Source organism: Meles meles, chromosome 7, assembly GCF_922984935.1.
Source record: "Meles meles chromosome 7, mMelMel3.1 paternal haplotype, whole genome shotgun sequence".
NCBI lineage: Eukaryota > Metazoa > Chordata > Mammalia > Carnivora > Mustelidae > Meles > Meles meles.
Genome location: NC_060072.1, coordinates 71,873,165 through 71,945,253, shown reverse-complemented (window position 1 = coordinate 71,945,253; position 72,089 = coordinate 71,873,165).

Here is a 72,089-nt window from a genome sequence, read left to right as displayed (position 1 = left end):
AAACTAGAAAAAGAAAAGCAAATTAGGTGCAAACTAAAAAAAAAAGAAAAGAAATAACAAGAATTAGAGTGGAAAGCAATGAAATTGAAAACAGAAAATCAACAGAGAAAATTAATGAAACCAAAAGCTGATTCTTGTAGAGATCAATAAAATTGACAATCCTCTAGCCAGGCTAACTAAGAAATAAAGAGAGGACACAAATTATTTACATCAGAAATGAAAGAATGGATGTCACCATAGACCTCATGGACATTAAATGAATAATAAAGAAATATTATGAAGAATTCTATGTCTACAATTTTGATGACCTAGGTGAAATGGACCAAGTTCTTGAAAGACACGATTTGCCAAAACTCACACATGAAGAAACAGACAATTTACATGGCTGATATCTAGTAAACACATTGAATCGGTAATAACCTTCCAAAGCAGAAAGTGTTGCTCCCGATGGGTTCTACTACATTTTAGGAAGAAATTGTACCAATTCTCTATAGTCTCTTTCAGAGGATAGAAGCAGAGAGAATACTTCCTAACTCATTCTGTGAGGCCATTATTTTCCTAAAAGCAAAATCAGACAAAGTCATTATGAGAAAATAAAACTATAGACCAGTATCTCTCATGAACATTGATGCCAATGTTCCTAACAAAATATTAGCAAGTCAAATCCAACAATGTATAAAAAGAATTATGCACCACGACCAAGTGGGATATCCCGGGTATGCAACACTGGTTCAACATTCTCATATCAATTAATGTACCATCACACGAACAGGCTAAAAAAGGAAATGTCACATGATTATATCAAGAGATTAAAAAAAATGATGAAATCCAATACTCATTCATGATAAAGACAGCCAGTAAATTAGGAATAGAGGGGAACTCCTTGAGTTGATGAAGAATACCTACAAATAACCATGAACTAACATCATACTTAATGGTAAGAAACTTGAAGCTTTCCCACTAAGATCAGTAATTATGTCTTCTTAGAGGATTGACTCTTTGTCTCCTCTCACCCCTTCTTTTCAACATTATACTGGAAGTCCTGGCTGATTTAATAAGATGAGAAAAGGAAATAAAAGATATACAGATTGGGAAGAAAGAAGACACAGTAGACTATATGAAAATTGAATGAATTGACCAAAAACAACTACTCCTGGAACAAATAAGCATTTATAGCAAGGGTGCAGGATATGATGTTCATATACAAATGTCAATTGTTTTCCTATATACCAGTGAGGAACAAGTGGAATTAAAAATTAAAAACATAATACTATTTATATTAGGACCCCACCAAGATGAAATACTTAGGCATAAATCTAAATAGGTATGAGACCTATATGAGGAAACCTATAAAACTCTGATGAATGATATCAAAAAAACTAAATAAATGGAGAAATAATCCATGTTCATGAATAGGAAGACTCAATATTATCAGAATGACTGTTAATCCCAACTCAATCTATAGATTCAATGTGATTCTGATAATATTCCTAGCAAGTTATTTTATGAATCTTAACAATCTGATTTTAAAACTTCTATAAAGAGTCAAAAAGATCCACAATAGCCAACTCAATATTGAAGGAGAATTACCAAATTGGAGGACTGGCACTACCTAACTTTAAGACTTACTACAAATCTTATTAGGAATCTTAGTATTGATTAAAGAATAGACAAATAGGTCAGTGGAACAAATAGAGAGCCCAGAAATAGATCCATGTAAATCTAGTCAACCAATATTTGACAAAGGAGCAAAGGCAATACAAGAGAGCAAAGATAGTCTTTTCAAAATTGGTGCTAGCACTACGTGTTATCCACGTGCAAAATGAACCTAGACACAGATGGACCTTACACCCTTCACAAAAATTAATTCAAAATGGATCCCAGACCTAACTATAAAATAGAAAACTATAAACTTCTAGAAGATAACATAGGATAAACCCTACATGACTTTGGATATGATGATAACTTTTTTGGTTACAGCATCAAAGTCATAATCAGTAAACAAATCATTGATAAATTGGACTTCAGTAAAATTAAAACCGTCTGCTCTGCAAAAGACAGGATCAGTCGGATGAGAAGACAAGCCACAAACTGAGAAAAAAACATTTCCAAAAGATACCTCTGATAAAGGACTATTATCCCAAATATGCAAAGAACTCTTCAAACTCAACAGTAAGAAAATAAACAACCTGATTAAAGAATGGACTAAGGACCTTAATAGACACCTCACAAAAGAAGATATTCAGATGGCAAATAAGCAATTGAAAAGATGCTTCACATCCTATGTCAATAAGGAAATGAAAATTAAAACAGCAGTGAAGTATCACTACACACAGATTGGAATGGCCAAAATCTGGAACATTGTCACCAAATACTATTGAAGATGTGGAACAATAGTAAACTCTCATATATTGTATGTAGAAATGTAAAATGGTACAGCCACTTTGGAAGACAGTTTATCGGTTTCTTACAAAACCAAACATGACTTACCATAACATCTAGCAATCATGTTCCTTGATATTCACCAAAAGGACTTGAAAATTTATGTTCACGCAAAAGCCTACACATGGATGTGTTCGTAGCAGCTTTATTCATAATGGCCAAAGCTTGGAAGAAACCAAGATGACTTTCAGTAAGTGAATGGATAAGTAAACCATGGTACATACAGACAATAGAATATTATTTAATGCTAAAAATAAATGAGCTATCAAGTCATTGAAAGACCCGGAAGAACCTTAAGTGCATATTACCAAATGAAAGAAGCCAATCTGAAAAGGCTATATACTATATACTATATATATATTATATATATATATATACATATAAAGATTCCAACTTTATGACATTTTGGGAAAGGCAAACTATGGTGACATAAAAAGATCAGGGGTTAGGGACACTGAATAAATGGGGCACAGAGGATTTTCAGGGTAGTGAGAAAACTCTGTATGATACTATGATAGATAGTATGTCATACATTTGTCCAAACCTATTACACATTTGTATAACACCAGGAATGAACCCTAATGTAAACTATGGACTTTGGGTGATTATGATGTGTTAACGTTGGTTCATCAATTGCAACAAATGTACCACTCTGGTATATGATATTGACAATGGAGAGGCAATACATGTGTGGGGTAGAGGGTTATATGGGAAATCTCTGTGCCTTCCTTTCAATGTTGCTGTGAACTTTTAACTTCTCTAAAACACCAAAGTCTTTTTAAAAAATTTTCATTCTCCTACTGTTTTCAGCTTCTTCTTCATCTTCTTTTTCTTCTTCTTTTTTTTTTTAAAGATTTTATTTATTTATTTGACAGAGAGAGACAACAACGAGAGAGGGAACACAAGCAGGTGGAGTGAGAGGGGGAGAAGCAGGCCCCCCACCAAGCAGGAAGCCCAATGCGGGGCTTGATCTCAGGACCCTGGGATCATGCCCTGAGCCGAAGGCAGACGCTTAACGACTGAACCACCCGGGCACCCCTGTTTTTAGCTTCTTTCTAGTCTTCTGCTCTTAAATAATGCTGACAAGAACCATCTTGAACATATGTTATTTTTGTAATTTTGCAGTCTATCTGTAAGATAGGTAACTAAAAGTACAATTGCTGAGTTAAAAGGTAGAGGCAAATATAATTTTGCTAGATATTTTAAAAGTCTCCTCCATAAGGATTGTACCACTTTTTTTTTAAAGATTTTTTTTTAAAATTTATTTGCCAGAGGGAGAGAGAGGGTGAGGGCATAAGCAGGGGGAGTAGCAGGTGGAGGGAGAGGCAGGCTCTCTGCTGAGTAAACAGCCCTATGTGGGACTTGATCCCAGAACTATGGAATCATAACTTGAGCTAAAGGCAGCTGCTTAACTGACTGAGCCACCCAGGTGTCCCTGGTTGTACCATTTTTATATCCCTAAGAGCATTGTGTGGACTACCAATTTCCATGCGGACTCAATAGCACTAATATAGTGCTAAAATGTTACATCTTTGTTAATCATAGTATAATTAAAAATCTTTTGTGATTAAAATATGTATAACATAAAACATGTAATTTTAACCACTTTAAAGGTACATTCAATGGAATTAATTATATTTACAGGGTTGAGTGATCATCACCACTGTTTCCAAATCTTACATTACTCCAAACAGAAGTTCAAGAACTCAATCAATAACTCTCTAATCTCCTTTTTCTCCACACCTTGTTCTCTCAAATCTACCTTCTGTCCATATATTTGCCTATTCTAGATATTTGATATAAGTGGAATCATATAATATTTGTTCTTTTGTGCCTGGCTTATTTTATTTACCATATTGTTTTCAAGGTCCATCCATGTTGAAGCACATATCAAACCTTTATTCCCTTCATGGATGAATAATATCCCATATTATGTGATCACAATTTCTATCCATTCATCTGTTGATGGACACTTGGTTGTTCCACCTTTTGGCTATGAAAGATTACTTGAGATTTCTAATCCTGGAGATTGAGTGGTGATGTCAGCAGAAATAACATAAGATAACATGAAAAACACTAATATGACATGTGTTCTATAATTGGAGATCAATCTTAACCTGCAAATACTAAGAGGAATATTTGTTTACAAATATATTTACACTAAGATATAAATTATTCCTATCAGTGCTCTGCTTTTGAGGAGGTTTGGATTGGGAAGGAGATCCTCAGCCTAGAGGATGAGAGGAGGGCAGTTGGCTTGGACATGGGAGGAGGCCCAGAGTAAGAAGCATTAGGGGACAGAGAGGTCAAGTTCACAGTTTTGGTTTATTAAACTTTCTGTGAATATGGCATAGAAAGAAAGGCAATGCTTAATCTTCTCTGCCATCTGTAACATTAGCCAGGACCTTTTTGTTTGCAAGTGACAGGAACCCAGAGCATGTAAAATGGGAACTCAAAGTCCACATCTAGCTCAAGCTCAGCTCCGTCCAGGTGGTGAAATTATGTCATTGGGTCACTGCTCTTTCCATGTCTGGCTTTCCTTTTTTTCCCAGTTGGTTTCCTTTTCAGATAGGCTTTCTCCATGCACTGGTAAAGAGAACACCCATCAGCTTCAGGATTATTGGGTCTTTATATCTTTTGTCTCAGAGAATGCCCTGTGCCTACTTCTAGAAAAAAATCCCTCGGATTGTCTTTTCTGAGTCGTGTGTCCAGCTCTGAACTAGTCAGGTAACGGAGCAGTGCTCTACAGTCACTCCTGCAACTGAGAGGTAGGGAGCCCGACTACAGGGAAGGCTTAGACTGAGAAAGAAGGTACTTGAAGGTTTCCATTTGGTATGACAGGTTTTGCAGAGAGAATTTAGTAACTGAGAGGGAAATGCAGAGTATTCATTAGTTTCAAAAGTCTAGCTTGTATGTGTAAATAGTATTATAGATATTCATGTCCCTTTCCTAACCTTAGAAAAACTCTGGAGACTGGCCTACTCATGTATCTTAAAAACTTAAAACCTTTCAGATTTTTAAAAGGACATTTGAGTTCACTGATAATATAAGTTAGCTGAACTCTAATTGTATTGAACAAATGAAATGTTTGTTTATTTCAGACAAGACATGTTGCCAACAGCTGTGGAGAGATGTGATGTGATCCTCTCAATGAACAAATCTAAGAGCCACTGAGTAAGCTAAAATAATAGAATCTGCTTGTCTGTAGTTAGTGTGTTGACAAAGAAACAAAAGAGAACTGTAGGGTAAACACAGGGCAAGATTACACAGAGAGTAGTTAAAAATGGTGCAAGAAAAGAACTCTACAATATAGCAGACAATGTTAAGTGCTTTTCTAATTAAACTTTGGTTTTCCATATGGACTCACTAAACCTGATCTTCATTGTTTAAAATAAATTCTAAAGGGTTGTCCTTAAATCACCTTGAAAGTGTTCCCTAAAGTTGTTAATTCAACATTTTTTTCAATGTAGTTCCAAAGCTCTGATGGATGCACTGGCTTCCAATGAACATTCTTAAAACCTTCCTTGAAACAATGCTATCATGGGTATGATTGCATTTCCAGAGTACTTTGTCCCTCACAGAAGTGGTCCAACTTCGTACTTGATAAATCTTAGAGAGAAGCTGCTTCACTAAGACTGGCAATGCAAAAAAAGTTTCTGTTATGTGAGTTTTCCAACAACCTTACACAGTGGTGTAAGGAAAACACATGTACTTCTCTCTTTGTTATTGCTGTTTGTTTATTTTATCTGGAACCGATGCTTGTTGACTTTCTACTGTTATTCAATTTAATTTGAAGTTTATTTTGTTTATTACCATCAGTTTTACCTAGGATCTGGAAGGTATATAGAAAAACAGGAGGTAGTCTATGTTCTTATAGGTAATAAATTTGTCTCTTAAAAAAAACAAAGCTTTTGTCTTCTAATCTTTAGTGCTTCTGTAATTTTAACATGGTAGTAAGATAGGCACGCAATGTTGGATGATTCCTAATTTCCTCAGGGAATATTGCTCACAACACCAAGGAGAATGAAGGCATGATTTTTTAAATGCCAAGAATTTCTGAATCGCCTTTTATTTGTCATGCTTTATTGTTGAAAACCAGATTTCTGTTAATTTGATACTAGTACAAAGACATTAGTTTTGAGTCTGAATACTAGAACAACATAAATGAGGTAGGGAGTAAGGATAAGTACTTCATTTTTTTACATGATTTTAGTAATAATCTATCCTGCTTTGTTTTTATGCATACACATATATATTAAAATTAATTTATTGTCCATAGGACATTAGTCTTTACTTTGTCTCTCATTTGCCTTGTTCCATTCCATCAATTTCCAAACAGAATCCTTTTTTCCTTTCTGTTATCCCACCTATTTCCTTTATTCCGAGGCTCCCAAATGTGTGGTAGAATTCAGTGCTTGTCTCACATTTTGGTTTTTGGTGATTGAGGCACAATTAAGAGTACTGATTTGAGGCAAGACAACCAGTTAGTCGGTAAAAGTGTGCTGCCATTGACTCGATGTCTTTGTCAGTCATTTAATGTATTTTAACCTTAGTTTCCTAAACTATAAGATGTGGATAATGCATTTCTCTGCTTATGTTACTGGTCTGGGGTTGTTGCATGAAAATAAAGTAAGAGTCAGCAGTTAGAATCCTATATTTTATAAATATAGGGTGGCTGCATTATTATGATGGTGATTATAAGCTATCTCATAGCTAGTAAGAGCAAAACAAAACAACACGAAACCTATTGAGACCACTGCCTTCAACTTGGAAAGCCAGAGAGGAGAAAGAATAGTAAGGACTTAAGTCATTCTATGGTAATGTTTTTCAAACTTTAGATAGGTACTTCTAGGGCTGTATAATTTAATTAATTAGTTGCTACCAACATTAAAAAACAAAATAGAATAAAAATAATCGAATATGATAGGAAATATCAGAGTTTGTGTCTCATAAGGAAATACTCATAAGTAAGGATAAGTATTGCTTCATGAAACTTTTGTGTTGGCATGTGTGTATGGTGGGAGAGGGGTGTGTATGTGTGTGTATAATTGTTGAGTTGTGATATAATATGTATGCTGTAGACTGTCTCCCTCTACCCTTACCCAATGTATATGTTGAAGCCCTAATCAAAAGTGTGATGATATTTGGATGTGAGGCCTTTGGGAAGTAATATTAGGTCATGAGGGTGAAGCCCTCACAAATGGGATTAGTGCCCTTATAAAAAGAGAAACAAGAAAAATAATCTTCTTGGACATGTGAAGATAAAATGAGGAGGCAGCTGTGTACAACAGAAGAACTGTTTTTTTTTTTTTTTTTGTTGTTGTTGTTGTTGTTTTTTAACCAGACACCAAATCTGCTGGCACCTTGAACTTGACTTCTTGGCCTCCAGAGTTGTGAGAGATAAATGTTTAATGTTTATGCCATGCAGTCTGTGGTGTGTCTTGTAATAGTCTGAACTGATTAAGACAATGCACATCTTATCAATGGACCATAGTCAAACATTTTTGGAAACCACTGCTCTACAATATGGCCTGTTGAATCATTTGTTGAGTGTCCTCTACCCTAACTTCCCAGTCTACTCTAGTCTTTCACATGCTTCCTTTCCTTTAGCTCAACTGAGGAAGAAGTACACAGGTATAGTATAGGGGTTAGGCTGGTTCCTTTAGGATAATTCACTAACTTCACATCAGTCTTGTGTTATCCTAGGATGTAGCATGGGACAGTGGAAAAGGTCTGGAAGTAAGACAGCTGAGTTCTAAACTGGCTCTGTTTAGTTTTGCTTCTTGGGTCTTAGAAAAATTCTGTAACCATTGTGACTTTCATCTCTTATTCCTTAAACAAAGAATTAATAAATATATTGGCCATATAATTATTAAGTATGGTCTGTGGGCCAGGTACTTTGCTAAGAACCAAGAATATGGCAGTGATTATGATAAACATGGCCACCACCCCCAAGGAATTTAATCTGTAATTTATTAAGGTTCTTATGAAAATTAAGTTAGATAAAATATAAACAGTGCCTTAAAACTTCATTGTTAGATGCCAGATATGACACCCTTGCTTCTTAAAATACAGTGACAATAAACTAGAACTTCTATTTTCATGACCTCAGGAAGTTTAAAAAGCTCTCCAACATTTCTGACTCTTCAATTACATGCCCCTTGCTCCAACCAGTAGCATCATTTCTCCCATAATCTAAGGATCCTCCTCATTACTACACAAACACAGTACTATATCCTTTATCTTAAAACAACACCTAAAACTCCATGAACTCTATATTCTTTTCCAACAACCACACCATTTCTCTGCTGTGATTGATAGCAAAACTCCCACCTCTAATTCTCTTATTTCCATTATTACTTCTTCTTTGGTCAACAAGTAGTTTAGAAGGGCATTTTTTAATAGTTCTTAACTAATAGGGTTTTGAAAATTGACTTTTTAATTTCACTGTATTGAGGTAAATGGAATTGGTTGAGGCTTGCTATAATTGTGATTTGACACATGGTCAGTCTTTACAAATATATCCTTTATGCCTGAAAAGAATGTGCACTTCCAATTGTTGGGTTGAATAGTCTACATATATCCATTAGATCAAGCTTTTAAATTTTCTACTCAAGTCTTACATAACCTTACTGATTATTTTTTTCTACTTGATCTATCAATTGATAGATATGAGGAAGATTTGTTGAAATGTTCTCATATGAAGATAGATTTAAAGTTTTTTTCCTTGTAGTTCTGTCAATTCTTGCTTTAATTTTGAGGCTACATTTTAAAAATCTTCTTGTTGTATTGAACATTTCATTATTATATAACATACCTTTTTATCTGTAGTAATTTTTCCTTAAAAATATTCAGATTGATACTAATACAGCTACACTACTTTATTATTTTCCTGTTATGTCTTTTTATATCACTTGACTTTAAACCTTTCTGTGTCCTTACATTTTTATATTCTAATGCTGTTTTATTGAAGTAGAATTACATGCAGTAAAATGAGGTATGACTTGCATAAATTTGTTTAATTTTAACTTACATATATACCCATATAATTCCACATAGATCAAGATATAGAATATCTGCACTGCTACCTCTCTGCTTAAGATAACTACTGTTTTCTGACTTTTTTCAGCACAGTTAAGACAGCGAATAGTCATTTAAGAAAATTTCAGGAAGAAAATAAATTAAAAAATCTCTTATTTATCCATTTTTTGGTGCTCTTTATTTCTTTATATAGATTTGACTTTACATCTGGTATCATCATCTTGAAGAACTTATTTTAATGCACATCTACTGGCAATGATTTTTTCGCAATTTTATCTGAGAAAGTTTCTATTTCATCCTCATTTAAAAATATATAATATGTTTATTGAAGGATTTAAAAGCCATCCTGAGTACAAACAGGATCTTATTTTATTTTTCTAAGCACTGCTTTTAACTGTGTTTTATCAACTCCCTATTTTCCTGTTGGATAATAGGTCCTTTAACAGGACTATATTCAAGATTGCACAGGTGGTTGTTAAAATGGTTTCACTTTGGGTGTTCAACTCCAAGTCCTATTTATTTTTCTTAAAGAAAAGCACTTTTAGTTTTTTTGTGAAAATTGAGTGAAAGGTACAGAGATTCTTCATATATCCCAACCCCACATATACACAGTCTCTCCCATAATCAATGTTACTCACCAGAGTGGTACATTTTTTTTTCTTTTAAATCAAGGATGAACCTACATTGACATATCATAATCACCAAAATCATATCTACCTAAGGGTTAAATCTCAGTGTTGTACATTCAGTGGGTTTGAACAAATGTTTAATGAGAGATGTCCATCATTATGGTATCATATGGAACATTTTAACTGTCCTAAAAATCCTGGGCTCTGCCTATTCATTTCTCTAAACCCACCATTAAGAACCACGATATTTTTATTGTTTTCAAGTTTTGCCTTTTCCAGAATGTCATATAGTTGGAATCATGTAGTATTTAGACTTCTCAGATTAGTCACCCTTATTTTGAAGGGTATTTTTGTGATAAAGAATTTTGAAATGACAATTGTTTTAGCACTTTAGAGATGATTAATTGTCTTCTGACTTCTTTTTCAGATGAAAAGTCAGTAGAAATGCTTACCATTGTATATGATATATAATGTTGCTTTCAAAATATTCTTTTTCTTTCTTAAAATTACCCAGCAATATTTTGTATTTTCATTTATTGTTATCTGTCTTACCTAGTAGAATCTAACCTCCACAAGGAAAGGGAATTTGTGTTTTTGCCCACTGTTCCATTCTCCTTACTTAGAATAGAGTAGTACATAGTGAGTATTCAATTAATATTTCCTTTTTAAAAGAAGGAATGAGAAGTAATGCCTTTGGGTTTCTGCTTCCTTTATCCTACACTTGGAAAATTTAGATGAGAAACAGCTCTTACTGATTTCAAGCAAAGATGCTTCTATACAAAACATTCATAAAAATAACAGATTTTAACTCCCACCTAATACAAACACATATATTGGGATGGGGAGAGAAGGAAAAGCTTGAAATCACAGAAGTGATTTAAAAGATAACATCAGAGAATTCTATTCTTAAATTCTTAAGAAATTCTTTAAACTCTTGAAATGTTCACCACTTTCCCTTAGAATTTCCTATCTTATCCCCTCTTATCAATTTCCTTCTTCCCCTCCTGTATCTCTCCATCCTCATTCATGTAATCTACCCTCCAGTTGTTTATCAACAGGAATTTCATCACTGAGGAAAGTAACATATTCTTCACCTCCTTACAAATAAAAGTGGTTAACATTTACTTATGAGACACACTGGATCCCCTCAATTCCAGGTTAATAGTCATAATAATGCATTTGCTTATTTAAGTGACAAGAAAATTTTCTCATTTATTTTGTTTTTCATCAGTGTCATTTTGTCCTACTCTGCCGAGAATTGTTTGGGGTACAACTAATTTTTCCATTTTACTATGGAATTGTGAGTAAGAATAAGAATGAGAAATGTCTGCTGTTAATTCATGGAAATGGACTATGTAATCCTAATCTGGGGGAATAAATCTCTTTAGTTAGAGCCATCATTGATCATTTTCTCATTAGGATAAAGAAGAATATTAACCTCTGAGTGGATTTCCTCCATACCAAGAGGAGTCATTTTCCTTTTCCAGCTTTAAAACACAACCATCCATCGTATTTTTTTAAAAAAAGCTTTTATCTATCTATCCATCTATCTATCTATTTATCTATCTATCTGTCTATTTATCTATCATCCATCTGTGTTTTATTTATTTATTTGAGAGAGAAAGATCATGTGCATGAACATGTGCTCACATGAGTGGGGGGAAGGGGCAGAGGGAGAGGGAGAAAATCTCAAGCAGACGCCCTGCTGACCTCAGAGTCTGTTGTGGGGCTCAATCTCATGACCTTGAGTTCATGACCTGAGCTGAAATCAAGAGTTGGACACTCAAAGGATTGAGCTACCCATGTGCCCCAAAATACAACCATCTATCCTATTGAACACAAACCCCCTGCCTGCTTCATTTATAATGTCAATTTTTATTGTTTTTATTCCATAATCTAAAAGAAGAATTCCATTTTTCCCATACTTCCTAAAACATAAATGTGGATGATTATTGCATATTTGTATGTGGGTATTGGAGTAAAAAGCTGCTGAGCGCGAAGACTGGGCTTTGAGTGGGGTCCAGATTTTGAAGAAATGATGCCAGAGGGTATGCTGCTCTGTTTTTCTTCTAATCCTCCCCTTCTTCTCATTCTTCTCCTTTTCCTCCTTTTCACTTTATATATTTTGTAAAGTATTTAAGGGGGGGGGAAGAAATTTATGTTTCAGCTGTGGTTTGTGCAGAGTAGGTAGGTCTTTTCTGGGTAACTGAAGGTCCAAACATTTCTAGATTACTAGGCTCTTACTTCTTCTTTTTCCCTAGAATTCTCAGAAACGATCAATAATTTTTTTTTAACCATATTTTTCTTGTTCGTTCAAAATCTCATTCTCCTCCCAGAGTGGATTTCAACATAAGGGTGACCATAATGGGCTTTGCTTTCCTTCCTTCCTCTTTCCATTTTTTTTTTTTTTAAATATCTGATAGGCCCTAAAAGAAAGTATACTAAATTTCTGTATCAACTGCCTTCTGAAAAGTGGGATCCTTTGGAGGATCCCTCCTCCTTTGGAGGAGGCACTGAACTTAAAATGAGATGATCTGGTTTGAATTCTCAGTTCTGCCTCTAATGAGCAGAGGGAACTTGAACAAATGGCTTAAACTCCAGGTTAGGAATGGTCATACGTATCCCTGTTACCTGGGAAGGGTCTGATAATATAGTGGATGTGAATAGATTTTATAAAAGGATTTGGATTGGAAAATCATAACTGACCATGGCAAAGTCACATCAAGCCTGCATACACATGATTTGGGGTATGATTTGATTCTACTTAATCCCTGTTAACATATATAAAGGTTATAGAGGCTAAATATTAACAGGAATAGAGTGAACCATGCAAGCAAGTGGAAGATTTACAATTCTGTATCTTTTCCCACAGAACATTTAAATGCCCAGAGAGCTGTGTAGATTTCACAGATTTTTCTTTTATTCCTTCCATTAATCCAACATTGAAGTTCCCATGATTTAGCATGAATAAAAAATTACTGTATAATGTTATGTATACAACAATATATATACTCTAACTTTATGGATAATTTAAGGGATTTTCAAGGGTAATTTTGACTATGTAATTTTCGCCTTACATGCTGAATTTAGAACTTAACTCTACATAAGATTGGACTCCCCATCATCCCTGTGCTCTGAAGGTGGCAAAAAGGGAACTTTTATATTACACAGGAAAATTCCTTGAAGAGAGCAAATACGTTTTTAAAACCTAGACTAGCAGTGGTTTTGTAAGGCTGATACATTCAAGGAATGTAACACATTATTATCACTTACGTTTTTGTTTTCTGAGAATAGAGGTGTAGTTTTAGGACCCCAGAGAGAATCACTTTTGCATAAGTAGTGAATTTCATTATCTAAGACCTGTATTTTAACCACACCTACTAACTATGCTTTCCAGGTTGGCTCTCAGAGTGTAGGTCACAAAAGCTGAAACCATGCCTTCAAAGGCCAAACGAAGCGTTCTCCTATTAGAAACAAAAAGCTCCATTTTTAATTCTTTCATTTTTTAACAGCCCAGCGGGCTTGCTTTGTTTTGTAAGAGTGGGTAGTTCACTTTTCTCATGCTTGGAAATTATGCCACCCATTTATGTGTTCTCAAAGCAGGTTTTGAAATGGGTAAGAAAAGACAAGCCATGGCTATTTTGGTAGAAAATTGAGTGTAGTCCGGAGAAGGGGAAGAAAGGATCAAAGCTGTTAAATAGTTGGATGTGTCCCTTCCTTTGTTGAGCGTTGCTTCTTGGTGACCCCATTTCTCTTGAACAAGGAGAAGTCTCACATAAGCCTAATTCACAGATGACAAGACAAAGCCTCTGCTATCTACTGTTGGGAGTCTGACTTTTTGCATGTGTGCCCTAAAGTGGTGAATTTAAAAAAGTAATTGTTAGTTAATCTTCAGAGAGAGAGAGAGAGAGACAGAGACAGAGAAGTAAAGCGTATACCTCATAAGTGGTGCTTTTTTTTTTTTAATGCCATTGTACCTCTTTACAAGAAAGGTATGTGAATCTGTTTCTTACTTCACTCAATATCATTGAAAATAGTTATTTTTGTTCCCAGAGAAAGCAATCCATCAACCATCAGAAAGTTCATTTGAGGGAAAACTGCCCTACATAGAGAAATCATACGCTCCCTGAAGCAGCCCAGAGGGTGGGGTCCGTTTGTTGCCAGTGAGAGTTCCGTGTTCAGGGACTTTGAATCCTGCACTCTGGGCTCCTATGGACAGAGATGATCAGCCCTCAGGAAGAAAGGTAGCAGCTGTGCTGCCTTGTGACCAATTTTGAGAGCCACAGTTGAACAGTTTGTAAAATTTGTGAAGAAAATGCCCAGAATGAGATCTGAGTATTATAAATGGAAAGGGTTAAGAGCTGATAATTTCTAGGTTCCTGCTGTGATCTTTGTGATAGCAAGCCTGAACACATTGGAGTTTTAATTCTCCACTAGTGAGATAAAAATAAACTGTTTAACCTTTTAAATGCTGGTAATTTGGAGGGGTTTGCCATTTTTAGTTCTTTCAACACATAAGCTTCTGAAAAGCTAGGAGGATAGAAATGGCTAACTAACTAAATTTGGAACCTTAAAAAGGTCAGAGTAAATCTGGTGCTATCCTATCTTTTTTTTCCTTCTACAGAATGCATGTTGCATTCCTTAAAATTGTGAAAAAGATTGTAAAAAGGACAAGTAAAGACAAAACTTGAACTGTGAAATATTGTTGTAGGAGGAGATAAAAAAAGAATAAAATGTCTCAGGCTGATGATTTTTAGTGGATCTTGAAATTGGACTTTCTTAATCCATTGTTTCTAGTTTGAGTTGGTTGTTGGAATAGGTGGTAGGAGTTTCTTAGAATGTTATGATTTTTCCCATTTTCTAATAATGAGGGAATCATTTATGTTATAATCTTCCAGGCCTTATTCTATTTAGAAAAAAAATGGGTTTCTCCCTCTGCCCCCACCTTGCAAGCCAGTGATAATTCTTAAGGATGTTGACTTCTCTACTGGAACCTTCACTTGGGAAGAAAATTGCCTGTAACACCACGGGCACTGGAAAAGTGTACCCAGCACAGCCCAGAATCACCAAGAAGTGGGGACTGCTTTTTGTGTAACCTTGCTTTTATCTGAAGTGTGCAAAAAACACAGAAGACATAGTTTCTTTCCTTTAGGATTTATAATCTAATTAAACAGATTAAAAAAAAAGAGAGAGAGAGAGAGAGAGAGATGAACTCAGTGAAAAATCTTCTCTTGGCAACACGGCCAAGAGGAAATTTGTTACAAGAATGCAGGGTAAAGGAAGACTCACAGTGGGTGATCTGTGGTGACAGACAGAGGGCATGGATCTGCCCTCCAGCCTCATGTCTGAGTGCATTCCACCATCCAGTCCGTGCACAGAGCACTCTCATTTCCTTGAATAGACTCCCTAGTCTCTCCTGCTTTGCTTGTGCTCCTGTTGTCACAGTTGCTTTGAATGCTTTCCCTCACATTCTGCCTGTTGAAACTACTCCTCAGTCATTTCACTCTGCATGTCTACGCTAGAACTGATCTTAGTCCAACTTGTGTTGCTGTCACTTGCATATGTGTCTTTCCTTCACACCACACTCTGAGTCTCTTGAAGGTAGGATTGTTCTTTTACTTAGCTCTATATCTCGTGTGCTTATTAGGGTCCAATACATGTTTCTTGAAACAAATGGAATTGAATTATCTAGGAAGAAAGGGAGTAACATCTCCAAAATGATTGGAGGATCAAAGTGAAAGAATCCAGAGGTCTCTTTGTGCCATAATAAGAAAACTGAAGAGAAGTTTTGGATTCAGTGTAAATTCCAGTGCTGAGGGATATTTAGTGACGTCATCACAGGAGAGACTGTGCACCTGGGTCTCAATAAAGAGTGAGGCTGGGGCACCTGGGTGGCTCAGTCGTTAAGCGTCTGCCTTTGGCTCAGGTCATGATCCCAGGGTCCTGGGATCATGGAGTGAGCCCCACGTCAGGTTCCCTGCTCTGCAGGAAGCCTGCTTCTCTCTCAGCCTTTGCCTGCCACTCTCCCTGGTTGGGCTCTCTCTCTCTCTCTGTCAAATGACTAAATAAAATCTTAAAAAAAAAAAAAAAAAGTGAGACTGAGGCTGAGATGCACTAGAGGTGCTAATGATTAGGGAAGGTAATTGGCATTTTCTTTTTCTTTTTTCTTTAAGATGTTACTTATTTATTTGACAGAGAGAGAGCGAGAGAGCACAAGCAGGCAGAGTGCAGGCAGAGGCTCTGCACCGAGCAAGGATCCCGACATGGGATTGGGTCGCAGGATCCTAGGATCATGACCTGAGCCAAAGGCAGCCACTTAACCAACCAAGCTGCCCAGGCATCCCGTTAATTGACATTTTCAATGGAAACTTCAAAGGTTTTAACTTTAAGAAAAATATTTTTCTTGTATTTGTAATTATGCTTTGAGAGATAAGCGGAATACTGTTGTCCTATTTCCTTAAGTCAACGTATTTTTCCTAGCCTATGGTAATGGGATTTTAAATAAAATTACTGAGAGAGACGACAGTCAGGTTTTCTCTCACGAGACTTAGGCTATGTCCTTTGGCAGCAGTAAACATGGAGGAATAAGGAAAGAACCTAGTTCACAGATGGTATTAAATTTAAGTAATAGCCCATGTCTGCTTTTTCCCCAATGAATTCCTTTCCTGTGTTCTCTGCTTTGTCTCTTTTTGTATTCAATATGGCTGTCTTCATTAGGCACTTACGGCCCGGTGAGGGAACTGAAGGAGCTGCTAAAACATGGTCATTTCTTTTGTAGCTTCTTCCTTGATATCTCTTCATTTTTATTACAAGATGAATGAAATTAAATAACTGAAAACTTGCTTTCTCTGGAAATGGTGATTTCCAATAGTGTAAATCCCTTAATTTCTTTTCCTTCTACTAAGAAAACCTCTAGCCCAGGGTGCCTGTGTGGCTCAGTCAGTTTAAGCATCCAACTCAGTTTTGGCTCAGGTCATGATCTCAGAGTCCTGGGATCAAGCCCTCTACTGAGCGCGGAGCCTGCTTGTCCCTGTCCCTCAGCTCCTCCCTGCATGCTCTCTCGCTTGCTCTCTCTCTCAAACAAACAAACAAATAAATAGACTTAAAAAAAATCAAAAAAAGAAAGAAAACCTCTAGCCTCTGCTATCACCTGCATCTTCCTCCTTGAGTCTAGGAATTACTCTTAAAAAGAATTTTCTTAGCTGAATAAAAATAAGAGTAGGCAAATAGGCGATTCCTCTGGTAAAGATATTCCCTACAGGTTGAGGGGCATGTACCTGACCAGTCTTTCTATATTGGTTGGTCCACTCTCTTAGCCTGAGCTTCAAGGAAGCTAAGATATGACTGCCTTTATGTATTTTGCCTAATGAGCTGGCAAACTGGTTTCATCTTAGTGGGTTTTCCTTGGGCTGACTAAAAAAGGATGATTTAATTACCTTTATTCTTTTTCAAATGAGAGATCCACATGCTGATTCTTCCACATGAGTGCTTTTTAATTTTCAACACAGGTCATTCAAATTGCTTCAGTTTCTTATGCATTTGGTAAAAAATCCACTTGGATTCATCTTTTTTTTTTTTTTAAATACAATCTTTGGCAGTACTGAGTTTTTCCACATTTGAAATCAAAGTAAGAAAATGCCTTTGGGATTCCTGGCTTCAGAGAAGAACTAGGGCACATTCATCCAAGAGCCAACATTTCAGTAATGCTAATGAATTTCCCTTACTAGAAATTATTTTCATGGCAGTAAATATAACTCTCTCATACCTTGTTCCAAGGCTGATATCTATTATCAGTTTTGAGGGATTATTATCAAAGGAAAAAGATTTATTTTGCAACAAAATTGAGTAGAGATGCAGTTGGGGTGATCAAATGACTCCTGGATTACACTAAGCCATTATCTAACTGTCTCTTATAATTCTCCACAACATACACCATTGGAGACATTGTTTAACAGAACATTAACTACAGTCTTGCTACTGCCAAGTGTTCTAGATGCATCCAGGTAGTCTATAATTAATGCACCTGCAGAGCTGCACAAAGGACTTCGTACGCTGTCCATTTCAGTGGAGAGAGGCTGGAATGGCACGTGCACAACAGGTGCAGCTCAGGACAAGCACAAAGAGGCCACGTTCTAACTAGAAAGCTTAATCCTTTTCAGCATGGACTGACTAGCTTGAGATCTCTTTCAAAAGAGGAGTATTTATCCCATGAAAGTAAAGAGTAGGATGTGGTGACGGTTAAAAAGAGTATAGGGAATCTGGTGCCTGAGGACTAGTTGTAATAGTTGGAAAATTAATAGAAACATATAAGGAGCACAGAAAAAAGGAGATTAGGAAACAGGTAAAGGGTACCAGGCCCAGGACGTAGGAAGAGTTTCCGGAAACAACAGTGACTTATTGCAATCTGTATTCAGATTGACTACATGCATGAGTTTTCAGTGACCCCCAGGGAAATGTGAAAACAAAACAAAACAAAACCCGTATTAGTTTTGATTTTTATGTCTAGTTCTTGAATTGGGTTACACATACCTTTTATGGATAATTTGAAGAGCACTTATTTGGGAAATTGAAGGTAATTTTGTAATTCTATAGTATTCTCTTATTTCTATGATATTGACTATGTGTAGGAACCCTCATATGTATTTATCTTGTTTCATCCTCATACCAACTCTGAAAAGTAGGCTCAGAAAGTGTAAATTACTTGCCTAGTTTGAACACTTGGGGGAGAGTTGGCATTCTATCAGACTTCAAAGCCAAGGCTTTCCAAATTCAACTGTACCATTCTGCCCTTGTTTAGTGGGCCCTGGCCTTATAACCTCTCCCTTCCTCAGTGTGTTGTCACACTTGCCCTCCCTCAGGCCTTTGTGTCAGCTCTTCTTTCTGCTTTGAGGGATTTCCCGAGCCCTTCATATGCCTGGGTTTTCATTCATTCAGATTTCAGCTTAAATGTCTCCTTTTTGAAACTGCCTTTTCTAAAACCTGCATTATTGTCTACCAAATCTTCCCATTTTATAACCTTCAAAGCACTTACCATAATCTGAGATTGTCATATTTGTATGTATGCTGTCTGTCTAACTTCATAAGAATGTAAGTCTCAGAAGACAGGAATTTTCTGTGTCTTTGTCACTACTGCCTAGCCCAGGTAAGACAGAGCTTGCTTGTAGTAGGCATTAAACAATTATATATGGAATTAGTAAAATATAAATGTAATTCTTAGGAAGTGGTAATAACCTATTAGAGAGCTAATTTGCCATCTGAGATAGGATAGAATTCAAGTTCTGACTTTGGCAATAAGGATAAAATGGGATGATGGCTCAAAGAGAATAATAAGATTCACAAGGAGAAAAAATGAATAATAAAAGTAACATATTGAACAAATGTTTATTGAGGATTCACAAGGATAGGATGACTATATGTCTTTTGTTAAGTCTGTTGGTTTATATATAATTATTTAAAATGTCCGCTTTCACTCTTGAAAGTGTTCTTGCTTAAATGATAAAGCATATGGCCTTAATGGTGGGCTCAGCTCTGTACTAGGCAGTGAGGAAGCTGCAGTGTACAGGATGGTCCTTGGTATCGTGGAAGCTCTAAGCCAGTAGAGGAGGCATACATCAGAGCAATAATCCACCAAAAGTAAGATCCAAGAGTAAGAAGTGCTTTGCTTTTTAGTTTTCAAAGCACCTTCATGTGCATAATCTCATTTGATCCTCCCATCAATTCCATGACGTAGAATACTTATAACCACTTTTTAAGGAAGAGGAGACTCTTGCTCAGATGTTAAGTGACTTGGTCAAGGCTAATTAGCAGCAGAGCTGGGACATGAACTCAATCAGGAAAATGCGTATATTCTAGGGAGACTTTAAACTTTGTTCCAAAGAGTAAAGGAATAAGAAAAATGCTAATTTTTATCTTACTTAATGAGACTGAGAGTCTTTCCAGACATTTTTGGAATTCCTCTCGCTGATATCATCTTGAGGCAACTCAGTGCCACCTCTGCAGATGTCTCTACTAGAAAAAGACAATTATTTTGGAAAGGATTTCCCGTGTACTTATTTTCAGTAGCATTGTTTTTCCTTGTTCAATCTGGTCTGGAATCTCCATCTCTTCAGTTTACAGTATAAGCAGCAAATAATTGCAGCTAGAAGCTAAGGTACTGGTCTCCAAAGATGGGCTCCCAGTGACTCGGGATTCTCAGCATTTAGTCTCTTGTGTCATGCCCTCCCCTTGAATCTGGGTGGGCCCCATGACCAGCTTTTGACCAATGGGATGTAGAGGAGGTGCTGCTGCAAGCCTAGGTTAAAAGAAACTTTCCAGCTTCTTCTTGGGCCTCTTGGATTGTTCATGCAGGGAGAAACCAGCTGTAGGTAAAAAAAAAATCCTACGATTTTAAGACCATGATGCTGTGAGGAAGGCCAAACTATCCACACTGAGAGACAGTGGAGATGGAGAGAGAAGCACACACAGCCCTTAGCAATTCTAGCCATCCCTGCTGAGGTGCTAAATTTGTGAGGGAAAAGCCATTTTAGATGTCCAGCCTTGTTTTGTGTTCATTTGACTCCAGCCACAGTCGCTATCCGATTATAACTGCTTGAGAGACCCCAAGGGAGAGTACTCACTGAGTCCAGTTGTTCCAAATAACTGAGAGAGATCATCGTAAATTCTTGGTTTTAGTCACTAAATTGTGAGGGCAGCAGTAGATACCAAAGTAACAGTACAGACTCAAGAGCTGATCGGTTTGGTCTCGGTCCTATCTCGGTTATGTGCTAGCTTTGTGATCTCGGGCAGGGTACTTAACACTTTGTGCCTTAGTTTCTTCATTGCTAAAAGGGTGTCATGAGGGTACCTACCTTATGGTTTATTGCAGGATTAATTTCATTTATGATAGGAAAAACAGAGCTTGACAACAGGAAGCATTCGATAAATGTTAGCTATTATTACTGTTACCTGGATGTCTAGGTAAGTCTTATAAATCTATTCAAATCTGTTTTTCTTAAATGCTTCATTGATATTGAGGGTAACAAACACATTCGCATTCTTCTGAGTCACTTGGAAACAGAAGTGCTGGATTCTGAAGGAGCAAAAATTAAAAACCAAAATTAGGAAGAAAATTCCTCTCAGAGGAACTCTTCCTCAGAGATTCCTCGTCTACAAAATATGGAAAATAATCATACTTATACCACAGGAGGTTGCTGGGAGGATTGAATGAATTAGTGAATGTAAAAACCTTAAAACAGTGCCGGGCTCTGAGTAAGTACTCCGTACATTTTGTCCATTAGTGCTGTTATTACCCTCTCTCTCATACCTTTCTCCCCAAGAACTGCCTCAGGATTTTCCCACCATTCATTAGAGACCAACTGGCCTTCATAAATGCTCAGGCTACTGAATCCTAGTTTTATGTGGACTGCAAAGCGGCTCCTCATGCTGTTTTTAAGTTCCTTGACCTCCATAAGCTCTTTTTAGTGATGCTCAGAAGCTGGAACGGTTGAGTTTCAGATATAGATTGGAGAGCTTCCTTACGAACTCCAATAAAATAGCTCAGAGTTTGGCTCTCACTTTTAAATACTATGCAGATGGCGCTGAACCCCAGCCAAACTGGCGGCAACTTGATTTCCTCTGGTGAGTGCTGGTGGGGTGTCTACAGGATGGCATTCATTCTCATCTCTTGTCCCCCTTCTCTCTTCTTTCTTTCTTTCTTTCTCTCTCTCCCCTCACCCCTCACATCTCTACTTCTTACACACACACACACACACACACACACACACACACATACTCTGTATTTTTCCTTTTAGCCTTTCCTTTTAAAGACATGGCCAGCAATAATTAATAAAGTCATTGGTTTCCTGCCTGAACTTGTACTTATGTTAGTTATCTCATCGTGTGGAAATTTTCACTTCAGCGCCAGATCAATAGCGTCCCCTTTGTGATTCCCCACTGCCAGGAGAGAAAATGTTCGCAAAAGGAGATCTAAGGAGCTTCCTACCAATTTAGAAGAGACAGAAGAAAGGACACTCCGTGCCAGCTGTGAAAGAAGGCTCTTATATGCTGATGGGAATGTTATGAAATATCTGTAAATTTGGAGCTTGTTTTCTTGAGCTGTAAAACCTAACTGCATGGAGTGGATTTTTGAACACCCTTAAAATAAACATAAACTGAGCTTTGATAAAGGGACCCTTTTTTGGGTTTGATTTACTGTTATACTACAACAGTGTAATATGTGTATATGTAAAAATGTTGAAATTCCAAAAAAACATTAATTGTATAAAGTAGATATAAATGTGATGGGGACACCCAGATTCAGGAAGGGCATAAGAGGGAAATTCCCTGCACCTGTACATGGTAATGAACCTTCTGGACCCCACGTGCAACCTCTGGAAATGAAACCTTGTCTAGTTTCCTGCATCCTTTTGGATGTCTGGATTGATTTTTAGGTTGACATTGAAAATCAAGTAAGATTTTGGTCTTGTTCTCCTTGTGAAATCACAGATTGTCCAATTTGAAATATAGTTTGAGGGATGATCTAATATGTTTCCTCTCATTTTGTTTAAAAACATGCACACATCTATCTATCTAGCTAGCTAGCTATGTATCTATGTATCTATCTGTCTAAATATGGCTTTGAAGTAGCTTCTGTTCTACCATCCAACCCCTTTTTTACTTAAGTTCCTTGAAGCTCAGTTTCCACATTTGTGGAATGAGCTTTTCAATTTTTACCTTGTTGTGACCTTTAGAATGAAGGAACATAAAGTGCTTAGCATCCCATCTTGCACTAAGCACGTGCTCAGGAAATAGCTCTGTTCATTTTCTTTGGCAAATGGATCAGTCCAGAATTATATTGTCTTGACAGTTCCTTTCTGTGTCTAAGCAGAATCTTCATGATTTAAAATTATTTCTTTAATTTTGAAAAAATAAGTTTACCGAAGTAATGTGTGAACATTGTAACAAATAGTGCAGGGGGACATACTATTCAAAGCAACTCTCACAGCATTTCCAGACTCATTCAGAAGAGGCAAAGTCAACTATTTTCATTTTTAGATTTCTATTATCATCTTTTCTATTTATCATCATCTCTGGATAATATTTCTTTACATTTCTTTGTTTCTTGATCAACTTAATATCACACCCCCCGAAGACCTTTTGCCAAGGTCACATATTTATATCACTGCATGTTGACTTCTCTCCTCCTGTTTCTATTCCCAATATTTATTTTAATTATGTATTCTATATATTTATATTCTTTTGTCGGCTGCATTTATAACTTCAAAAATATACTCCTATGTCTTGTTTCACTAACTTTTTTTTTTTAAAGATTTGTTTATTTTTGTTAGAGAGGGAGAGCAGGGTAGGAAGGGCAGAGGGAGACAGAGAGAGAATCTCAAGCAGACTTGGTGCTGAGCCCAGAGACCTTTTATGGGCTCAATCCCAGTACCCTGAGATCATGACCTGAGCTGAAATCAAGAGTTGGACATTTAACCAACTGAGCCACCTAGGCATCCCTTGTTTCACTAAATTTTGACAATATTTTCTCATTCCTCAGACTGAAAGATGGGGGTTATTTTGCCTCTAGCTGCAACATCCAGCACTCTCTCTACTATACTTTCACATCTCCATTTTCAGGGTTGTTAACATTTACATTTTATTCTATAATCATAAGAATTCTGGGCTTTGTCTGTATTGACCTAAAATTTGAGAATGAATGATTTTATGTGTATACACACACACACACACACACACACACATACGTACAAATAGTAATTATATATAATTATATATAATTAGTTGATACAGTATATGTATGCTATGTATATATTTGTATATATATGTATACATATGTATATACATATACATATATACATATGTATACACCTATATATATGTGTGTATATATATGTATATATTTATATATATATGTATACATATTTTCTTCTGGGCCAGTGTGCTAAGGTTACATTTCCATCTCCTCAGGTCCAATGTCCCAAACCAGGAGGAGAATTTTGCAAGCATTAAGATAAAACGGATTTTCTTTTCTTATAGCCCACTGGTGACCATATTTTGGTTTACTACTTAGAGAGTTTCTTGTAAAACTTTTTGAGATTCAATGAAGTTTTGATTTTCCTCTTTTGCAGAATTTACTTTTATTGAATCCTAAAGGTTATCCATGCTTTTATTTTTTCTTATCCTAGAGCTACTCTTCACATTGTGTGAAGACTACCCACATTCTTCTTTTCCGCCAGGTTCTTTATTTATTTATTTATTTATTTTTTTTTAAGATTTTATTTATTTATTTGTCAGAGAGAAAGAGAAAGAGCACAAGCAGTGGGGGGGGGGCAGCAGGCAGAGGGAGATGCAGGCTTCTCACTGAGTAAGGACTTGATCCCAGGACTCTGGGATCATGACCTGAGCTGAAGGCAGACACTTAATTGACTGAGCCACCAGGTGTCCCCTCTGCCACGTTCTTTTTCAGTCTAGCTATACTACCATTTTTCAGGATTGCTCTATTCTTCTAGCTGTACCTACAAATTTACTTTTATTTTGCTGAAGTAAATTTTCAGCTGTCTTTCTACAAAAATTAGAAGGGGGTTATATTTTTTGAACTCATGCATACGTGCAAATGTATTTACCTCCACCCCCACTCCCCAATCGATAGTTTAGCTGGGTATGGAATTCTAGATTGGGAATAATTTTCCTTTGGAATTTTAAAGGGATGACTCCATTGCTTTTGATCTGATTTTTCTTCTATTTTAATTATTATTGCCTCTGAAAGCTTTTAGGATTTTCTTTCTTTCATTGGGGTGTTCAGTTTTTCAAGCATGTGTTTAGGTGTGGGCTTTTTATCATTTAATGTGCTGGACACTTAGTAGTTTAAACTGCAGGCTGTGACTGTACTTAGTCTGGGGGAAAATATATATATATATATATATATATATATATATATATATATATATATACTATATACATTTTTTTCCAGAAATTGTCCACTTTGTTTTTCTGCCCCACATTCTGTAATAATTCCTTGACCTCATTACTTAGTTTCCTTATTGAATTTTTAAATTTCTCCAATTAGTTTTCACTTTTGAGAGCTCTTTCTTGGTCTCTGAACTCTTTTATTTACAGAGACCATACTTCTTTCATGGATGCAACATCTGTTCAAGTCAGTAAATATTTATTTATTTATTCATTTTTTAAAAAAGATTTATTTATTTGCAAGAGAAAGAGATAGAGACAGTACAAACGGGGGAGGCAGAGGCAGAGGGAGAGAGAAAAGCAGACTCCCTGCTGAGCTGGGAGCCCAACATGGGGCTTGATTCCAGGACCTGGAGACCATGACCTGAGCTGAAGTTAGATGCTCGACCATCTCTGCCATGCAGGTGCCCTTGTATTTATTTGATTTTGTAGAATTTCTTCTATTTTTCTGAACTATCTCTGTGGAGGCTTTCTGTTTATCTTAGTCTTTTCTTTTCATGCTACTGCTACTTATCCTCCTCATATGCTTTGTTTTGCCCAGCCATATTTTATGAAGAAAGACTACCTGTAGGATAGGTAGATGGTGTGGGTTTCCTCTACTCTTGTGTATGTAAGACAGTTTTCCTATTAAGTCTCTGCCAAAGCTAGCAATTCTACGTGAAATGGAATAGTGTTGGGTTAGATATGTCCTTTAGAATGCTTCATTTTAGAATAAGTGGGCAAAGAGCCTTATTGTCAGGGTGAAGACTTTCCAGATTCTAGAATAAGTGCTATTACTTTCGGGGACTAATATCCTCATTTGAATCCTTAGCTTTCTTCCAACGTCATTTGCCACTTATTTACAGAACTCTCCCTTAGGCCTAGAGGTAAATGCTAGCTGTCTGGTACATAAAGAAACCATGATTTGATTCTCTGCTTTTAGCCTCACTTATACCTCTTTTCCTCCAGAGAATCTTTCAGTTCTGAATCTAAAATCTGCCTAGTGTTCCAATGGGCAGACCAACATTCACCTTCTCTATAGCCCTGAAGAGAAATTCTCTTGGTTCAAGTTCTCCATTGTTTCAGTTAAAAAAAGTTCTATGTTATATTGCATATTTTCTCAGGAGGTATGGTTGGCCATAGTGTGTGCCCACTTTACCTCCTTAAATTAGAAGTAGGCATAGGGGATAGGGGATAGGCGATTACCGTTTAACACTTATCCTGTTTTTTGAAAGAATGTATTGACACTTAGTTACCTAAATAATAAGACTTTCACAAGGTTAAGGAACTCTAAATTCTTTGACTTATATTCACAAGGCATATGATCTAAACTTAATTTTTTTCTTTCTATTTTCTCCAGCTTTTTGAAGTATTATATTTAAGTACAATGTACCAATGTGGAGCTATAAAACATGTTGAAACCTTACAGAGAAAAATAATTAAATTTTAAACCTTGTATATCAATAATTGAAGATATATGTGCATGTATCTGAATCTATATGTAAAGAGTTTATTTTCATAAGAATATTCACATAAGAATTGTAATGTCTGGGGCACCTGGGTGGCTCAGTGGTTTAAAGCCTCTGCCTGCGACTCCGGTCATGATCCCAGGGTCCTGGGATCAAGCCCCACATCGGGCTCTCTGCTCAGCGGGGAACCGCTTCCTCCTCTCTCTCTCTGGCTGCCTCTCTGCCTACATGTGATCTCTATCTGTCAAATAAAAAAATAAAAAATCTAAAAAAAAAAAAAAAGAATTGTAATGTCTGACAAAATTGCCATCAACTAGTAAAGACATAATAGTGAGTTGTATAGAATTTGAAATTTCATAAATACTAAGAGAAACAAGAAAGAACACCATTAGCTAAACCCATATATAGAGTAGATGAAATACCTGTTAAATAGAAGTATGAATAGATAATATAAAAAACAATATAAAATTGTCATTGCCCATTTATTGTTTCTATTACTGATTGAAGCAAATTTTAAAATTGACATATGAGGGGCGCCTGGGTGGCTCAGTGGGTTAAGCCGCTGCCTTCGGCTCAGGTCATGATCTCGGGGTCCTGGGATCGAGTCCCGCATCGGGCTCTCTGCTTGGCAGGGAGCCTGCTTCCCTCTCTCTCTCTCTGCCTGTCTCTCTATCTACTTGTGATCTCTCTCTATCAAATAAATAAATAAATAATCTTTAAAAAAAATAAAAATAAAATTGACATATGACATTGTTAGGAGATTGAAGTATTCTTTGAAAATTCAGTACTTCATGAGAGAAACTTTTTATGACAGCTGAGTTAATATTTTCTTGCAATAGGAGTTCTGATAAATAGCTGGTTAAATTTCTTCATGATGATGGGATGTAAAATAATGTATTATCAAAAGTTTTAAATTAACATGATATTATTTTCTTATTCTCTGGATTTTAATCCCTTAGTTAATCAGTTAAAATTCTTCAAACCTGAGCTGTTTGGTGACTCTATTTTTCATAGCAAAGCTTCCAAGGATTGAGTTTTTGGAAAACAGCACCTAAGACTACCTGGATCTAGTTCATGCTTCTCATTTTACAGATAGCCAAGGGAGAGATTCAGTGGAAGTTATTGCCCCTCTGTTACACAATAATTCAGCAAGACTGGAAATCTGTTATTTAGGAAATAATTTTAGCTTGCCACTGAGGTTACAGAGCAATAAATGGCTCCTTTCTGGGTCCTTAAAGTTTACCCAGCACATTTATGTGGCCATTTTTTTTCCCTGTGTACTTATGTATGAGTTAAATCATCATGACTGTATCACATTTACATTAAACCTCTTTTCTTATTTCCCTATTTTTTAAAAGTAATTTTCCTTTCTCTCTTTTATGATCTCTGTTTCTGTTTTCATCTCTTGTGTCTCCTCTCTCTCCTTAGCTGCTATTCTGCTGAAGACAGTTCAAATATTTCTGTGTAAGTTTTTTTCAGGATAAAAATAAAATAAAAATCTAGCATTAAATATTTGCCTTTATTTTAAATTAAAAAAAAAGACTTCTTTGTAATTGGTACTTCATAAGCCATAAGGTACCATGAACAATTCATATATTTTTATTTTTATATAAAGCTTAAATGTTTAAGCTTAACTTAAAAGTTCGAGTTTCACATTTTCACATATTTTAGCTACTGGAATTGCTGGTCTATTCAGTTTCCAGAAAAAAATTATAAAATACTAAAATGTGTATGTACTGCTGAAGCAAGCACTATAAAATACTAAAATGAAAAGACCTTATTCTATCTGGTTTATATTTTAGATTTGACGTAAGTCACAAATGTCTTTCTCTTAGAACATTACCTATGCCTGAGTGTTCCAAATATAACTTATAGAAAGGTGGAGAAACAGATTGTAGTTAATGCAAATAGATAGTAAAAACAAACCAACAAACAAATAAACAGATCTGAGCAAAGGAAAATATACCCTACAGCCCCCATGGACAAACATTGCTTGGGACTGTTACAGGAGGCAGTTTGGTCATTGTGTTGGGGGAAAGCACCAGAGAGGAGGGGGAAAGGTTGGTGTAGAGGAAAGGGCAGGGAGTTAGTCTGGACTTTGGCCCCTGGCCACTGCTTCCTCCATGTAGTCATGGGCAAATCACTGACATGGGCCAAACCTCAGTTTCCACCTTTTAAAAACACCCAGACTATATTATGGTTCTGTGTGTATCCAATGAGAAACTACTTCAGAAATTGGGTAACTTCAAAGGACACACTATATACAAAATATTATTAGAAAAATTTATACTTACCTATGATAATGGAGCTAGAGAAGAAGGTGAAGGGAAGGACTGCAAATAAAAAATGAAATTAGAGAAGGCAAGATATTTTTAAAGTAAATTTTCAAGTAATTTTGGTTTGTAAGTGTGTTCAATTTTGCCATTTTGGAATCAGCATAGTAATGTGGTTCATTAAGAATTTTGATTTATTGTTTGATTCACTAAATTTTCTTGAGTAAAATCACTTCTTATTTTTTGTTGTTTTCTTTTTCTTTTTTTTTAACAAAAAGGAGAGGAACTATCTGGGATAATTTTCATACTTTTGTATCAAAGGTTTAAGCCTTTCTACAAAAGGTTTAGCATGGTAAATAAGATACTGTATTTTGAATTTTAAGTCTGTGTTTCATTTCACTGAAGAATTTCTAAACTAAGTGTCCTTCATTTGCTGGGCTAAGGCCATCTAATCATGCTCTACACTGCATTTCTGCTGCTGTGGCTAACCTTGCTTGGACACATAGAAGTACAACAAAATTTGGTGGCATGAAATGACAGTACTGTCCCATCTGCAAAATAACAGTGGGCCACTTTATTCCAAGTTATTGTTAGGGACCGGGACTCAATGTAGGTTGTGTTTCACCTAAAAGCAGCATCTTTCTCCATGATTAATAAGTAGACATGGCCAATTAAACAAAGAAAGAGGCATAATATATAAGGAAAAGGTTTAAATTTCCATTTGCATGAGAGAAGACAGCTGCCACATTGCAGGATTTCAGATGAGTCTGCTTAGAATTGTGGAAGGTAGAGGTGCTTACTCAATAGAATGGAACATGTTTGGGGGCGACCTCTACACTGGGAGAGAAGACTGGCCATTTCTCCTCTCCTTCCTGCATGGCCCAAATCTACAACACAGCTCTGTGGCATGTGGACCACATTTGGCTGGCCAGATGCCTGCTGTTGAAGCATGTCCAGCCATGTGGCTCATCTTCGCTCACCAATTTATTTTTGTTGCACTTTCAACCAGATTTTGTGGTTATAAATGATATAAACACTATGGTAGGGGAGATGCCAGTGGACTACTGTGCTTTTTCCTGTGAGGATTTCAATAAAAATTAACATATATTACCTAGTTTTTGATCTATGTGGAAGCTTCATGGTATTTCCTAGAGTAGGAAAGAGGTATAAGAAAAGTATAAGAAAATAATAGCAATAAAATAGTAAATAATAAAATAAGGAATGATAAAAGAGATCAGGAAGGAGATGACTGGAGAAGTAAAGCAAAGGCATGAGATTTGTTGATTGATTTCAATGGATATTTTGCAGATGCTTGATGTTCCTTTTGCCTTACCCTTCCGTCTACCCCACCACCTTCAGTTAGGCGTTTATGGACTCACAACATTCACTTTCACATGGTATACTGTTAAGCTCCCTTTATAGGCTATAATGCCCTCTTAAAAATCAGCTAATTTTTTCATACAGCTTAACTCTATCGTACTTATATGCTCTAACATATGTTCACATAAAGAGCCTTGACCACAATCAAAGTCCAGTTTGTGAGCTGTCAACTGATAGCATCTTTAGTAACTTAATAGAAAGCCAAACAAGGAATAAGTGCTCATTAAGTATTTGTTGAATTGAATTAATAGCATCTCAGAGACGAAGGACAGGAACAATGAAGGATGCATAGTATAGTCTGGGAGGCTGAAGAAAATGGCAGGATTGGAAATATAAGCAAATATATGATCAAACTTTCAGAGAAGACAAGAGGCTATGACAATTCGCTGCGTATCACTTATCTCTTCCTATATCACAGACCACACCAGAATATAGTAGCTTCAACGGTAACCATTTTATACACTCACGATTCTATGGGTGAGTAACTTTGGCTGAGTTCAGCTAGGCAGTTCTTCTGCAGTGCTCAGTGGGGTCACTCATATGACTACAATCATCTGGCAGCTCAGCTGGGGTTTGATGGTCCAAGATGGCATCACCACTCTGCTGAGCAATTGTTGCTCCCTGATGGCTAAACCAGGTGTCTTTAAGTAGGCTAATTCAGGCATTCTCACATCGCAGCTGCATTCCAAGGGAACAAGGCAGAATGCATAAGCACTTCTCCAGCCTTTGGTTATGTCATTTTACCAATGTTTAATTGACCAAAGCAAGTCATATGCCCAAGCTCAGAATCAACATGGGAGGGAATGATACAAGGGTCTCTGTAAAGGAGGCATGATCCATCAAGCTAGATTACTCTACCAATATTCCATAGCTTCCTTATTGTGTGGTACCGGCAGTGTTGCTCCCATGTCCCAGAAAGAGAGCTGTGAGAATTAATATAGCTAAGATTCTAATCCAACAAATCACCCTTTACTTAGTAACTCCTCTTAGTCTTCTCACTAGCGCTTCTTAGAATTCGATTTTATCAGCCATAAATTTGCTTATGAACCGGGAATAATAGTGTCAGCTCCCTTCTGTGATATATATTAAATCGAGTTCACTACATTATAGTGCATTCTAGATTGGGAAAATACAGTGGTGGCACTGTTTGAAAGATTTAAATTGGCTGCTCACTTGTTGGTGTACATTGTTCCAAGCATATACTAGGATGATAACTATAAACAAAAATTTGGGTCCTGGCCTTTAAAATTTTCAATTTGGTCTTTTAATTGTTAATTACATAATTATGGTACTTTATCACCTAATCTGTCCAAATACCTACTACACTTTTTGGCATTGTTTATATTTTTGCTTAGCAACCAATCAAGCATGAGTTGAAATCCAAGAGAGAACTATTGAACAATGGGTCCATAAACCCAACAACTGAAAGGAGTAAACAGTCTTATAGAAACAAGTTCAATTGCTTTTCATTACATGCCTCTGGGTGGCCAAATGCTTGGGCAGAAAATTAAGCTTGCTTAAACTAGCCACACTTAGGCTTCTCAGATTGAAGCCCAGTCTTTCAATTTGTGTTAAGCTTCTATTGTAAAATAATTTTATTGTTTGCCAAGTTTTTAAGTTACATGAAAGGACAGATCTGCAAAGATAATTTATAGTTTAGTTCTCTGACTACCCTCAATAGGTTATCTAGGAGCCTGTTGATTCTACTAGGTACTGGGAATATAAAATAGTATAAATATATTATACATAAATTATCCATCCTCCAAAACATACATTTTTAACACACTGAGCCACCCAGGCACCCCCAAAACATACATTTTTAAAAAACAGGACTATGGTTCCGCTGGCCTCATTTTGTGTTCATTTCACTTCCCCTATTTTTTTCCTTGGCAAATATTATTCATTGACAGCTCAATCTCAGGGGCTATGAATAGTTAGCTCCATATGCATGCAGGGTTCTTCCTAAACCAACTTATTTGTTGTGCCAGATGTTATTATGCTTCTTGAAATATAAGCTTAAAAAGTGATCTGAGAGCAAGTTAATAGATAATTCAGTGAGCAGGTGTTTCATTGATGTGAGGGACTGAGTGTATTTAGCACATGGGAAGAATATGAATAATATAGCCAGGGGGCAGACTGTGATAGATTTTGAAAATGGCTCCAATTCTTCACCTTACCCTGTCTCTACACTTCTTGTGATATGACTGTGGTTCCTTCTCTCAAAAGGTTCCTTTCTCCACCCTTTAAATCTAGACTGGTCTTGTACCTTGCTTTGGCAATAGACTGCAGTGTTTATGTCTGTATGTGAATACAAGCCTAAGTCTCAAGGGAACTTGCACACATCCTCTTTCTGGCAGATGCCCCTTCTCCATGGGAACAAATGTGGGATAGCCTACTGAGACAGCATTGAGCCATCCTCACCAAGGCTAGCCTAGACTAGTCAGTCCTTAGCTAATCTGTCAACTCAGACTCAAAAGCAAACCCAGAAAAGATCATTCAGGCCTAGCTTGGATGCTTATTTGAATATAACCCACAGACTTATGAGAAATAGTGAGTGGTGGTTGTTTTAAACCACCCAGATTTGAGACACTATACAGCTATAGATAACTAACATGCCCTCCATTTACTCTAGCTGGTCTGAAAAGCACTTTGTTTTAGGGCCTCTTACAAAAGGTCAGTGGAGGAAGGCAGGATGCTTTCTGGCAGCCCTTGAGAGTTTCATTAGATCTCATCATTTTTGTTGCCTGTTTATTTATAAATATGGAGCAATAAAAATTTAGGACAAATAATAGCATTTTTACCCATTTCTATGTTGAAACTTAGCTTTCTAGGAAATTTAAGAATAAATTATAATGATTCTGGTATCCTGGGTGGCGGGTCTATAATGATGGATGCCAATGCCAATTATGGATTCCCCTCCCCCCTATCGACATACAACGATCCTCTAGAATATGTTTAATTCTCTTAATTTCACCTCTTGCCACCATCTTCCGTTGTTGTCATGACTCCTGTACTTTATACATGCAGGAAATATTTCCTGGGTACCTGTGCCAGAGATATAAGATAGGGCAGTGAACAAAATAAAGCCCTTGTCCTCAAAGAGCTCGCACGGCAGTGCAAGGGACAATCAATAAACAAAACATTAATCTCTGCCATGTTGGATGATGGTAAATGGTCTTCATGAAAATGAAGCAGGAATAGAGAATTACTGATACCCTATTTTATGTAAGAAGGCTTCCCTAATAAGGAGAAATTTGAGCAGAGAGCTGAATGCAGTGAGGAAACAAGCCATGCAGATATAATGGGGGTAAAAGTGCTCCACGCAGAGAGGAGAGACCATACCAGTGAACTGAGGAGGAAGTATGTTTGAGTGTTTAGGACGCCAATGTGCCTGGTGTAGAGTCAGCAAGGGGAGAGTGGAAGAAGATGAAGTTAAAGAGGCAGCAGGAGCCAGATCATGAAGATGTTTGAGGTTGTAAAAATCACGGGTTTTATCCACAGGAAGATAGAGAATCATTTGGAGTTCTAGCAATACTTGACTGCTTGCAGTTTTCCTAACTATGTTGGTTCAGGCTGAGAAAGAGAGAGAGAGAGTGAGTGTACATTTTCTCTGGTATGATTGGCTACTATCTTCTCCACCTACTTTGTCCAAACCTACTTAGTAACTGAAACCCAACTTAAATATTATCTGCCTTGAGAAGTCTTTTCAGATTTCACCAGGAATTTACTTTCTTCTGTATTCTCCCTAGAAGGATATATATTCATCCAAACTGGCATGCATTTGAGAGAAAAAGGAGGCTCTTTCAATGATTACATCAAGACAACAGATTTGAACGGGGATATCTTGGGCAAATAGGGAGGCATGTTTACCGTATTCTGATGTTGGTCACATGACACCTCAATTACGGTTCTTATGTCTGCTTTTCCTACTGGAATTTAACTTCCACAGAACCAGTGCTCTTTTCTCTCTGAGAGTCCCAACCCTACATAGACTCTGACATCTGATACAATTTTAGCAAATGGTTTTCAACCAAAAAAATTGTGTTGTTTTAAACATGCCTTTTGCTGTGGTTGTCATGGTCTCTTGTATTATCTTTCTTTCTTTCATTTCATTCATTCTTTCTTTCCTTTCTTCCTTCTTTCTTGCCTCCCCTCCTTCCATCCTTCTTTCCTTCCTCTTTCTTTTTCTCTCTTTCTCCCTTTCTTTCTCTCTTTCTGTCTCTCTCTTTCTCTCCTTCCTTCCTTCTTCTCTTTCTGGCAAAGGTTTATGTTTTCCCATTCCGTGCCATTGACATCTGCATCAGGGTTGGCTTTGTGACTCACAGTATCCCTGTCTGTGGGAAGGATATATGACTTCACCCTGTTGCACTCAAAATGGGCAGAAGAGTTGCTTTGACCAATGAACTATGAGTGGAAATGAGTCTAAGTAACCAGTTGTTCCAGTTTATCAGGATTGAGGGAATTCTCAGGATGTGAAGGTCTCAGTTTTAAAACCAGAACACTTCAGGCTAACCATCCTGGTTTAGCTGAGGCTGAAGGATTCATGGATGTGGGAATTTTAGTGCTAAAACAACAGTGAGTACTGGACAAAGAACAAACTGGTCACCCTAGAAGGAACATGTGACACAAGTAGAAGCTTCAAGATCCATTTTCTGGTTCCTCCATTTTCTTTTCCCTCTGCCACAAGATCAACAACATTCCAAAGAGAGGATGTTCCTCAGGCTGTGTCCTAGGAAATGTGCAGCAGGGTCATGGCTAATGTTATCAGACAGTTACTAAGGGCAAAGAAATAAACCTTTGTTCTTGCAAGTCACTAAGATTTTGGAATCCTTTGTTAATGGAGCATAACTAAGACAAAAGTGACTATAGTTGTCCTTCTTTGGGTATACATTTAAATGTTGGCTTGCCCCATATAAATTTTAAATATTTAGTACAAGACATTTAATAGTTTTCTTGAAATCCCTTATAAAAATTAACAGAATATCTCTAATATACAGCATTTTGTTAAATATTTGTTGATAAATTATTAATTATACTACAACTCTCTTAACATCTGTACATTTAAGAACATCATCACTTAACTCAGAGTAATAGGGTGTCTGTCATTTGGGTAAGTTCTGGTGATTTCAGACAAGTCTGGCAAGGCAGATTGCCATCTCTCTGAGCCGGTTTCCCAGAGAAAATGTGGAATGGGTTTGCTAAAATATTTTCCTCCGCTCCCTCCAGACTTCTCCCAGCTAGGACCTTCTGGATTATTTGGCCAAATCAAAGTCAGGCAGTTTCCTTCTGGTCAAACAGAAATGCCATCAATAATTTGCTGGCAAAATGAAGGGTCAACCTCTGGGTGGGTGCTGGTTCTTGTAGCATTTATGTGTCGTAGTCAATCACAGTGAAGTCATTCCCTCCTACACACTGCCAGCCTCCTCTGGTAACTGATGAGGCACTTTTGGTAATAGCATTCTCATTTCCAGACATTGCCTATTTTATCATTTGCAATTGTAGGATATTTTTGACATCCTTGTTTCTTTATGTAAGTTCACAGTGACTTTATGTCAGTAAATTTGTCAGTGCACATTGGTCAGCTGTCACAGGAAAAGCACTAAATGGATGTGATTCAATTTTAAATATAATTAATAAATTACTGGGAAATATTTCTATTATGAATACACTTATGTTTTGTCAAATACTCTGTTTAATCCATGTGCTCAAAAAAGAGCTAGTGTCAAATGAGTTTTTTTTAATAAGAAGGGAGAATAGTTATTAGGATTATTATGAAGCTGACTTAATGACAAGCATTTATTTTAAATAATGTTGCCATCTATTTAAATTTTGAATATCAAATATACAAACACACACACATTAGGTCTGTTTAATTACCTGCTATACTTTAGTATTATAGCAAAGCACAAAGTTGTAGGGAATTTTCTGTTTGCTTAGATACAACAGCCTGAAAGGTAAATTTTAAAACAAATTTCTAGTTTTTAGGGAAGAACTGAAATTAGAGAAATTAAGTAATTTTCTCTAAGTCACCCATCATATATAGGATTTGAATTATGTATGTACAGCATCAAGGCTTTTTACCTTGTCTCTTTCTACCTTCTGCCTAATTCCAGAAGCCTGAAGCGTTCCTTTCTGCACATGCTGGGACTTCCAAAGCCTGTCTGGATTTCCTATTGCAATCCCTTAGCCACACCTGCCCGTTTTGAGTTTCTCAGATGCTTACTACTGGAATCTTCCAAGCTTAATCTTTCTCCTGCATTTCTATTTTCTACCCTTCAAGCCCTCTTTGCTTTGTCCAGTTCTGCTCTTAACTAGGTTTCAGATAATGTCGGGTATAAGGATGGATTTTTCTGGGTAACTGGTAGCTTTAAAAGCATTACCTCAAATATACCCTAGTCCGTTTGTGCCATAAGCACCAAATTAAGGGATTCAGAAAGAGGATTTCTATATGTATGTATATGGCTATAATCTCAATTTCTCATTCATAGAGTGCCGTATTATAGAAGTCATTCTTTTCTAGTACCTGATTGAATTAGGATGAACCCTCAGAGAAGCAAAATCAGAAGTGGGTTTTTTTAAATTTTTTTTTTATTTTCTTTGAGCTCCTCCCAGGGCTGCTATGTATGGTTGTGAAAACTGTGCATTTCACACCTCCATTCACATTTGTAATATTATATATTTGCATACATATCAATAGCAATTTTAAGATAGATGACAGTAAAACATCTTGAGGAAGCTACAGTTTTCCTTAAAGCTCATAAGGGCACCATTTGGACCAGCACTGCCTGCTTATTTCTAGAATGAAGAATCATGGAAATAAAGGAAAGCCTTTAGACTTGCTTTTCATGCCTCCTTCTTAATAGATAATTTTGGCAAGTATTAGTACTTAAAAAAAAAGTACTTTCTAGTAAGGCTTTGAGAAGTTAAATATTTTGGGCCAGATTGATGCACCCATATATTATGGGGGCCTGTTAAGCAGAGCCGCAGAGATATAAATGATCTGGGTCTAGATAGAAGACAGACAGAGAGACCTATGTTTGGGCAACTCTTGTGGTGTCTAGATTCTTCTATAGAAGAAGAAATGTATGTGAGAGCAAAATTGTTTGGCAAATACCTATTATTGTATTAATGATTATAGCTCCCAGCTCCTGTGTGTGTGTGTGTGTGTGTGTGTGTGTGTGTGTGTGTGTGTGAGACTCCAATTACTAATGATGTAAAAGATTTAACTTTTTTTTTTAATTTTTTTTCTTAAGATTTAACTTTAGATAAAACCATTGAAGATGAGAGGATCTTGTTCTAACTTTTTCCACTTTATTCACAGAACGGAAATAAAATTAGTGTTGTGATCCAAAGCTTTATTTTAGGGATAGCTTCTTTACATTCCATGTTAAACAGATTAAACAAAATGATCAGAAAACTTTAAACGGGTTTTTTTTCCCCTTCCTTTGAGGTCAATACTAGGTTTGCCCTGTGGTCAGCTTTGCAAGCTATTTCACTCCTATTTTAATGGGCACATAAAGATCATTATATTAAAATTAATTCCCATCAGGGTTTCCAAGTATTCTACCCCCAGTTGAGATTTTAGGAAAGCTGTGCCATTCAGAGGTTGAGAAGAAACCTGAAGAAATCATTATATCAGGTTAGAGTTAAGAGATTTTCACACAGGAAAAGTAATTGAAAAGTATATATTTTGCATAATGAAACAGATGACAAACTGGGCAAGCTGGTCTATTAATGAGCCTCCTGTAAAGCCAAGAAGCCACTGAAGCAGGGAATGAATGCGTGAAGAGGAATCTCTGATCTTAACTTTTAACAACCAATTTTAATCAAACCATTTGAGGCACTGAGTTCTTAGGGTCTTATGATGGTGAGGGCAATTTGAAAGGAGAATAAAAGCAGACACTTTAGATGAATTGAATTGCGAAGTAACATCATCAACTTGGAGTTATGATCAGGAAAACTTAATTTTGGCTTCAACAGCATTTCCACATTTGTTTAAGGCCATGAATGCATTCTCTAAGGAAGGTCTCAGGACCTTCCTTAACAATAGTTTTTAGAGGTAAGATAGTATGACCTTAGATTTCTGAATGGTATTTCAGGTAAAAGCCCAACGAAGGCAGTTCTTTCTGGAAAGGTCTTTTATGCAGCATTAAATGACATGAAAAGATATCAATTATTAAGGAACTGTCTACTACATATATAGCTATTTAAAGAATATTATGTGGGTGGGGGGATGGGTGAAATAGGTGAAGGGGATTAAAGAGTACGTTTATCATGATGAGCACTGAGTAATGCATAGAATGTCGAATCACTATATTGTGCACCTGAAACTGATACAACACTGTATGTTAACTACACTGGATTGTAAATAAAAAATACATACATACATACATACATACATACATAAAGTAGTACTAGGTCATCAATAACACTTCTTTGAGGCTGTCTTCTTGCAGAAGAAGTGGTTACATAAATGGCTTCCTCAGATATTTAAGGACTAAAAATCTGTATTTCCTATTTTTTAAAGTATTAGCAAAGAAATTATTGTTGGTAAATGTGGGATGTATTTTTTTTTTAAAGATTTTATTTATTTATTTGACAAACAGAGATCACCGGTAGGCAGAGAGGCAGCCAGAGAGAGAGGAAGGGAAGCAGGCTCCCTGCTTAGCAGAGAGCCCGCAGGGAGCCCGATGCGGGGCTTGATCCCAGGACCCAGGGATCATGACCTGAGCCGAAGGCAGAGGCTTTAATTCACTGAGCCACCCAGGTGCCCGTGAGATGTACTTTTATTCTTATTTACCCTGATTGGCTGTACAATTATTTCAAACTCCTGGAGAGGAGCCTGTTCTCCACTTCAGTTTCTATTGCATGGGTTGCCTACTAGGATCAAACAATTTACTAATGTAAAATGAAGTATACCTTCAAAGAAATGAGTATATCCAAACCTAAGAGACTGAATATATATACTATATTATATATAGTATATAATATAGTAGGTATGGTATCAGTCTTGGTTTCTACCTCTGTGAACCTAAGAATTTATTTTATGCACACACACACACACACACACACATACACACACACACACAGAGTATATGTGGTATAGTGTGTGGTATATGGTATAATATAATATATATTTTTGTATATATATGGTATATGTTGGTTCTCAGTCATGGTGATGCCTTTTAGAATCACTTGGGGAGATTTAAAAATAGAAACACCCATTCTCAGAGAAGCTGGGCTGGGGTCTGGTCCCTGTTTGTGCTTCAGACTCCCTCGATAATCCCAATGACTAACAGTTATGAACTGTTGTTTTAATTTAAACTATCTCGGTTTCATGAATGTGGTACAGAGATCACACAGGACAGGGGACAGAACCAGGATTGACAAAGGAGAGTGGTCCTTAAATAAATTGAAGATTCCTGCAGCCATAAACTCTCATATCCTTGAACTTCCACTGTAAATATTAATGAGTGTGTCTAACTTCCTTTCATGTGAAAATGAGAGACAAGGTCTTAAAGTGACAATTTTATTTCCCTTCCACATGGCTTTCAAAGGACTCAAAGTCCCATTGGATAGAATGATAGAATCCATGAGGGGAGAGATTTTCGTTACATTCACGAGTGTATGCCCAGCATTTACCACAGTACCTGGCACATAGCAGGCACTTAATAAATATTTGTTTAAATAAATAAATGAATGAATGCATTTGTAGTTGACCCATTACATGATGGTTTTGAATGAGTAATGTGAAAAAAATCAACTGGTTTTCCCCTCCATATGTCATCAAAATAATTAGACCTTTTGAAATAACCACTACAAATAAAACTGATGATGGTTTGGGAAGCAAGCTAACATCTCTTTTTGCTATTTTTTTGTCTCTTTCTGTCCTCCTCTTTTCCCTTCCTCTTCTTTTCTTTCCAATCCTCTATCTTCTTTTCCTTAATCTCCAAAACCAAACCTAGGTATTCTCCCTTTTCTCAAGCCTGCTTCTGTCCAGCTTCTGTGGGTGACAGCTGCGTCCAGGCTGGAGTTTCCATGTCAGGCTATCCTCAGCTTTCCCCTGCCCACAGCCAACCAGTTGCCAAGATTTCTTAATTCTGTCAGTGCTACCATATTTTTTGACTTCACTGCTAGTCTCTTTTTCTAGCTATTTGCCCCTAATATTCTCTACTCTTCCAAACTCTTGCCTCTGCAATCCAATGCTATGCTCAAGAGTTTTCTTTTGAAAATATTGATTTGTTTATGTGACTTCTCTCCAAAATTTTGTATTACTTCTACCCCTTAGAAAATTCCTAGTTCCTTAACATGGCAACCAGCAACCCTCCCAGCTCCTTATTACTCTAACATTCTGCCTCATTTACTGTGGCATCTATCCATTCGTGTTATGTTCTTGCCATAGCAAATGACTTGCTGTTACTGATGTTCCAAGTGTTTGTGGAAATCTTTGTGCTTATTGTGGAAGTCCTTCCTCTGTCTTTTAAATTTCTATTCATGTTTGAAAGCCCGGTTCCCATTTTGCCTCTCTGCGAAAACTTTCCTGAACTTTGTTTTATAATTCAACATTTGCCTTGTTCTTCTCTCTTAAGCCATGTTTATTCTGCTTGGTAAGAATGGGTAACAGTTTATTTTATTTATTTATTTTTAAAGATTTTATTTATTTGAGAGAGAGACAGAGATAGCTAGAGAGAGCATGAGTGGGAAGGTGAGAGTGGGGCTCAATCCCAGAACCCTGGGATCATGACCTGAGCTGAAGGCAGACACTTAACAGACTGAACCACCCAGACACCCCTGAATAGCAGTTTCTGCGTCTATCTCTATCATGATATTGTGCAGTTCTTGAAGGCAGGAATGGACCATATCATTTATTACTGACTCTCTAGTCTCTAGAATACATTAGCTATTTAAGAATTCTCTTGTTGAAGAAATTAATGATTATAATTATGACAACTTTAGTCATTGTGGGAAAATTGTGGGGGAGATTTTTTTTAATCAAGGGGTTCAAAAATGACACCACATAGGCAGTTATCCCAAGCAATACATGATTCACTCAAGGTGATGAGTCATTATTAGGGAAGTATGCATCTTCTGTGATATCCTGTGATTGATATTCTATGTCTTTGAAGCTGCACATAACCAAATTACTCACCTGAGCACAAAGGTACAAAATGAAATGGGCAAGGATCACCGGGTACCTGTTTATATAGTGACCTACCTAAATGGAGAAAAAGGAAGATACACATGAAGATTTGCATTGAGAGAATCTACAGTAAGTGTTCCCTTTTCAAATAGAAAGATTTAAATCTATATTTATATGAGTAATTTTTCTTATCGAGTGCTTCTCAAAAACATTAGGTGCTGTTCATAGTCTCTACTTTGGCTTTGGGAGATTGTGACTTTACCTAAGTCGTGTAGTTTAGTTCTAGGTGTTATAGACTCCAGACATATCCTGTATGTTTCTTTCCTTTGTGCATAACACAGGACTCATCATTATTCGAGTATAGTGCTTTAAGGGTGTTTGTTTTCGCCTCTTAGTATGAGCTCATAAAAAGAATGAAAAACATATATTTATGGTAAGATGTCGGAATAAATATTGTAGCACTGATTCACTCACACTCTTCTTCTGATGAACAGTTCACATTTTGAGTCAGCTGTGCTAGCTGATTAAGCTGATTGACTGATGCCAATTTTAAACTCTCACTCTTTCTCTCTCTTTTTTTTTTAGCACCTTGTCTACATGAATCCAAATAGACCTTTATATTTACTCTATATAGGCTTTTAATATAGCAAAAAGATAGAAATTCTAATGTACTTATTAAATAAGAACATTCCAGTCTTTCACTCTTTCTTTTTGATTTATGTCAAGCTTTCTGTATGATAAATTAGTTAAAGATAGACACTTTAGAATCTCTTCTGGATTTTATTCTATCATTATATAAGCAGATTTATTACCTGCCTTCATAAATCTGTATTTTGAAGTAGTTCCTATTTGATTTGACATTTTCTGAGTTTAATGCCATCAAATTACTATTAACTCTAGACAAAGGGCACTAATTTTCCATGGTGTAGAGCATAAATAAGTCTCATGAATAGAGGTTTTTTTTTAACCCTAAAAGACAGCAAACATCTTCCCTGGCATTACACCACCTGAGGCAATTTTGATGCTAACCGGGTATCACTTTTAGGGCAGATGTGTTAACCAGCATTCATACATGCAAACATGGACTCACAGAAAGTATAGGAATGAGTAAAGAGGGAGATGCTGAAAGTAGAGGTGAGATATTTGCTTGTTACAATCTCCAAATTTAGTTTTCATTGAGTTATAATCTTTATTTCATGCCCTGAGGGTTCTTACATAAAATTTCCAGAGGCTGAGCTGACTACAGGAGACTAGAGAAGTCAGAATTCAGTCTCCTGTGGATTCACAAAAAGAATTAAAAACATATATTCATTGGTAGTAAGATATGGAAAAACATATGCAGGAGGAATTATGTCTTGGACAGGGCGGAATGTGTCTCCTTCGCCTGGGTAGGGAAAAGCCCAGTACTGCAGAAGATGACCGACTTTGGTTGAATTTGAAGACAGAGAGGCAGAGCTGGTTTAGGACTGGTTGCCCATCCTGCTGGCTAGGGCACTGTATTTAAGAGGCAGTAAAAAATCAGTGTACTAAACCAGACACATAGCACCCTTCAACTTGTGTTCCCACATATATTATCTAACTGGAAAAAATGTAAATTAGAACTGTTTCTGCCACATACTCATGTAGAAATTAATCATTTTTTCTCACTTTTTCTAGTTTTGACATAATTTTGTTGAACATCTTTTTCAAGATGCATGTGCAAGTTGCATAGACCTCACTACTAGCTGAGCCCACAACACCCATCATCTGAAGTCAGTGAAAAATCTGAACTAGACTAATAATAGGTGGCACGATGCTTTTCCATAAGAATGATTTATGTATCACTGATGTTGTAAGCGCTTGAATCTGTCTCCTGTGTGTGTGAGTATTGGAGTGTTTAAGTTTGCAAAGAAAGTATGCTTGCCCCAGTCCCATCAAGTAAATGAAGCTCAGATATTAAAGAATACCATTTTGTAGAAGTGGGAGTATCTTGTCAGGGGAAGGAAGAAGATACCCATCATATATCAGTATCAGCATCCAGCCGTATTTATGGAGGGGTAAACATCCATCAGTTGAAAGCAGTTGAGTAAATAGTTTCTGCAGAGTTAATAGATCCCCTCTAGGCCACCAACTGAGGGAGCCTATACTCCATAGATGGTCTACCCTGGACCGTAGCACTTGGCAAAGTGTTAGCGTGCTGCACTAAATCATATGGTCACCTCTGAGCTTGTTCAACAAGCACACTTAAAAAGGGTCACCAGATCTTTTCAGGGACATGTAATTTGTTGAAACCAGAAAGAGCTGAATTTGAAAAGTCCGGCTTCCCTGCTGTAGAGATCAAATCCATTGTCTGAGCTGTGTTTTGTTAACTTTGTACATAGGATCTTCTTTAGCAACTCGGGAGACACAGCTGCTCTTTACATCTAGAAGTGAAAGAAACGAGTCTGAATGGAATATGTGGGCTCTGCTGAAAATGAAACATTTGCTTCACTGAAGAACTTGGGGCTCAGCCCTGCATGTGAAACTTCCACCAGAGCTCAAAGTGGAGGGAAAAAAGGGAGAAAGCTGTATAATTTGTTTGAAGTTGTCAAGCACACAAAAACTGGCCAACAGATGGTTGAAACAAGGAGAAAAACTTTTAATTTCTCTCTCTAGATTATTAGTTAGTTGACTCAAACAAAAGAAGATGAAAGAGGGGGCTGTCAGTGTTTTCTGAATCCCCCATATTTTCCTGTTTGGATTATGTGGTTACTTCTGTGATACCCACCAAGGAAAGAAGAGAAAATTCGGGTGTTTGATCTGCATGTGATTCTTTTTTGTCCATAGGGAATCTACTGTTCTAATGGATTTAGAACCTATATTTGATATTTCCAAATCCTTTGGGGAAGCATAAACAAAAGGGCAGAAATCACAAAGCACCGCCTAAGGAAAGGACTCCCTTTGTGTTCTATGTAGAGCCTCTTAATTCCATCTACACACGAGTCTGTGAATTCTCTCTGAATGTACTGGTTTGCCTCTAAGAGCGACTCAAGATAAGAGAGCCCAGAATAGAAGGGGGCAGTTTTATAAAAAATAATCATCCAAACAAATCCATTTGACTAATTGATTTCTTTTTCGCTTCTTTGCCTCCCATTTTCACTTTATTCTTACTTTGAAATGTTTCCCTCAATACGGAATGAAAGTTAAATGCTGACTGTTGTTACCACTAAAGTATAGTTTGGGACATATTTTTGCATCTAATTGCTGATATGTGAGGATCAAAAGTAAATCATGGCAAAATTCCGGAAGAATACTTATAAGATGAGGTGGTTTCACAGTCGTTATTTTAAATCCTGTATGTACATAGGCTGATTTCAGGAAGGACATCACATGAATAACTGGAAAACCTTGCAGAAAGCCTAGCTTCATGAGTAGTTTCCTTCTTGTTTAGAAATATTTAGGAATAATTCCTATTTTACAAAAAATGATCTATCCCCCTTGAGCCATGACTTCCATTAATGTTCTCACAGCCATCGTCCTTCCCCTCTCCCAAGGTCCTTTCAAGTCTCATTTTCACTTGCCTGCCTCCCCTGCCATTTCTTTAAAAACAAAAACAAATATATTTGTTTTATTTCAGGAGAAAATGTTTCTTTTACTTTGTTCATTATTTACCATGAAGTCAGGAGTATGTAATAACACGCGGGGCACATGGTATTTTTGGGGGGGTTGGAGGGCGTTTCTGGGTTTCCCTCTGATTAAATGCAAAGCCATCAGCCCCACTCATGGCAAACAGGAAATCTAATCACTTAGCACATTATAAAAGCAAAAATAAGTTTCCCCCTAGTTTGCAGATTGACTCACGCTCTTCATATTTTATCTTCAATAGTGTATGCATTTTCCAGCTGGCTAAGCTGCAATCTTTCTGCGTTTTGGACATTTGTCACTCTCTTCAGCCAGGCAGGAGAAGCCCCTGTGTAGCAGGCTCCTTGCACTGCAGGCGTAGCATCTGTGAAGGAGTCACTGACATCTGATGATTCAAATTGCAGAAATGATCCAGGACAAATTATGAACGTCTGGGTAGTGCCCAAAGATTTTGAGCCGAAATGACTTTGCCCTTGGAGCCTTGCAGATTTTGGTGAACTCTGGGGGCCACACGCTTTCCCTGCACAGCCTCCATAGGACATTGCCCCACAGGTCCTGCTCTCTGTGTCAGTTATCATTCTGGCCAGCGGAGTGCCAGTTTAGCCCCCCTCCCCACCCCAGCCTGAAATGAAAAGGAAGTGGTTCAAGTTTTAGCTTACAAACCCTCAAGGCGATTGGAGCTTTCTTTGAAATGCAAAACAGTCTTCTATCAAGCACTGCTTAAGGCAGCATCCAACTATCAAAGTCAAAGATGATTTGATAGAACCTTACAAATCCCCATAATCTATGGTAAGTAGTAGTAGCTAAAGCTTTGGCTCTGTGTTTGCACGTAGGGCAGAAGCAGGAGGATAATTTATCCAACTTTAGGGTAATGAAGTGTTAACAAAAACCACATGAAGCTATTATTACAACCACAGGCCACAGACTGCTAAGAGGGTAAACTCTCTGGAGACGTACCTATTTTGAAGGAATCGTTCGCATCTCATCTTACCTGAAGGCATTTGCTAAACACAAGGTGATGCAGCTGAAAGACCATGATTCATTAGCCCTAATGAACAATGCTGAGCATATTGTCTCTAAAATGTAACCCGCTGACATTGATATATATGTACTTTAACTCATTCGTCCCAACTTTATTAGGTACATATGTCTGCAGCAGACACAAATGAAACATTCTACAACTAGGCTTCAAGCCAAAAACTAATTTATTCTTTAATGTGCTAGTGATTACTTGGTGGTTCCTTGAGCAGAGATGACAGGTCTGAGCTAATGGAGTTGTACTGTAAGTTAATATAAATCATGACAGAGCAATTAATTACAGAAACCACTGCAAATCCCTTTGTTAGTTTTCCCCATCACCAGAAGGATTTAATAATATTCATTTTGCTAAGTTCCAGTGACATTTACAAGTCTTAAACCATTTTTAATCAAATCAATATCACTGGCTGCTAAATTTAGTTGTGCTTTGCTTGCAAGTCCTGGAATACATCGATACTAATGTTTCCTACCTTCTGTTCAAATGAATCACATTGAATACCCATATTTCCTCTTCATTTGTTTACATTGAGTAATTGGGATCTGAAAAAAAGTTAAGACCTAGAGAACCCTGGCTATCAGCAGGAATGAATTAGCAGGTAGAGGAGGAAATCCATAAATCAGTGATTATGCGTGCATCGTTGTATCTAACGTCCTTCATCAGTTTCCCCTAATTGGCCTCAAAATGTACTTTCACGATCATGGAACTAGATTCACATTTCTGTAGACTTTTTCTAGTGTGGCAGGTTAAAAAAAAGAGAGAGAGATATGGGATTGAGGCCCTGGAGCAATCCTTTCATAACAAAAGAGCGTCGTGACACCCGTTCAAACACCACCTCTGCGGAGTCTCCCCCTGTTCTTTGTTCTTTAGACGGCTATAGTTGACATCTCTTTTTTAAATTAAATAGGTGGAAATCAGTAGGTTCATATGGATGCAGAAACGCTAAATCATCTCTATAAAGAATAATAAACAATTCTTAATCAGAAATTGATTGCATTATAGATTTTTATAGCAGAATACCCTGCTGTTCCTGGATGGCAGTATTGCTAGATCGATATCAAGCTCTTTTTTTTTTTTTTTCTGTTGTTGTTTCTTTTTTTCTTCCCCTGTAAAAGCTCTATCTCTGGAAAGAGTACCGCTCTGTAGCAATGTGCCTTGTACATATTAGGTAGATTTTCTGTGCGTGCCCTACCTTTTTTTTTTTCTTTTTTTGCATAATTACAGATTTTTATTGACTTTTATTGACCTGCTTTCAACTTGATCTGTGATGTCCCTGAATCTGCGCCTTGAAATGTGAAGAAAGCTTTCTACCCAGAAAAGTCACCGTGGACGTGCTTTTATATTTGTCACGTTCCCGAGATAATTCAGCGCTCCGTGCTTTCTGCTCTGATCGTTTCTGTTCCTCTTTACTTCCTTATCAGATTATAAACTCCTGTAGGACAAGGACCTTACTTTATCCATTTTTTCCCACATTGTTGATACCTAGCAAGGATATTTTTACATGATATTGCTCAATAAATGTTCAGTAGCCGGATGAACATATGCTCCCCAGATGGAAGAGTGAGGAGCGTGTAAAACTCAAATTAGTTCATAAAATCACTTGTAAGAGCTAGAGAAGAATAGGGTGGATGCAGGAAAATGATGTTAACCTGGGAGGGATGTTTTAGGCCTAAACTCCAGAGGGCAGATCAACTCAGTGAAGGCTGCCAAGATGAGCTCTTGGGCATAGCTCCTCATCTAGGGGTTAGAAACTGATGATATCTTTGTTCTTCTGTAGAAGTCCAACCCTGTCTCATGCCTTCCAGCTTTGGACATGGATGTTGTGGGAAAAGGCCTGAATTGCGAGTCAAGGTTTGATCCCCATCCCACTCTGGAGCGCTGTGACCTTAAATGAACCCAGGTATGGCTTCTGAGTTTGGAGAAATCACGTCAGCCTTTCTGAACCCCAGTTCCCCCAACTTCATGGTGGGGAGAAGCAATGCCTCTGGTCTAGAATTGTGAGGCTTAAAAGATATAGTGTATATAAAGTTGGCCAGCACAGAATAGTCTCCGAGCCCTGCTCCCAGAGGGCCTGTGAATGGCCATGATGGCAAAAAGGAGGGAACATAAAACTTTTCAAGCTGTGGGATGCACATGGGAAGAGATGGGTGAGGAACAGCTTTCTCATCATGTTATTTACTGTTGTAGGATCTGGTTGCTTTGAACTTTTTAGCAGCTATGGGTCCTGATAGGGGGCCAATTGCCTCTCTTTTTTTCTGGGGAAAGAAAAATCATATAAAGTGCATTGTTTTTCACATGTGTCCACGTCAAGAATTCTGTACCATTCAAGAAGGCAGGTTGAGAAAGTTATTCTTATAAGCAAGCCACAGAGCCTCTTAGATCTCCTTTCAACAGGGAATTTTAAAAAGACCTGTTTCCTTGTTTACTTGAAACAGTATTCTGATACAGGTTAAGGAGTTTACTTGTACCTGAAATTTTGGCTCAGAAATGAACTGGTTTTAAAAATTATAATGTGCCTCTAGGAGGCTTAGGTGGTATGTGATATTCCCATGTGTAAGGAGACCATATTGAGTTTGCAATTTCTTTTAAGGAAAATACAAGACACGTGGCAAAATGATTTTTACTATTATTACTATTTCTACCACTGTTACTGGTACTAGTAGTACAGCCTCTGCTGCTACCTGCATTTATTGAGTGCTTACTATGACTATCATAAAACTTTCTCATATATTAACTTGTTTATCCTCACAACTACCCACTGAGGCATGAATTATCACTAGGGAAATTGAGGCAAGTTTAGTGAGTAGCAGGGCTGGTGATTTGAGTGTAAGCAGTTTGACTCCAGAGTCTGTGCTCTTACTGAAAAAGGCCCAAAGCCTTGAATTTGGAGATCCAGATTCCAATTTAAGATGTTTGCCTAAAGAGCTTGCATAACTTCGTAAAACCTTCCATGTCTCTGGGCCTGAGTTATTTCAACTGGAAGATAAGAACAGAAACAATCAACTTGAAAACCTTTGGTCCTCACATGGCAACTGACAGAAAGAATTTGAAGGTAAATCCAATTGTTAGTTGCATGTCTTGAATAATGTTAAGGGGAATTGAAGTCCTGAACCTGAGCAGGTCCCATAGCATATCTTTCCCAGCCCCTTATTTGCCATCTGTCTCCTGGGTTCTACTGTAATTCTGGGGTAAGGTACTATCTTTGTTCCAATCCCTTCCACTCTTTCCTTGAGCACTCTCTGCCCTCAGAGACTTTCTACACATTCTCCCAATTCTTCTCACAAAAATGCATGAAAAAAAAAGCTAGACCTCTTTTTTTTTTTTTTTGAGTGGGACAGTGTTGGGAAGCTAAGTGCACAAAGAGGAAACTTCTTGAACAGATGGTTGTGGACACTGGATGGAGGGCTGATGTCACCTTCCAGTCCTGTGGAGGATTAAGAAAGGAACTGATGAAGGAAGAGCAGTAAATCTTAAAAAATAAGGTCAGGATTTATCTTGAGCCCTCGATAAGCATGCTTTCTTCCTTGCTTTGTGACATGCTAGATAGAGTGACAAGAGTGTGGTAGGCGATTATACCCAGACTGGGTTCTCATCTTGTTGAGGGTAGAGATTTCTTCTTCCTCTTTGCTGTATCCACAGGGCCAAGTACAGTGTTGGCAGATAGCAGGCACTCTATAATATTTGAAAGAATAAATGAAGGAAGACAAACTCAGAGTGGGCCTGCTGAATTTGAATTTTCATCCTAACAACTGACCTTTCCATTCCACAAAATGAGCTATTTAGCAACATTCTCTAGCATATGGATTATCTCTGTCTATGGCATCCATTCTTCCCCCATCTGTTGAGGAATTTCATCCTCTTTCAAAGTCACATGAGGAGGCCTTGGTATATACTCCACACATGGTACAAATGGTATTTTATTAAAAAAAAGATGTAACAATATCACCTAGATTTGGCAACTGTCATAAAAAAAACTTAATTTCGAGATTGATTCTTGTTTTTCCCCCCATTTGATAGAATAGATGCAATAGACAATATTAATTTGTTTCCCTGACACGCACAAAACTTAGCAGTATTCAGTATCAGGCTTGTTTGCTTTTATTCTTAAAGAATCTGAAGGGAGTTGACATTTTGTTTCATTCATTCACAGTCTCTTTTTTCATATCTAATGAACACACTCCACAACAATGGTCCTCAGATCTCCGCCATCTGCAGGGGACAGCACACAGGTCATAGGCTAAGAACAACACCACATCAGTATTGAATAAAAAAGTGGAACTTCAAAGGCAGAGCTGGCTATGAGGTCTATGCTTTCAAGACCTCGTAGCTAGTTCCTCCTGTTTATTATTTTTTGTTTGATTGGATGATAATGCAGTATGTCATTCCGTGGTCCATGACCTGTGGTCAATTCCCTATGGAGGAGGCAGATTGAGGAATATTTTTGTGAGCATATTTGTCCTGGTAGGGAAATAATAAAAACAAGAAGGGTGGACACAAGAGACGTCTGCAGAGAGGGAACAAAGTCCTTCATTACCGAGGAAGATAATCTTGGAGCCTGGGCCAAGAGTCCTTTTATCGAGATGGTAGTAATGATAATGGTTCTGCCTGTAAATAATGTGGGCAAGAGGGAGATTTTTGTTGGTTTGTTTCTCTCTTCCTCGTGCATTGCACTATTTTCTCTTATCATTGTGGTAGACAGGTCAGACTCATCCCCATGCTGCCATGATTAGAGTACGTTTCTACCCTGAATTACCAGGACATCAACTTTTTAAAGTGTTGAGCTAGTGAATTAAGTCTTAATGGAAAAATTTTCTCCTAATATAGGACCTTTCTGGGCTATGAATAATTAATGGCAATTTATAGCTCAAGGGATGTCTCAGAGGAATCACTATGGTAAATTAACAACCCCCCTCGGCCCCTCCCCCCAACAACAAAATCTTTTTTAGGTATAATTAAGCCTCAGGAAGACCTATACCCTGTTTTTGAAAAATCTTACATATAATTAACATTGGTTTTACTTTTATCGTATTTTACATTTTATTAAATATTCTTAAAAGCTAGAAGCCGCATAGAAGTGGGCCATATTCTAATGGACCTATAAATTGAATGATTAGGAAGATACAGCACTTACTATCATGGATGAGACTCTGGTAAGGCAGGGAGAATAAAATTTAAAAATGCCAGGATAAATATATTCTGAAATAATTCTCCTTTTGCCCTTCCCTCAGCCCGTTCTTAAGAAGGAGATGGAGAATGTTGTTCTCTGAGGATACATCTACATGTCAAAAGAATGCCCAAGCTTTGCATGATGGTGATGGCAATGCTGTGACACCAACTTCTATGTGCACGAGGGTCTTTTCTTGATATTTCAAGTTTTAAGTCATGCCTAGACAGGGCTCTTGCCTTTTCTGTAGCATATTAGACAGGACCAGGGATTCCATTGACAATCTCTGTTCTGACATCCCTAAATTCCCCAATTGCCTGGGTCTCTCTGCATCAGCCTGAGCATCGCCTGCTCTGGCCAGTCTCTCCTTTTTGAGCAATCTCATCCATCACAGGGACTGTCAATTGGGTGCCTTTGAGGCCTCGGGCTTGCCGAAGATGTTCCGAGGACAGTGTCTATCTGTCACATATCATTAGCAGTTCTCCTGAACCCTGTGGTGAGGGAGGAGCAATTCTGGCCTTGAGGAAGGTACAGAGAATCAGAAGAGAGCCTAGGATATCTAGCAAGTCTGATTTCTTATGCTCAAGTGTGTACCACACCCTATTTTCATTCTTTCATTCTAAAAAGATATTGTTTCCTGTACTGAGCTGGGGTTCCTGCCTGTGAAAACCTTTCTCGTAGTGTGGACAGATAGAGTTGAGACCAAATTAATATGCTCCTTAGTTAAAGGAACTCCAGAGAACCATGGGCCGGGGGATAGTGGGCACAAGGGAGAGTGCTAGGGGAAGGCTTGTTCAAGGAGGAGCTTGATGGTGTCTTCCAAAATGAGGTGATCCCTGCTGGGTGACAAAGGAGGCCTGGGCTATTCCCATCGGAGAGAGGGGCAGTGATGGCAAGCCCACGGGATTAGAGCCTGAGCTCAGTCCTGGGTCTTGGCAGAGGTTAACTGCTTGCTTCCTCCTGAGCCTGAAGTCTGGACTTGAAACTGGAAAAACTTCCAGGTCAGAGGCAGATTTCTTTGCAGGCCTCAAAGTCATCTGTAGCCACTCAGACCTTCAGATCTTTCCAGGAGGTAGTGACTCCTGTGGTTAAAGAGATCCCTTTCAGGAGCTTTTGAAGACTCCTATCCCAGCTTCAGTTCAGACAGGCTCCGGTAGCTACTGTCCACTGTCACCTGTGCTGGAACATTCTCTCCAGTAATGATGTCAGCCAGTGCTCCTTCTTGCTGCTAGGAGACCTAAAATTATTACACTTGGATGTCTGTTTTCTGGAACATTGATGACTAAGAGAATTGAACCTTCCTCTACAAACAACATCTTTAAAAATTATGACATGGGCGCCTGGGTGGCTCAGTGGATTAAGCTGCTGCCTTCCGCTCAGGTCATGATCTCAGGGTCCTGGGATCGAGTCCCACATCAGGCTCTCTGCTCGGCAAGGAGCCTGCTTCCTCCTCTCTCTGCCTGCCTCTCTGCCTGCTTGTGATCTCTCTCTGTCAAATAAATAAATAAAATCTTAAAAAAAAAATTGTGACATGATTTTGTGAAATGTAATCCCCAATAGACAGTTCTGTGGTTAAGACCTTCTGCTGGAACTGATGCCTGGCAAGTTTTTCTGGTGTCTGGATGTCAGTGCTGGACGGCCCACATCTGCGTAATAGTGGGGGCCTCCCTTATTTCTCCAGAGTCCCTTCTACTTATCCGGAGGGAGTTTCCAAAGTTTCTTTGTTCTCACAATAGCCTGCCAGTTTCTGTGCCAAATGCCTCTACTCCATTCCCCCTCCTGTCTGCTTTCCCTGGGACCTTGGGTTCTAGAAGCAGTCCACAGCTTCTAGACAGCTGTGTGGCTTAGGCAAGTTACTTAACCTTCTTGTGCTTTTATCTCGGCATCTATGAGACCAGGACAATATGTTTATTTTGAAGGTACAGTGAGAAATTTCTAAGATACCTAGCATGACACCTGATACACAGTAGAGCTTAGTAAATGTTATCTTAGGGGCACCTGGGGGCTCAGTCAGTTGAGTGTCTGACTCTTGGTATCAGCTCAGGTCTTGATCTCGGGGTCGTGATTTCGAGCCCCGTGTTGAGCTCCATGCTGGCCATGGAACTTCCCTAAAAAAAATGTTAGCTTAAACAAACAAACAAATCAAAGTTATCTGCCTTTTCCCCCAACCACTGTTAACACTATTGCTGTCATTGCTCCCATTCACTGCTTGCAAAATTGCTTGGTCAGGTGCCTTGCTATGTAGACCAAGGTCCATACTCAGGAAAAGCCTCTGAAAGTTTCCCAAGTGGCCCACCCTTGGGGTGCCACAATGTTTATTTTCATATATCTATGACATTTAACTGTGCCCTGGACCTCAAGAAGTCCGACTTCGACTCAGACTTCCACAAAGTCCCTCTTGAAGAGCTTCTGGCCTTTACTCCTCTAACCAAAGGTGTTTGCTTACACCCAGTTCGTAACCTTTTACCTTCCATTTTTCTCGTTAATGTTTCTGGCCCTTCTCCCTACTATTATCTCCTCTCTCATCCTTTAGTTAGGAAACCAGAGTTCCCTTGCATTTTGTGGTGTGTGTGTGTGTGTGTGTATGTGTGTGTGTGTGTGTGTGTGTGTGTGTCAGAGATAGACAGAGAGAGAAAACTAGGGTTTGAGTGTGGGAGGGGGATGTGGAAGGAGAGGAGTGTGATTTATGCTAGCAGCTGCCAGCCAAAATGCAGTAATATTGATGGTTCTATTATGAGAACATCCAGTTGGCACCATACGGGTTTTTTCTCTCTTTAAACCAGATTCTTAGAACAGAGATTTCTAATCTTTTGGAATTGAGATGGCAATTATTTTGAACAGCACCCTGTGCTTGCAGTATGAATTGGTTTTGAGACTAATTGGAGTATTCCTCCCCATCCCAGGGACATGAAGTGCACTTTGGGCAGTCGCATGTTGTCCCCCCTCAGAAATGAAGGATGGGAGTGACATGGAGAATCAGAATATAGAATAGTGTCCTCAGACTTCATGGACATGCTTGATGGACTCAGCACTATATCATGACTCTGTAGTCTGAGAGGGTGACTGTGACCTATGGGGGTGCTGAAACAGTAGGATGGGATGAGTGTTGTTATGTAGTTCCTTCAGCACATGCTGGGCAGTTGGATCTAGAATCCCCTATCAAATCTTTAAACAGCTAGAAGTTAAACAAATAAATGCCTTACCTAATAGTTATTATGAAACTTGCATTTGATTTGTTTAGTTTTATAGATTCTCGTTTTATAAAGTTCATTCACCCAGGGGAATAAAACAGTTAGGTTAAATTTCCAAGAGAGGTCAGCACTTAGGGCCCAGCGACCACGTCAGCAATCTTAGATCCAGATAGAGACAAGAACCAAGGCTCTTTCCTATTCTTATAAAGTAATTGAAAACAAGTATTTGGCCACTAAATGTGTAAATGGCAAAAACATTTTGGAAAACAGTCTGGCAGTTTCTTAAAAAGTGAAGCCTACGCTTTCATATGACCTAACCATTTTAATCCTAGATGTTTACTCAAAAGAAATGAGTCTAATTCCCTACAAAAACTTGTATGTGAGTATTCACTACTGCTTTCTTTGTAATAGCTTCAAACTGTGGAAACACCTCAAATGTAAACAGATAAACAAATCGTGCTATACAATGGAATACTACTTAGTAATGAAAAAGAATGACCCATTGACACAGGCAACAATATAGGTTAATTTCAAAATAATTGTACTGAGTCAAAGATGCCCGACCCCCACCCACAAAACTGTGTGATTCCATTTATATAAATCCCGTGCTCGCTTTGGCAGCACATATACCATTTATATAAATCCCATGAAAATGTAAATTGACCTATAGTGACAGAAAGCAGATGTGAGATTGAAGATAGTGGAGGGTGGGACAGGGAAGAGCAGGGGGAATGATTACAAAGGGGCAGGAGGAAACTTTCAGGGGTGAGGGATATGTTCATTATCTTGAACGTGGTGAAGGGTCTGTGGGTATATGCATATGTCAAAGCTCATCACATTGCAAACTTTAAATATGCAGTCTTCTGCGTGCCAGTTGTGCCTCAATAAGGCTGTAGAAACAATTCTAAATAAAAACCAACTTTTAATATTTTTCCATTTCAGAGCTACTGATCAGCAACTGTTACTCTCCTGGCTCCTTTAATTCTTATTCAGAGGATCCTAAAAGCTTAGCTTCTATCAGCATGACCCATGCTAGCCGTGCTATAAACTATCTCCTTCGCTAGGATAATAAGCACAACTGTATCCACTGAGAGCTTTTCGTCGAACAAGGATCTGCCAGTGTTTCACTTACATTATCACATTTAATGCCCAGAGAAACTGCCCAGTGTAGTGCTCTTAGCTCCATTTTACAGCAAAGGAAATCAAGGCAGAGAGGTCAGGTAAATGGTTCAACACAAGAACACAGGCGTGGAGCATTTTGGTTCAAAATCACAAACAGTCCTACTTGTGGGCTCTTTCTCCTTCACCAGTAGGTCATAACGACATGTTTATGTGACAGAGACAAAGGATTAATGTAGCAACGAGGCTTGTTTCTGTAACCCTGGAGCGGTTTCCCATGCTCTTTTTTTTTGGCTTCCTGGCCCTCGGTGACACTAATTCTTTGTTTGAGCTTTTAATTCCCCATAGCACAGTCTCCCTGCCTGCTTTCTAGATTTCCTCTTGCCCTGCTCATCATCCTCAATTTTAAGCTTGTTGGCTTTATGATCTTCAGTCCCTGCCCGGTTCCAGGGGTTGTCTCTGATGACTGACTCTGCTTTGAATAATTGCACCTGCCAGATTCTTCAGGTAGAAGAAGTCTGTGGACCAAGAAGGGATAGCTTTTGTTCAAGATCAAGACAGGTGTCAAATATCTGCAAGGGATACAGAGTAAAAGGACAAGGTAGACAGAATAAAAGGGGTCAGAAGAGGAGATTGGCAGGAGTTCAGGTAATGTGTATGAAGCAGAGGAGTGGTAATACCAACTTTTGCTGGAAAATCCACAGAGCAGGAGGGCATCGGTGGGCCCTCCTGAGCCCTGGGCAGGTAGGACTGGCAGGACGAGAGAGCAGGGTTGCCAGAGCAGCCTCTGAGGAACCCATGAGACAAGTCCCTCAGGAGGCAAGCTGTCCACCAGTGCATCTAGGAACGGATGGCCCCAGGCCCTGGGCCAGCTTTGCCTGGGTTGACAAGGATCTCCAGAAGGCCCTAAAAATATGGCTTCACAGTCTTTTCACAGTTCTGCCAGTCTCTCAGATTATTTTGGACTCTCTCTTTTTTTATTTTTAATCAGTAGGAGAAAAAAGAAAGATGACAATAAAAACCATATGGAGGCCTCTTCTCTGACTGAAACCCTTTGATCTTTTCTCTAAATAGAAGAAAGTAACCTTCCCACTCTGAAGGCATGCCAAATGTTTTCCAGCCTCTGGATAAACAAATATCACAGGTAAATTTAATACCATGCTTCACTCCTTCACTGGTTTGTTCGAACGCTGACTGAGTACTCACTAAGTGCCAACATCTATGCCAGGATCCGAAGGGACCAAGAGAAATTCCCAGTTGTTGCCTCCACTGAGTCCACAGTCTAGTAAGGGAATTAACAGTGAAAAGACAGTGATGAGAATTTGGGAATCCTCAAGAAGGGACGTTTAGGCAGGGTTTGGGGGTAGGAAAAGGAGGTAGAGGTTCAAAGGAGCTTCCTGAAGGACGTGATACAGGAGTAGAGAAGAAAGTCATTCCTAGTTTTCTTAGCAACTCAGAAGGTTTCTTTTATTGAGCCAAGAGACTCAAATTCCTCAAATTCTGCCAGGATTGTTTGTGAAATCTCTTATGTGTATCTTTTTTTTTTTTTTTTTAACTGCAAAACAATAGAACTTAAGCAAAAAAAAAAAAAAAAAAACTCAACAGGTTTTTAAACATACACTTAAAGTGATTTCCTAAAAATAGTAAACATAGAGAACTTGTGATCCAGGAACCTGGAATGTCTTTAAGGATCAACATGCTCAAGGGTAGGTGGGTAAATTGACAGCTTTGGGAAAAATGGGGTGTTCACTCATTCATTCATTTTCTTATTCACTCATTCACTCACTCATTCAATAATTTTTTTTTTTTTTTGCCAGGTATGGTACTAGACACAGGGGATTCAGTTCAGAAATGAATAATTTGATTACAGTTAGACAGTAACCATTTATTAACCTGTAGTTTCTCTTTATGGAAGATATTTATCCCCTGCCACAATGGTCACTTGTAACTTGTCAGAGTCAGGCTACTGTTCTAGATTGTTCTAACCCAGCATGATTTTTCTCCTTGGTTATTACTAAAACAATGCATACTGAAAGAAGGACCCTGGCACATGTATACCTATTTTCTAAATGTTTGTGAAGAAGCAGTAGAAATACTTAAGATCTAATGGACGGAGGGCAAATCTATATTTTTGTGCATAAAAGATAATCACTTTTGCTTAAGATAATCACTTTTAAAAATCAGTTTTAGAAAAGTCCTCTAAATCAATACGCTTTCTGAAAATCTATTGTACCTTTCAGACATAAAGGGTATATCCATTCCATTGTTTAACTTAGGAAGCTGTGCTGCCAGTTTTATGATTGTGAGTCTAGTCTTAATGCTCTATGCTAATCTACTATATACATCAGGCTGGAAGCTTATCTTGACAGGGAAACTTGGAGCAGACCTTGTGGAATGATTTTGGCATCACACACTGAAGTGGAAAATATTCACAGGCTGCAACAAAGTCTGGCTTGAGCTGTTGTAGGGAAGGCAGCAACTGGCTGGAAGACAATTAGTGTAGGAAAGTCCTGGGTGCCTCTGTGAGAGGCCGGCAGGATGGTACTCTACGCTGAGAGGGGGCAGGATCATGGAATCATGTGTGTTTTCACGAGAATTGAGAGGAATAGCAGCTATGTGAGCCAAGTTAGAAAAGGAACACAACCACTGAGCCCTTCCATCATGGTCTTTCTTATCCAAAACTCTTCATGTGCAAAAAAGAAGATGCCAAGTGAAGAAAGAATACTTCAGGGGTTTGAAAAGATGAAGCCTAGAAAAACCCTTAGGCACAGGTGTAACTGTTGAAGTGAGTGTATGAAACCAAAACAGGGCAGAAAAGGCTCCTCCATTTGTCTTGGAAAGGTTTTGAATCTATTCTATAACAATTCTAGTAAAAATGTAAGTGCTTATTTTTCTATGTATGGGCCTGCTTAGTGAGAAATGTGCTTTTTTTGTTTGGTAGGGTGCTTGGTTTTGCTTTTAATATCCTTGTAAGCTCTGAGGTTTGTCACAGAAAAATATTTAGCAATGCTGATTTCTAGGATGAAAGACAATGGTGGTATATATATTTTGACTCGGTGTTGAACAAAATGCCAGGGACTTGGTGACGACCTCTTGCGTTGCTGTGACTGGTCGTTTGTGTGGCTCTCTTGGAAAAAAATGGAGGAGAACTGATTGCTTCCCTGGACCCAGTAGTCTAGGGTAAAATGAAATCTGATTAAGGCAGTATGGAAAATCCATTTTCACACTTCCTGCCTCCCCCAAATAGAGAAACGTTTATAATAAAAGAGTGTTCACAGAAGTTGATCCTATGGGCTGAGTCACAGATTATGCACAGTTGAGGAAGGCTGAAGCAGCTCTCCAGCCACACAACCATAAGGAAGAATGAATTGTCCATATGCAGGGCCGTAGGGAGAGGAGCTGTTGTGACCCTGCCTTCCCAGTTATGGGAGAGGGGATACAAAATCCAGAAGGAGCTGAAATATCATTCAACTGTCAGCTCCTTAACAGCAAAGAACATGCTTTGTCTTTGGTTGCCTCGCGCCTAGCGTGGTGTCTGGCACATAGTATGTGGTCATTGTTAAACTAAACTGGGTTAACATTCTGGACTCCACGAGGAATATCAAATATTGAATGAACTCCATACTTTAAAACTCAGAAGAAGCAGAAACTATATAAGGAGTATTGACCATTTCAAGGAGGGAAAGGGAAGCGCCTGTTAGGACGGCATTTGCTATCTGAGATGGTGATGGTGCCTGATGGCCCACAGGAACTGTGGTTTTCAGGGAAAGGGTTTCCAGCATAGTATAAGGAGGAGGAGTGGCAGTTCAGGTGCTGCTTGAACAGGCAGTTCAGAAATACCCAACAGCCAGCGCTGAAGATACATATTAATGCATTCCTATTTACCAATCACAGGCAGCCCTGGCCAGCTCTAAGCTCTGCCCTCAGAGTTTGCCGGCATGTGATACCAGTGAATACCAAAGCAGCTTTCTAGAGATACTGTGGCAAAGTACTACAAAATGCAGTGGCTTAAAACAACACAGATTTCTCTTTTAACATTTCTAGAGATCAGAAGTCACAAAATAAGGTGTCAACAGGGCTGCCTCCCTTCTGGACAGAGGCTGTAGGGGAGAATCCATTTCCTTGAATTTTCTAGCTTTTGGAGGCCACCTGCATTTGCTGGGTTATAGCACCTTCCTTCATCTTCAAAGCCAGGAGTGTAGCATATTTAAATGTCTCTCTCATTCTCTGTCTCTCTCTGACCTCTGCTTTCATCATTCATCATCTTCTCTCTTTTTCCTTATAAGGAAGGACCCTTGTGATTTCATTGGTCACACCCAGATACTCTCCCTACTCAAGATCCTTAACTTAATCACACCTGCAAAGTCTTTTGCCATGTAAGGTAACATTTTCACAGGTTCTTGAGATTAGGATATGGACATATTTGGGGGGTGGATCATTACAAGGCTCTGCTTGATAGTTAAACTTTCCTTGGACGTCCGTTACAGCATTGATTCATGGCACGCTGTGGATCCTGGAATTCTGAAGAATTTTGTTTAAGATTTGATCACATTTTAGCCAATTAGATTCATTTCACATTTTAGTGAGCCCATAAACAAAACAATGTTAGCTATCAAGTAACTGTCATACTAAGACAACGATGTAGAATGGTATCTTGAGTTTTCCTTCCACGGACACAGACAATCATTTCCTTAACTGCCAAAATTAATGCATTCATCCTAAGAGTCTGATAAGTGTTAGTCTATTAGTTAATTGTTAAGACCTTAATAGTGTGAGGTCTGAAACTGAAAAAAGTAAGATGATTTATGTATATTAAAATGTTGCAATACTTTAAATACAAATGTCAGGAACTGTGAAGATTTTAAGAATTTACTGTACTTTCACGTTAACCTGCTGAAGTTTTATGGATGCTGGTAGAAGACATGAAACTCCTGGATCAGAGACAATGGATAGTTTATCAGTTCCAGCAATGGCAGTAGCTGGAGTGTCAGCATTTTTGTACTCCCTGAGCTCTAATTCCCACATGCCCATTCAAAAGTGATCACATGACACCCGCAAACTTTGTGGGTTATGTTACATAGGATGGATATTGAACTTAGGGAACTTGAATTTTTTATAACAGGCAGTAAACATGCCTATCCTTTGCCCTAGGGGTAGACATTTTCTGTCTTTCAAAGCTGTTTCTTATACAAACTTTCTTAAATATACAGTCTGGAACAAAGTCAGTAAGTGCCTTGTTCCTAATATATACAGAAACATGGGAGAACCATGGAGAATTGTTTCCCAGTGACAGATATACTTACCTTTATTTTTAAAAACAAATCTCTTTAGGCATCTATACTTGAAATTCTGTACAAACTTCAAATTTATCTTAAATTAAAATCTTATTTTACCTTTACTAAACTCCCTTTCCTTTATTCCTCTTTCTTAATTATTAGAACTACTACCTATTCAGATTTTAAACCTGAAACCTGGTGTTTATTCTAGACTCTCCCCTCCTTCACATATATAAATAACTATCAAGAGCTATCTTTATTAATTATTAAGTCATCTACATTTTTTTTTCTTTGTCACTATTATAACTAACAAAGTTAGGGTTTTCTATCATCTTTCACTTAGACCATTGATTTCTCAAGGGGGGTCCGTACACCAATGTAGATCCATGACAAACTTTTCACCAATTTACAGTAAATGAAAAAAAAAATTAAAAGGTGAGTTTTGCATGAATCCACAATTATTCAACTAAAACCACGGACTTTTAAAATCTGTAGTTATTACTTTCCTATTTTTTTTTGTGATCCAGCAACCTTTATTATATGTAGCAAGGAGAATTAATCTTTAGCAGTCAATGAAGAATTGGAGTAGCTAGTGAAAGGGAGCATTTAGGGGATTCCTAGGCTGTGGGTGTTGTTCTTAATCTGAATGCTAGATGCATAAATGGGTTTAGTTTGTAAAAATTCATTGAACTGTCTGTCACTTATGAGCTTTTGGTTATGTGTATTTTATATAAATAAGTTTTCAAAATATCCTTTATATTATGAGATCATTGTCATGCTAGAGGGGAGTGCTCTGTAAAACGCACTTATTTAGCATAACAAAGCTCTTTTAAAAGGTTTTTAAATAAAATTTAATCCTTTGTCAAACCTCTAGATTAAAAAAAAAAAAATTTCACTGGCCTAAATCCCAAATTCTGGTACCCTCAGAAATCATTCCTAATGGGTTCCCTACCTTCAGGTGCCTTCACTTTCAAGACATTTTCTGTAATTTTGACCATGACTATTTCTATGATACTCCTTAAAAGGCTTTCAGGAACTTTCACCAGGTCACTTCGTCATGCTGAAGGAAGGTCTACGTGCATTTCCTTTGGTCAAGTACATAGATGTATTTCTCTCAAGTTTCTAACTTGCACTTAGATTTTGAACCTTTTGTTTTGGGATTTTTTTTTTTTTTTTTTTTTTTTTTTTGAGAGAGAGAAAGCACAAGAAAGGGGAGGGTCAGAGGAAGAAGCAGGCTCCCCGCTAAGCAAGGAGCCCTACATGGAAGTCTATCTCAGGAACCTGGGATCATGACCTGAGACGAAGGCAGATGCTTAACCTACTGGGTTACCACCCTGACTTTTGAACTTTAATATGCACATCTCTCTGTTCCCAAACGAACGTAATTATTTTTCCCCACCCCCAACTCTGTATCTGATCGTGCCTACAGACAATAGATTTTTATACTTCTATATGGAAATGCATTGAACTGTTTTTTTCCCCACCAGATTATAAACTTCTTAAGGGCTGGAACTGTTTTATTTGTGAGTGGGCCTAGCATAGATAGCATAGCATACATAAATGCTCAGCAATTATATATTAGAGTGTCTCTTTGCTATATTCCCTGTATACAGATGAATCATGAATCATATGTTATTGTCTTTTACAACAAGGACCTTGTTTTATTTGTTTTTGTATCTGCAGAACCTCTTTGTGCAAAGGTTACAGCACAGTGCTTAATAAAAATTTGTCGATTGAGTAAAAGAAAGAAAGAAGGAAAGGAATTACTTTCAGAACCTGAAGCTTTCAGTTTTTTACTCTAGATTGGCTTCTAAGAGAAAATCTCAGGGACTGAGGCTACTCCTGGGCTATAGGATATCAAGACCTCTTTTATTTGCTCTAATTTCAGCAATCTCTACTCAAAGCACAAACCCTACCTCTAAGTCTTTTATTTCCTCCATTTCAAAAATGGAAGAAAACCACAGTGAGATCAACTAAAAGGCAGTCAAACTTTTAACCCATTTAATACCTTGGAAAAGCTACAGCCTCCCTACCCACTAAGATTTTGCATAGACTGTAACGTGCGCTTGTGCTCACATTTTCCCATTCACAGAGAAGGCAGGAGGAAAATGAGCTCTTTTTTCCCAGTCCAACAGCATAACCTGGCTATTGTTACAACCAGTGAAACCAGATAGTGGGGAGCCCTAAGGTCCATGTATTATTCAGGGTTCTCCAGAAAAGCAGAATCAGTAGGAAGGATTATATATAAAATTCATTCTCTCTCTCTCTTTCTCACTTTCAACTCGGGTGGTCCAGGAAGGCCTGCTGCAAAGGTAACCTATGCTCAAAGACTTGAAGGAGAACACCGTTCTTATAGAGAGATAAGCTAATCCAGTATGTTTTAATGTGGCTTCCTTTCAAGAAGTAATGGCTTCTCAATCAGATAAAATCCAGAGCCTCTAAGGTTTTGCACTGGAAGGAATATTTTATGATCATTGACGGCTCTTTGAAAAGCCAGGGGGAGCATCTGGATTGTGAATGATCAGAAGATATTCCTTTCAGTGTGAAATCTTAGAGGTTACCCAGCATCAATATCTACTGGCTCTCTGAGACTAACTTCTAAAAACTTTTATATTTTTGCAAAACACAACTTGAATTTTATCATTCTGATCCTCAAAAATATTTAACCGATCTCCATTTTTTTTTTTTAAAACAGAAAAAAAGGGTCATAATATAGGAGTAGTTGAGTTCTAGATGTTCAGGTAAAATCCTCTGCCCAGTGGTTCATTTGTTAGAGAGGGTGCCACTGAGGTTCTGGTGCACTGGCTGAGACCACCTGGTCATGGCCTCCAAACAGGCAGGGGTGAGGAAAGGGCCCTAAGATTCTACAGATCCTGGCTTGCCCATATCTCCTCCTCCACCACCATACTCACAGCCTCCACACCAAAATCAGTCTTGAGGCCATTGGAACTAAACTAATTCCATCCTTCAACCCTATTTACTTTAGTACCCCAGAAAGCCCAACATGGCAAGGTAATCCCACATCCTTACACTTTATTGCCCTTTTAGCTCTGTATATCTCCTTTCACGACCCGAGGCTCATCTCTCTCCAATGCCACAACAGTTCTACTGTCTCCTGCAACTCAGAGTCAGCCATTAGCAAAAATCCCTTAGGTCCTCAACCTCTTTGATGGTTTCTTTTACTTCTGAATCCCCATCACTTCACCTCTTGAGCTGAAGAACTGGTGTCCCTCTCCTCTTCCTCTTTCAGCTGCTATTTGTTTTTCTCTCATTGTTGCGTGGAGGTAGGTTAGATGTTTTTCCTTCTCCTCATTGCTACTTTCAGGTCTTTTTCCTCCTTCCTTCTTATAAACCCCAGCTTTGCATCTGAAGTCATTAAACCATCAAACTACCTAGTATCTTTTCCTTGCTCTTATTGTCTAAGGCACCCTGGGCCATTCTCTCTAATTCCTTGAACTTTCCATTTCTTGGCTTATTGTCACTGAATCCAGCGTTTTCTCTCATAATGTTAATGAATTCATTATTCTTGCCCGTCCTTCTACTCCCTTACTCTTCTTGGCCTCCTTTGCTCTTATGATCTCATTCTTTATCTTACCTCAGCCATTAGCTCCCTGGTCACAGCCAAACCTTTATCATTATCATTGCAACCTCTCTACAATCTCCATTCAAGTTCCCACTCTCTTATCACCCTCTTCCAAGTTTCCCGCTCATTCTCCATGCCAAAATTCTTCCCATCCCATAGGTTCTGCCATTCATTAATCTTACCACCTCTTCACTTGCTACTCTTGTCTTCATATCCCTTCTTTCTTAGTTTGTATTCTATGACCTGAGGTTGGAGCAGTGTAAGGAAACAGAATCAGGATGTTTTTTTACAAATATTTGTTTAACATTAACTTAGAGAAGAGGTCTATCACTGTCTGGGAGTAAGGCAGAGGAGGAACACTCAAGCCTGTTCCCAGCCCACCTTCTATTGTCCAAGAATCCCAGTTCAGCTTTAAACTTGTACATCCCACAGAGGAGAATCGAGGCTTGCCAAGGAGCTGGGTCCTTAGGAGGCAATTTAGTGTTCCCTCATACACATGGATACAATATATACCACTAGGGGGGAGGAGTGTAGTTAACCTCTTTGCTCGCTGTGGCGCAGGTTTCTAACTATATGCAATCCTCCTTCTGAGGGAATTCTGCTAAAGGCCTTTCTCCAGTGATTTAGTAAAATCTCAGAGCTATTTAAGTTGCTGGCTGTTGCTTGGTTGTCTACACTTGAATTTGGCTTTGGGAGTTAGGGAAGGCTTCAAGCAAAGGAGGTGACATTTGAACTTGGCTTTGAAGGATTAATAGGATTTTGCCAGAAGTGATGGAAGAATTCTAACTGGCAAGAAAGGTAATCACTGGCAACACTTTTTCTGCTTCATAATATTTAGGAAAATTTAGATCTCTGCCCCTATATATTCATACATCATATGTTTATGGCTAAAGTAAATATGATAAACTAGATAAAACCCGACTTTATAAATCTTCTCTTTTATGTGGAAAGTAAATATTTTTAAGAACGAGACTTGATTTATTTACATTTTTAATTAAACGAAAATTACAGATAAAAGATGCTATACCAGTCATCTTCCTAGGAAAAGAAAATATTGCAATGTAATTAAAAGGACGCCTCAAATTATAATTAGATTTGAAATTTAATTATGACTAGAATACTTCATCCTTATGCACACTGACACCTTGTTGATACATAACCTTTAAAGTATTTTTATTATATTTACTCTAAGATCTTAATCTGTGGACTAAATAAAATCCTTAGATTCCTAAGAAGTATTCAAATTCAACACAGAATACAATGTGCTCTTTTTTTTTTTCTGGAAAAAAGTACCGTGTTTTAGAATTCCTATTTTGACCATAGCTGAGTCTTAGTACAGCTTCCAGCTGAAAAACTATTCTAAAAATCTCGAGCAGCTATGGGTTAATATAATAACAACTTCCTTAGCAAGAGAACATCCCTAGATTCATACCTGTCAGAGTTGATATCTTTCAAGTTGAGAAGACTCCAGGAATTCCAGTACATATTCAGGAGACATATTTTTCAGAAGGAAATCTCCTCTTATGGAATGGCAAACATATATGTTTTATATATACAATATAAAATTGTATTATAGCTATTTGTTGGAATCTCTTCTGCAGTGAGCTCTGGTTAAATAAATTTGCTATAATTAACTTCCTGTGGCACCATTTGACATTTCTTACAGCTTAGAAAACAATAACTTTCACAGTAAAAATGATTTAGTTACAGCATAATATGCCCTGATAGAAATGTTTTGATATAAAGATCCCTAATATGTAATTATTATTAGCTTGATTTGGAGAATATTATATGATTAAAAAACTATTTGAAGAATTTGCACTGTAGCTTATCTGGTGTTAAAGAATGCCTTAATATAAATTGAAGGTCTTTGTTCATGAGCCCAAGTCTGAATTCATAGCCTTTGTGGAAATCTTTATTTTAAAATACTTATTTGTCAATTAAATAATTAAATACATATATATTGAAACCTTATTATGTGTGAAGCAGTTTCAGAGTTTTGTGTAGCATATGGTGACTCTAATTTAACCAGTTATTAAATTGATTGGCCTTCATGAGAGCAAAAATAAAAAGCTTGCTTTTAGAAACTCAAGAAGAAAAGTACAAAACAACAAAGTTTGATCATCTGAAATAGACTCATTTTCATTCTATTGAGTTTGAACTTACATGCCTCACTTAGCCCCTCCTTTCTGAACCAATTTTCACCAGACAACTTCTCCTAGATGAACTGAATTTCTACAAATGGCCTGCCTCTGTGGTCCTCTGTATAGGCAAACCTCTCATTGAAGTCCTTATCTCTTTTGAAGGGACTTCAAAGGTCCATTGAAACCCAAAACTTTCCTTGAAGTTAAGTCAAGTTTTGCCTGTTTTAGGGCTGCAGGATTTCATCCAGAAAAGCATAGGTGGTTAACAAGGAAAGAGCATGTTAACCTGGTTGGATTTCATCACAAGTGGAATTTGGTCTGACAATTTTGGCTCTGTTAGGGGGTTTAAAGCATATTCAGCTGTGGAAATGATAAAAGGATTCCCCTACCTGGTTTTATCGCACAATAGCTGAAAGACCAGCAGGTATTTCCAACCATCTTTTAGTGCACACCCCAAACTGCTACACCAGCTGGATCTTCAGTGAATGAAATCACCCTGCTGTTAAAGCATTTGAATCCCAGTCAAAGTCAATGACAGTAAAAATCCAGGTGGCTATGCAAATTGGTCATTTCCTTAAATAGTAATTTGGGTTTCACTGGGTGAGTCCTGCTAATAATGACAACCAACATCTGTGTAGCATGTTTCAATTCACAGAATAACTTTTATGTGTAGTATCTCAATTAGTCTTCGCTACAACCCTGTGAGATAAAGAAATGGAAATTCGGAAAGATGAAGTGACTTGCCCAAGGTTACACAGGTAGTAAGTGGTGAGCCAGGATTTGAATCCAGACATTTGAAGCTCAGACACAGTGGGCTTTTCCTCAGAGTAAGAGTGACAGCTAGTGTGGGTGGTTATGGATTCATAGATCTTGATTCAAAGAAACAAGAGCTCTGGCTTTGTCTTCATGGGGAATCCTATTTCTACAGGTCCCTTTGGGAAAATAGGATGCTATATTTTAAGCTTTGGGCTCCTTTTACCACATCTTATTATTTTTTCAAGAAAAGTTGGATATTCAGATTTTCATGGGTCCTATCCCAATTTCTAAATATTGACAGTTACGTTAGTTTGAGTCATTGATCCCAACTCTTCATCCCTTCCTGAGAATGGAATTACACATCCACAGCTGTTACCATGTAACTTTTCAGGGGTTCCCAATAGAACAGATAGAATAGATATCACTTACCACACTGGTTTGGGATTTGGTCATGTGATTTGAATCACGCAGTGAAATCTTGGGAAAAAGTGAGCTGTGGCTTTATGAAGCACCTTTTATGTCCCACCTACTTTTACTCCTGCATTTACCTTTCCTTAGTCCTAGACTGAGGAGACACAGGGAGCAGCCTGGAACTTTACCTACAGATTGCAACCAAGCTCAGTCAATTCCAGAAGATGCTTGTGGATTCCTGCTGAGTGCAGCAGAGCCCCAGCCAGCAGGCAAGCCTATGAGTGAGAAGTAAATGTTTGTGGTTGTAAACCATTGAGATTTGGGGTTGTTTGTTGTGCTGCAAATCTTGACCAATGTAAACATTAAACAAAACAAAACATTGCAGCCCAAATTAAGTAAGTCTAGAGAGTATAGCAGCCTGTGGGCCACATCTTGGAATTTGTGTGATGGACCTTTGGCAGTATCCTTGCCAAACCTAGCATTTAGATCTCTGAGGAAAAAAAAAATGCATCAAATATTGGTGCATCTAATAGTTAGAGAAAGAGGCTGTTAATTTAAGCCTGGCACCTAACCAATCCCTGTGCTCTTTTCCAGAAGAGAGATGAAACTAAGGCGTATAACTAATTGAAGATGTGGGAGGGATAGGAGAGATTTTCCTTGTCATTTACTTGGATTAACAGGATCAGCCTACATTTTCCTCTGTCAGAATTAGTCTACACATAGAAAGCTGCTTCCTTGGAGAAAGAATTTGTTTTCTCTCATCCATGTTTGTTTACAATCAGAAGTTTTTAGAGTCTCTGAGAAGAGTTAATAGATTTGGGCCTATATTTAACATTTCATCCTTCTTCACTCTGAAAGAAGAATCTTAATTATGGAGAGAAATATCCCATGCTTACTAGGTCCTGGGGAAAAGCAGTAATTTATTTTACAGAGCAAACATCACCTGGGGAATTAAATAAAACTTACTCTCTGTGGAATTCAGGAGGCAAACAGCATAGGCAGACACGCAGTGGAGAGAATGGCAATAAGCACCAGTTGTAAAGATACAAGCCTGCAGATACATACCTACTTGCCACTGATAAGACTGAGTGAGAGAGGGCACATCAGATCTGGAATTGGTTGCATGTCCCCAAAGAAAGCCTTTTACAGCTAAAATGAGAGCAATTGTGCACATTGTCTAGTCTGGATAGGACAAGGACCTTTCATCTGAGCCACCACATTTTTATGAATGTTTGATATTATGGCGAGGACTAAGAGCACACTTTTGCATAAATACACTCCTTATTGATCACACTCAGCTTCCCCAGGCTAATGCAGCCTGTCCTTTCCTATTCTTGGAGCAATAGAACTAGTATGAGTCAATTACCCTAACTTCTATGTGGGTCATGCTAACAGGTCCTTGGGCCAGTTAGCAGGTGTGTCCTGCTATAATTGTTTCATTTTTATTGTGATAATTGCCAGGAAGGAGAAATACAGGGTGCTGTGAGGCAATATTATCACAGGTCCCAACTAGACTGAGACATCAAGGAGGGATCCCTGAATAAATGGCATTTAAATGCACTTGAAAGAGGGTGAGTGGTATTTAGCCTGAGAAAGGGATGTGGAGTTATATAGAATGTAAGAGAGAAAGGGTGAAGGGAGAGGAAGTGAGAGGGAGAGAGAGAGAGAGAGAGAGAGAGCACGCGCGCGCACATGTGTGGACGGAGAGCTTCAGAGAATGAAAATATTTGAAGCTCTGTGCTAGTATTTTTTTAAGGGGGTTACAAGTTTTGAAAAAGCACACCATGAGATGATTCTGATCTCTTTCCTATGCCCAATTTAGAGACAATGTTCTATGCCATGAAAAGAATATTTGAAGAGGTTAAATATTGTTGGACGAAGTGTGAAGTAAAATCAATAAGTGTTATGGTTAAGAGGCTGGAAATGAATATCAAACAGACCTGGTTTAAATCACAGTAGCTTACTTACTTAAAGCCTTGTGACCTGGGGCAAGTTACTTGTTTAACCTCTCCCAATTTTTTTTCTATAAAATAGGGAAAATAATGTATATGTTCAAGTCCAGTATAAGGATTTATTGAAGCAGCAGATGTAAACTGCTTAGCGTTGCGGCTCTGAGATTGCAAGTGTTCAGACAATGATAGCAGACAGGTGCAGCCCCTCCTGTGGATGGTTGCACCTCAGGGCACAGGGAATGGGAGCTTGAGTGAGTGATGATATTACATTTGTAAAGGTCTAATCTGTGTACATAATCAACTCATTTATTAAGAATTTGAACCCCCTTCCTTCATGTTATTTTATTTTCTCTTTAGCAGGTGTATCCATTTCTAGCACTACTGTAATTAGGAACCACAAACCATAGCACAAAACAACAGAAATATCTTCATTCACAGCCCTGGAGGCTAGAAGGCCAAAAGCAAGGTGTTAGCAGGGCAGTTCTGTCTCTGAGACTCTGGGTAAAATCCTTCCTTGCCTCTTTTTGGCTTCTGGGGGTGACTGGCTTCTGGTGGTGGCATCAAACCTCGGTGTTCCTTGACTTGTGTATCAATCACTCCAGTCTCTGATTCTGTCCTACTTGGCCTTCTCCCCACTATGTCTCTGTCTCTTCTATTCTTCTGAATGACTTCATTTTAACTTGGTTACATCTGCAAACACCCTATTTCTGAGTAAAATTAAATTCAGAAGTACTGGGAGTTAGGACCTTAACCTACAACAGTAGATTTGTGAGTGGTTATAGGACAGGCCTGTTCACTATTGTTGGAGGGGACCCTCTTTCTGTGGCAAGTTGAGGTTTCTAATCGTAAGTGACTGAGGTGCCTCATTCTTTTAGTTCCTAGAGTTCTAGACAGGCCTGAAGTGTTAAATCAGTGTTCTGAGTTCGTTAAGCCTATTTTTCTCCGTTCTAAAAGTCTTCTTGAGGATCATCTTAGGCCTTGTCAAAATGTTCTTATCTCTTAGGATAAAGAAAGGGGGTTGAGGAGATCTATACACTTAGAGAAGTTAATAATTTTTAAAACTAATTATGCCAGAGGGAGGATGATACAAAACAATCTATTATCTTGACTGTAGATTCTTAATGCAGCTCATTTTAATGGATATTATTGGAAGGTTCATGATCTTTTGGTTGTTTTTAAGATTAAACCTAAGTTATAACATTGAGCTTTCCTGCTTCAGTGGGAACTTCTGCCCTCCTGTATTCTTTATTCCATCAGTGTGGTGGTAGGGTTAGTATGTAGAGTTTATAGTGATGAGGTAGATATACTCTCATAAAAGAATGAAAATCGATTTAAGATTTTTAAAATTAAATAATTTCCCCCAAGCTAGATAATATTTAGAATACTTTAATCACATGGAGAAAAAAGGATTGCAGACCCACGGTGAAAAAGACAAATGGTTTACACACTCTTTTACTGTAGGTTGTATATCACTAATATATACGAATGAATATTACTTTTATAATATTAGATACCCCACCGATGTGCTCAAGCCTATTGTCCGATGCTGGGAACCTCCCTATCTCCCTGGCCTGGCTTAGCCATAAGTAAGGATGGATGAAGACAGAATAATGCTTTTAGTTTATTGCCACACCCTGGCAGGGAAATTTGGGGCCACCATTCAGGAAGCAAAAAGGGTAACTTGATTTCAGTCCACTCCACTTGGTGTATTAAAAATAAAACATCTCCTTCAAGTCCTCCTCTCAGGCAGAGTCTCATTTGACCTCAAACAAAAGGGCCAAGTCCTTTCTCAGTAGATTAGAGAGACTTATATTTAAGCTGGGGATTTTCACATGTTATTTATTCTCCCTCAGTGCAGATATTTTACTGGGACGGACACAGTGACTTCAGTTGAAAAAATGGTTACAATCTGTGTTTCCTTAGAAAGGAAAAATCATTTCATGTCAGGAGCTTGGAGATTTAGTCCCTGGGCAGAGATTTTCCCAAGGATTCCCCTATAAACATAATATGAGAAGACAATAACCATTCCAGCTGGTCAGCTGCATTGCCACTGGGGGAAGATTTGTTATGCTGGACACTTAACCTATGGGTCTACTAGTTTACTTAGCTTGAAAGTTTTAAAGTCAGAAGTTGAACTCTGGAAGGAATAGTAATGATATAAAAATATATAATACAAAATGATATAAAAATAATCACTGTTAGTTTAGCTTAAAAAAAAAAGAAGAAGGAGAAATCCAGCCTCTTTACCTAGGACTTGAATTCTCTTTACAGTTGTCCTTTTATCCTAGTCCCAGGACCTCACCATTATTTTTTAAGGGCCAGATGAATGAAAACAATGTAAAAATAAAAAGAGAATTGCATTTGTTGGGGGGGGGGGCTGGATTTGGAGATTAAAAATAAAGTAGCTAAGCCAATATAAAGAACTAAAACTAAAACTAAAACTGGAAGAATTTTGATTAAACAATGGAATCCATGAGAAATTATTAACAGTGAAATGAGTAATCAATAGAGCTAAGATGTTAAATTATGAAGAAAAATACTAT